The 72,089-nt window shown below is 39.4% G+C and overlaps 2 protein-coding genes across 2 annotated transcripts; one reads left to right on the top strand and one right to left on the bottom strand.

The window, feature by feature from the left end:
- Positions 1-10,705: 10,705 nt before the first annotated feature.
- On the bottom strand, positions 10,706-12,356 carry LOC121368673 (putative uncharacterized protein YHR217C). Its single transcript, XM_041493412.1, has 2 exons — positions 12,279-12,356; positions 10,706-11,278 (listed from the first exon to the last, which is right to left on the bottom strand). The coding sequence occupies exons 1-2, from the start codon at positions 12,354-12,356 to the stop codon at positions 10,706-10,708; spliced, it is 651 nt and encodes a 216-aa protein (XP_041349346.1).
- A 9,292-nt stretch (positions 12,357-21,648) lies between these two features.
- LOC121368134 lies at positions 21,649-67,266 on the top strand. Its single transcript, XM_041492713.1, has 2 exons — positions 21,649-21,792; positions 64,569-67,266. Exon 2 carries the CDS (start codon positions 64,604-64,606, stop codon positions 66,644-66,646), a length of 2,043 nt encoding a protein of 680 aa, XP_041348647.1. The 5' UTR covers positions 21,649-21,792; positions 64,569-64,603; the 3' UTR covers positions 66,647-67,266.
- Positions 67,267-72,089: the final 4,823 nt, after the last annotated feature.

Below are 72,089 nucleotides of genomic sequence, written 5' to 3'. Positions count from 1 at the left end.
ATCTGACTCGCTTTCGCTCGTCAGATACCAAAACTATTCACTTATTTCATAAAAATGGTATGACAGGCAAGCTCGCTTAATATTATACATACATACATACATACATACATACATACATACATATATATATATACATATATACATATATATACATACAACATACATACTGTACAGACAAACACTCTCTCTCTCTCTCTCTCTCTCTCTCTCTCTCTCTCTCTCTCTCTCTCTCTCTCTCTCTCTCTCTCTCTATCTCAAACACACACATACACACACACATTTATATACATTTATTTATTTTTATTGCCCCAAAATAAATTGGTAATGTTAGGATTGGAGACTCCTAATTCACCACCTTACAACATAAGTGATCAAAAACTATACTGATACATTTAACATTTAATTTTAACTAAGAAAGACATGTTGAAAACACAATATTCTGTACAACAATTTGAGAACAATATTTGTTACTGTAAAAACACACACTCATGTACAATTACGTCATTAATAGTTAAGCTTTGTAAATATATTGTGAGATGTATATTAGGAGCAAATAATACAGTTGCTAATACATATTAATAAAGAATACAAGAAATGTTCGCTAGGTTAATTCATTTCAGTTTGTTGCAAATGTGGATTCAAGAGGAGTGTGCTGGAGGGGCACCCACCCCCTCCAAAATTCGAAGTGTCCTGAAAAATCCAGTGTGTATATATTAGCAGATGAAAATAATGCAATTATTGTTTTTTTGGCAAGGAATATGTTTACAATGTTTAGCTTAATATTTCTGTGGATTATTACTATACAAATAATACAATACTAGCTTACTTTTGAATACTATAGATGTCCTTTTTAAGCGTTGCACACACCACCTTGAAAATTCCTGCATCCGCCCCTGCCAGTTATGACAATATTTAAAAACTTCAAAATTACCCCATCCCCACCTACCCCCTTTTCCATCGCCAGCTTTAGTTTACTGGATATGTGTAAGAATACCAACATATATGGTACTCCCACGTAGCTTTAATTGTTGTAATCTCGAGTTCATTTGTATCATTACTAGAGCTGGGCGGTATTGAAATTTGAGGTTCGGTATCGATATCGGTATTTTGGAGGTGATTTACCTCGGTATCGGTACGGTATTCGGTATTGACACGATACCGATATCGAGCCCTATTTTCGGTATACTCGGTTTTAAATGCATGCCTGTGCTATGACTCACCCGCTAATTTTATCTAAATACAATTAAATTTCATACATAAGGCTCTCGTCTGATTTATACCAACCCAGTTTGCGTTCGTCAGATATATTATTAGTGCTTCCGGAAAATATTTTTCAATACCGAAATTTCGGTATTTTGAACTTTGCTCGGTACGGTAAATCGGTATTGACATAATACCGATACCGAACGGTATATACGGTGTACCGCCCAGCTCTTAGCATTTCCATGGGCCTTAGTTCATATGCATATAGGTTGGAGTACCATATAATTATGCGTGAGAGGATGACAACATTTACAGTCAACAGGTGTTAAAGTTAAAGTTTGTTTTGTAAAGTTATGTCAAATTTAATTTCCCCAACCCCATTTTTGGTCACTTTTTCATCATGTTAATTTTGTATATAAGGTCAGGAATCAGAATGTCCACCCAGGTTTTTAAGATGGCCCAGGTTATCCCCTCACCAAATATGGAGGGTGATTTAGGGGACCTCTCAAGCATGCAAAAAATCGCTATCTTCGGGAGTAAAAGAACTGGCTGATTGTTCAGCGCACGAATATTGTTTAAGTACTTAATATTTTTTGCATCATCAATCCTGCCGGTGACGGTATATACGGTGTACCGCCCAGCTCTTAGCATTTCCATGGGCCTTAGTTCATATGCATATATGTTGGAGTACCATATAATTATGCGTGAGAGGATGACAACATTTACAGTCAACAGGTGTTAAAGTTAAAGTTTGTTTTTGTTTAACGACACCACTAGAGCACATTGGTTTATTAATCACCGTCTATTTGTTGTCAAACCTTTGGAAATTTCGACATACAGTCTCAGAGAGGAAACCCGCTACATTGTCTTCGATTAGTAGTGAGGTATCTTTCATATGTACATTCTCACAGACAGAATAACACATACCACGGCTTTTGGTATAACACTCGTAGTGCATTGGCTGGAACGAGACATAACCCAATGGGCCCACCGACGGGGCTCGATCCCAAACCGACCGCGCATCAAACGAGCGCTTTAACACTGGGCTACGTCCCGCCCCAACAACAATGCATCTTATCTCTGCGGATGGAAAGAAAGAAAGAAAGAAAGAAAGAAAGAAATTATAACCACGGCATGAGCTATTCATTTTGTCCATCAGTAGCAAGGGATCTTTTGTATGCACCACTGGCCTCGGTGGTGTCGTGGTTAAGCCATCGGACAGATCGGTACCGGCTCCCACCAAGAGCGAATTTTAACTCGATGGGTAAGTAGGTGTAAGACCACTACACCTTCTTCTCTCTCACTAATCACCAATAACTAACCCACTGTCCTGGACACACAGCCCATATAGCTGAGGTGTGTACCCAGGACAGCTTGTTTAAACCTTAAAGGGACAGACCCTCGTTTCAACCCGTGAAAATTAACACTAACTTTAGTTAATCTACAAACCTATAACAAAGTTGGATACAGTTACAAATGAGTGAAACATGAGTCTGTGACTTTGAAATGGTGAATTACCCTCTAAAAATAGACTAAAAGTAGACTCCATAACTGTTACTTCTCAGACGCACGTGCGTTTTAAAAAATATGAGAAATGCATTTTGTGACATTAAAACACCGGGATGACCAAAAACACTTCGAATGTACGAAAATGGATAATCTAAACAATAAAATTTAAGTAAAGTATGATTTCAGTTATCAAAAACGGCTCTAATAGTAAAACATATGCCTTAGTGATTAAAAACTAGGGTATGTCCCTTTAATCGGATATAAGCACGCAACTAAGTTGAAATGAAATGAAATTAGGCCTATATGCACCAACCCACACACATGGTAGTGCATATCACGGCCTTTCTTACATCAGTTGTATATGTACAGAACTGGGTGGAAAAAAAAATAGCCTTATCAGCTCACCAGTGCGGATCGATCCTAGTCCGATCGCGCGCCAGGCGAGCGCTTTACCGCTGGAATACGTCCCGCCCCCATATAGACGGATGGAGTTACCCTAATATTGTTAAAATGCATTCATTATTCACTACCGGCGTCGTGGTTAGGCCATCGGTCTACAGGCTGGTAGGTACTGAGTTCGGATCCCAGTCGAGGCATGGAATTTTTAATCCAGATACCGACTCCAAACCCTGAGTGAGTGCTCCGCAAGGCTCAATGGGTAGGTGCACCGACCAGTGATCCATAACTGGTTCAACAAATTCCATGGTTTGTGCTATCCTGCCTGTGGGAAGCGCAAACAAAGGATCCCTTGCTGCCTGTCGTAAAAAAAGTAGCCTATGTGGCGACAGCGGGTTTCCTCTAAAAAACCCAGTGTCAGAATGACCATGTGTTTGACGTGCAATAGCCGATGATAAGATAAAAAAAATCAATGTGCTCTAGTGGCGTCGTTAAATAAAACAAACTTTACTTTTAAAATAGGTGAAAATATAAGTTCAACTGGCTATCTTGTTGAGGAAAGAATCTGAGTTGTGGGAAGGACTATAGATGGACTAGTGGATAACTATTTGATTCGTTTTACAGTTCAAACCGGGTGAGAGTTCATCACAGTCCACTGTAGTTGTGGCTCATGAACACAGTATTATAAACAAAAAATAAAGTAATAAATATATAATCCGGGCCAATTGACCAAGTGAGTGCTCCGCAAGGCTCAATGGGTAGGTGTAAACCACTTGTACCGACCAGTGATCCATAACTGGTTCAACAAAGGCCATGGTCTGTGCTATCCTGCCTGTGGGAAGCGCAAATAAAAGATCCCTTGCTGCCTGTCGTAAAAGAGAAGCCTATGTGGCGACAGAGGGTTTCCTCTAAAAAACAGTGTCAGAATGACCATATGTTTGACGTCCAATGGCCGATGATAAGATAAAAAAAAAATCAATGTGTTCTAGTGGTGTCGTTAAATAAAACAAACTTTTTACTCATTATTCACTATGCGTATTGTATCTCTGTCGACATTTATTTTATTTTCTCTTTCTTCCTTTTCTGTTCTGTTCCTCTCCTATCGCAGCCAGTGCATCACGACTGGTACACCGAAGGCTCTGGTACGCAGTGTCCTGCTTATGTGCATGCTCGATAGGAGGGGTGGGACGTAACTCAATGGTATAGCGCTCGCTTGATGCGCGGTCGGTCTGGAATCGATCCCCGTTGCTGGGCCCATTGGGCTATTTCTCTGACTGGTATATCAAAGGCCGTGGTATGTGCTATCCTGTCTGTGGGATGGTGAATATAAAAGATCCCTTGCTGATAATCGAAAAGAGTAGCCCATGAAGTGGCGACAGCGGGTTTCCTCTCTCAATATCTGTGTGGTCCTTAACCATATGTCTGATACCATATAACCATAAATAAAATGTGTTGAGTACGTCGTTAAATAAAACATTTCTGGTAGGAGTAGCCTATGTTGCGGGAGTAAGTTTCCTATATCACTTTTTAGAATAAATATGAAAATAGATATGTACGTTAGACAGCAAACAGCCGTATTTTAAAGTGTATGGAGGTGTCAACCAAACATTAAAAAAAGATTCAATTTGACAAAAAGTACTTGCCAAACCAGACGCGTGTGCTTGGGGGATGGGGTGTGGGTGGAGGGTTTGGTAGGTATTGTTTTTTGGGGAACATCACTCTACCCACTCACCCCCCCCCCCCCCCCCCCCCCCCCCGAAACTTCACTCGCAACAGTCTAGACTTAAATAAACATTACAGCGACATTCATCCCATTTTGTCCTTTCCTCTGCCCTCTCTGTTCTTTCTTCGCTTCTTTTTCTTTTTGTCTTTTCCTTTTCGTTTCGTTTTGTTTTCTCTCCTTTCCATTCCTTCGTATTGTTTTCGCTCTTGTTGTTGAATATTATATATATATTTTTTGCACCTGAACTCGCTGTAATATATCTAATTTCTTAATTAATTCATTACCAAGCCTTGGCAAATGTTTAACTCTTATATACTAGACACATCATTGCACTAAAAAATTCAGTGCAAACGTTTAACTCGAATCCTTTTCTTAATTAACACGAAACATATTTCAAAACATGGATCAAAAGGTTAAATGGTTGTTGCAAATTTATACCCAAAGCTATTGATAAACATGCTAATTTACTGTTTTCTTAATACTGAACGAATTAATATTTGATGAATCTTTTTTCTCTTTAATTGAATACGTGCTTTCTAACTGCAATGAGTTGCGTAGCGCTGCATTCTCCCGAATGTTAATATAAATGTTAAATGAGGTTTTCTAATTATTACGGAATTACTCATGAATACGCGCGGCATGGCCAAGACGTCTCGATGAATTATGGCAGATTTCAGCACAACAGGTAAATTAAGTGTAACGTGCACGGCACACGTTCCCGATACAATGGAAAGAAATAAACATTAAATATTAACATACTGCATGGATACAGCCGCTAGTTATTTAACCCAATGCGTGCATCGATATGAAACGCTGAGCAGATTTCTCAAAGCCAATTTGAAAGAAACGCAATAGAGTGTACTGGATTTATAAGGCAGACACTCTTTTGATGGACACATTTTCTTTATCTTATAAAGGATGTTAATAAGTATTGATTTTAGTTCGGTAAGAGATATTAAGTGTCAAGAAATACTATGGAAATAATGTAACTTGTCAAAAGATGTAATCCCGAAGTCGCGAGTACTTAGAGTGGGTTTTTTTTTTTTTTTTTTGATGGAATACATGTAGGAGATTGATTTACAGACATCTACCAATGGTCATAACTTAGAAGTCACAGCAAAATCGCCCACTGAAATTAACACTACCAGAATCGATTTCTACTTAATACAGTGTTTCCCCCAGATTGGCAAAAATGTTTGACGTAATCTGAGGCCCCGTAGAGTGCGAAAATGGTTGGCATGCTTCCCCGTAAACATTTGGATCCGCCTTTGACTACTGTAAATTAGTACAAAGGACTCGCTGATGTGCACTTTCGTACATTTTTAAAAATACAATTGCTTTTAGATGCTTTCTGGAGTACACATCAGTGTTATTGTCTTTTATTTGCATGCTTTGTTAAGCCCCTGCGCGTGCTGTAACCTCACCGTGGTGCAGGGGTGTAACATTCTCTTTGAGAATGGCCAATACAGCACAAAATTTAAATTTTGAGTAAAAGTCAGTATCTATCTGTGATATTTGCATTTTTACACAGTTCGTTACACTGTTTTTATTTAAATCTTGAATTCTTATATTGATGTTGATCATCACTTTGTTTGCATTACCATAGTTTGACACCCAATAGCCGATGTATTTTTCGTGCTGGGGTGTCGTTAAACATTCATTCATTCATTGCTTTGTTAAGTACTTATAAATTGGTATTTAATATTTATTTACATGTGTAATGGGAAATCACTTCCCTACCCCATTATCACCATCACCACCACCCGAATGGCCCCTAGGGGAATCACTGATACTTATGACGGGTACGTTAAATTCCATTGATATTACTTGTTGTTTAAAATCGCATCCAGCTCGTTTTCGCTACTTAGACACGTTTTAAAACCATAGGCGTACGGGCTTCCATTTTTGAAAGGGGAGTGGGGGGGGGGGGGGCAGACTGGCTTTTGCCCAAATTAAACGAAAATGCCAGAATCTGAAACAAATCATTTAACAATATTAGCATTACCACCAAAACAGCTATATAGGGTTGCAAACGAATCACTACGCATTTTTACATGGATTACAACTAATTTTGAGGGTAGAATGATGGAAATACATGGTAAAAAGGTCTCAGGTTAGCATATTTTGCCCGAATATCTGTATAATTTTTGACCGAATTTGAGGTTTGGCTCAAGCACTGGGGATAGGGAGTGGAGCAGTTGCCCTCCTCCCCCCCCCCCCCCCCCCCCCCCCCATCTCGTACGCTTATGTTTAAAACAACTCATAAGATAAATGAAATCTAAAGCCCACTTACATAGTATTCTCTGTTTCAAACGTTTTCTTTCGACCAACGTCGAGTATATATTTAGCCAAACAAGATTTTGTTTTGTTTTTTTTCTGAGAAAACTGGCCGAACTACAAGAAGTGTTGATCGACGCTCAATCTATTTTACTGGGCACGTCATCTCAGGAATAAAATGGTTGAGTAATCGTCTTCAAATTGATTACTAGGAAGCAAATGCCTGCATGTCTTGCAGCGCTTTAACCTTCGTGTCTGGGGTTTTTTCCAACAAGTTAATCATTACAGTTAGAATAGAAAAACCCGACCTAAGAAAAAAGAGCCAGTGTTCACCTCTATTCCGTATCAGGAATTGAAATTATCCTTTTAATGTAAATGATGTTTTGTTTCTTCCTGAAACCGACAGTTCAACGAGTAGCGGTGTATGTTCGCGCGGCACGATACAAGATAATTAATTCGAAGACGTCCCGTGGCCTGACCTTACATTTGTTTATTTCCAGGAGATTGATTACATTTGATGTGTATTTATTGCTAATTTCAGATAGGAAAAACTATTAGTTGGGTAATGGCATGACTGTAATCGAACATTTGTGAGTCGCTTTTCAAAGGAAACTGATTAGGTTTTTTGAAACTTAATGATATAATTTAGTCTGTTGATGAAGCATTATTCTGAAGTTCATAAGACAAACAGACAGACAGACAGACACCCACCCATCCGGCCACCCATGCATCCATCCATCATTCATTCATCCATCCATTTATCCAACCAGCCAACCAACCAACCGACTAACCAACCATTCATTTATCCATCCATCTATCTAGCCATCGACCCGTCCGTCCGTATGTCCGTTCATTCACCCACCCACCCACTCATCCATCCATTCATCCAACCAACCAACCACGCGACAATAGACACATCAATTCGTACGTCCGTTCATCCACTACTCATCCACCCACCCACCAAACCATCCACCCAACTAACTATCCATCCATCCATCCATCCATCCATCCGGGGCGGGACGTAACCCAGTGGTAAAAGCGTTCGCTTGATGCCCGATCGGTCTGGGATGGATCTCCGTCGGTGGGCCCATTGGGCTATTTCTCTTTCCAACCAGTGCACCATGACTGGTATATCAAAGGCCGTGGTATGTGCTATCCTGTGTGGGACGGTGCATATAAAAGATCCCTTGCTACTAATGAGAAAATGTAGCGGGTTTCCTCTCTTAGATTATATGTCAAAATTACCAAAGCTTTGACATCCAATAGCCGATGATGAATAAATCAATGTGCTCTAGTGGTGTTGTTAAATAAAATAAACTTCTTTTTCTTCCTTCCATCCATCCATCCTTCCATCCATCGACATACCCATCCATACATTGATTCATCCATCCATCTATTCATATATCAATCCAACCCACATTCATCCATCCATCCATTCATCCATTCATCCATCCATTCATCCATCCATCTATTCAATCATGCCCAGTGGTAAAGCGCTCGCCTAATGCGTGGTCGGTCTAGGATCGATCCCCGTTGGTCGGCCAATTGGGCTATTTCTCGTTCCAGCCAGTGCACCACGACTGGTATATGACAAAGGCCGTGGCATGTCCTATCCTGTCTGTGGGATGGTGCATACAAAAGATCCCATGCTACTTTTGGAAAAATGTAGCAGGTTTCCTCTCTATGACTGTGTCAAAATTACCACATGTTTGACATCCATTAGCCGATGATGAATAAAACAGTGTGCTCTAGTGGTGTCGTTGAACAACACACTTTAACACTATATAGTTGTGGAGCGCACCAGGCTCAGATAACAGACAAACACCCGTGCCATCTAGTGCCCCCGGTATAAAAAGGGCCGAGGGATGTGCTGTCCTGTCGGTGGGAAGGTACATGTTAAAAGGTTCCTTGTTGGTATGTTTGGTAACAGTAGCTTTTGTGGCGGCATCGGGGGTAAGTTCAGTCAACCGCTTGTCGCTAACGTCTGCTACACTGGTTTATGCGCTTCACAGAAAACCATATGGCCACGTCGGGAACCAATCAAATAGTTCGCGAACATTAGCAAAACATTCGCTTGCTGAGCTTAAGGCAGGTTTCCTCTCACAGCCTAAAGTGTCGCCAGAACATTCCTTTGTTTTTTCCATGGGAAGAATGACGGGTAGTCCTAGTGGAAAATAACTACATTTTTTCTTAGCAGTAAGGGATCTTTTATATGCACCATCCCACAAACAGCACATAGCACGTCTTTGAGAAAGTACAATTACATGATTTAAAAATGAAATAAATCAAACAAAGTGAAATGCATGTATATATGAAATAATGAAAGATGGAAGTTAACACTTTATCATAATAAAGTTTATGATCAATCTTTATGTACTAACATTCAATACCGTAAAAGTGACAATAAATCAAGACATTATTTTCACTAAGACAAAACTCAGATACAGTAATATTTGATTGCTGATGTCGTTTTATAACATGCAAGACAATAATTAAGCATTATAGACTGCACACGATGCAATAATATTCAAATTGTAATTTACTGCATTCCTTAATATAGGGTTTCAAAGGATGAGTATTGGATAAGCATGTGAAAATCGCATGAATAATGGTTACTATTACTAATGATTTGCTGTAATGTTGTAATATGAAAATATATTTGAATTCTTTGACACTTCTTAAAAATAAACACGATAAGCACAGTATTAGATGTAACTCGTGGGGGGGGGGGGTAGAGAGAGAGAGAGAGAGAGAGAGAGAGAGAGAGAGAGAGAGAGAGAGAGAGAGAGAGAGAGAGAGAGAGAGAGAGAGAGACAGAGAGAGAGAGAGAGACACACAGAAAGACGAGACAGAGACGGAGAGTGACAAGGAGAGAGAGTGACAAGGAGAGAGAGAGAAAAGAGAGAGAGAGAGAGAGAGAGAGAGAGAGGGACAGAGAGGGAGAGGGACAGAGAGGGAGAAGGAGAGAGAGAGTGAGTGAGTGAGTGACAAAACCAAACAGACAGGAAAAAAAAGAGAGAGAACATTTTATATAGGCCATCGATACTGCGGCCCTTTTTGAATTTGGAAGTCGAGGTCCGTTCCTGTGACCCATCACTCTAATCGCCTGAAATAAATGTTCTCTTAAAAATCTATACGATGATGGAAATGATAAAGAAGTGTTATCTATTTTCCTCTCGAAGCCTGATGTCTACACGCGTGTGATATATTACCTCTGGGTTAGAGGTAACCGGTGTAATCAACAATACTGGTTTAAATCTAACTTATTTATGGCACCTTCGACTTGAATGTTAAATCTTGTACTTATTGATGAACTAAAAATATATACGCTTTAATATTATATTATAAAAAAGGTTGTGCTAGTATCAAATCACCTAATGAGCTTGCAAAATAGATATATATATTAAAAAATATGAAGTTTATGTTAAAATTTCAGAGTGTATGTTGTACTTTATAAATAGTGTAGTGCTCTGTGGTATGCTTTGGTTCGGTACTGTGCGGTTCGGTGTGGTGCAATACGGTACGGTATCGTGCTGTACGATGCGGTTCCATGTAGTGTGGTGTGGTATAGTGCGGTGCGGTATTGTGTAGTGCGGTTCAGTATGGTGCAGTGCGGTACGGTGTAGTGCTGTGTAGTGCTGTGTAGTATGGTATAGTGCGGTGCGGTACCATGTGGTGCTGTGTACTGCGGTTCGGTGTGGTGCAGTGCGGTACGGTGTCGTGCTGTGTAGTGTGGTGTGGTACAGTGCGGTGCGGTATCGTGCGGTGCTGTGTAGTGTGGTGTGGTATAGTGCGGTGCGGTATCGTGCAGTGCTGTGTAGTGTGGTGCGGTGTGGTACAGTGCGATACGGTATCGTGCTGTACGGCGCTGTGCAGTGTGGTGTGGTACAGTGCGGTGCGGTATCGTGCGGTGCTGTGTAGTGTGGTGTGGTATAGTGCGGTGCTGTGTATTGGTTTGCGGTGTGGTACAGTGCGGTACGGTATCATGATGCACGATGTGGTGTTGTGTAGTGTGGTGTGGTATGGTACAGTGCGGTGCAGTAACGTACAGTGCGGTGTTGTGTAGTGTGGTGCTGTGGGGTGTGATACGGTGCAGTCCGGAGTAGTACAGTGCGGTGCTGTGTGGTTTATTGCGGTGTGATGCAGTGCGGTTCGGTTCGGTGTGGTGCGCTGAAAAAAAAAAAGAAAAAAAAAAAAGTAATTTGATGTGGATATGTTGGAATTAAAAAAAAATATATTGTATTTGACCTACTTTTATGGCTTTCCGGTTGGTTGATTTCTATCAAATTGTGATGTTTATCACTGCAGCTCATCTCACTAAAATCCACCAGAAACACTTTGTTAAATTGTTAAAGGTCAAACCATATTTGTTTTTCGTTACCTTAGCTTAAATAGTTTGCGGTGCGGTGTGTTGTAGTATGTTGTGGTATGTTGTGGCGAAGAATAGTGTGATATAGCGTGGTGCGATGTGGCGTGGTGCGATGCGGTGTGATGTGTTACATGATCAAATACAAAGATCATTTATTCAAGTAGTGGGTTACACAAATGATCCGCCGTGCTCTTTTTTTTTTTTTTTTTTTTTTTTTTTTTCTTGAAATGTAGTCATTTTATACCTGAAAGAAACACATTGCATTTTAGTCCGAGTTTTCTGACTGTAAGAGAGCTAGTTGGACATTTGGACAGTTATGACGTCATAACCGTCCAAATATCCGTCTAGCTCTCTTACAGTCAGAGTACTCGGGTTAATTGCATTTATGAACCTGCTTGGGGGGGGGTGGGGGGGGGGGGCGGGACGTAGCCCAGTAGTAAAGTGCTCGCTAGGTGAGCGGTCGGCTATTTCTCGTTCCAGCTGGTGCACCACGACTGGTATATCAAAGTCCGTGGTATGTGCTGTCCTGTCTGTGGAATGGTACATAATTATTATATATGATCCTTTGTTACTAATGTAAAAATGTGTCCTCTCTAAGACTTATATGTCAGAATTACCAAATGTTTGACATCCAATAGCCGATGATTAATAAATGTGCTCTAGTTGTGTCGTTAAACAAAACGAACTTTACTTTTCAAAACTGCTGATCGATCGGAGATAGCGCTCACATTTGTAAAGCGTCCTGATCAAATACCCGCCTCCCCGTGTGTCGCCACATGTCAAATTATCGGCGATTATCACCATTTCTGGAAAGAGAACATAGTCGATCCACGTTGAATAACGACTAACGATGGAATTGATATCGGATAAAGATTGCATTATAATCACTCCAGATAACACTCAAGCAAAGACTCTTAGATCCGTTTTGCATGTAAATTTATTTTCGCTTTAAAAACTTTAATCCCTCGACGACTGAGCAGATCATTCAATGAAGATCTTTGTATCAAATGTCACATTCGCGACCACTTAAGAACTGGAGAAGACTGAAATTGGAGCTAAATGAATGTAGAAATATCTTAATGGTTTTTAAAAATGTATTTGAAGAAAAGCCAATGATATTTTTTTTCATTTCATTTAGTTTTTAACTCTTCACGAAACACGCAAAAGGATTGAAAGACCATTTGAATGGCCTTAGAACTCATTGTACAGAAAATTATTTTAATATCATATGTTATATATGATATATTTTATATGATATGATATGGCATATAGAGGATATTTCATGGTTTTTGTCAAATATGATTTATATCGCATCGAGTGAAGTTTGCAATCGTATCTCACGAGTCGCATAAAAAAGAAATTTTCTATTTATTATATAACTTTTGGCAACTTACCTTAACTTTTAAAATGCCAACAGCAAAATAGTTCCGGCTTTCTTACAGTGAAGATAACACTTTCTACAGTGAGATTTTCACTCTAAAATGTGTTATCGTCATTGAGTGACTGATAACACTTTTATTTCACTGATATTTTAAGATATTTCACTAAATGTTATATAATAAGATGTTTTATGATATTCTATGATAAGATGGGTGGGTCGATGGTATGTATGTGAGTGGGTGAGATGGTGTGTGTTTCTGCAAGCCAACAGATAGACTGACAGACAGACAGACATACAGACAAACAAACAGAAAGCCGAACAGATGCGATTGATCCCTTTACAGAGACCTTCAAGACGTGGTAGCAAAATGTCGATATCAGTCGTACAACGTCGTCGTTGAATTCTATCGTCTGGAAAGTGTTTTTATGATCATGTGGAGATATTTTTACTCCGGTTCTCCTAGACTAATCAATAGCAACTTTTAACTGAGTATTAAATTTCCCGTTTTATTGTGTGTACAAAATACGACAGGATTGATTTATTTCATATAATGTCAATATCAGCTGGTGGTTGTAATTTCATATCCGCGCCCAGGACGATTAGCGGCAACCTTTTTGACAACTCCTGGCAAAACCTAACATGTAAAAGTAATTTTGGAAACTCGCGTTCAATAAAAAAATATCCTTTCTGGCTTTTATATTGACAAAAATGTGGTGTTAAATGCAACTGTTACAATTATTATAGATAGGAGTTTGTTTTCATGAATTTCTGAAAAAAATACCAAGATCAGAAATCTAAATAAAAAATGTAGATTTGGGAATCGGTTGGAATTTCATCATCGATCATCGGCTATAATCGGTTTACACCAACCGATCAACTTTCGATTACACAATCGGTTAGAATTATATGAACATAAGAAGGATTTGATTAATAAACACCATGCATCTATTCTTGTGTTCATCGAGATAAGACCCCACAAATCGCTAATTTTACCTTTAATAACTATTTAATACATTTCTTCCCTTGATAACTCAATAGCCGATGTGTAGTTTTGTGCTGGGTGTCGTTAAACATTCATTCATTTTTCCCTTTATGTGCACATGAAAACATAAACCAATCCCAATATATTTACATCAAAGCCATCATCTAAACTGAAGGAAAAGTTAATCAAGATTTTTCGCGATAATCGATTATGGGTTTTACAATCGATCATCACATCGGTAGAGCATAATCGGACATGTTTCGATTACAATCGATCATTGGAACATCGCTAATAAAAAGTAAAAAGGTAATAATAGACAGATTGTGTCCAATCCTTAACCACGGGAATACAATCAATGTTTTTACTTACTATAAACGTAAGCATAATATATATAATATAAGTTTCAGAGAAAAGATGTGTGAATGTAGCATGATTGTATGCCATAATCGGAAGAATAAATATATGTAGTTGTTAGAGTCGCTTGACAGATGCGCGGTCGGTCTGTGATCGATCCCCGTCGGTGGGCCCTTTGGGTTATTTCTCGTTCCAGAAATTGCACCACGACTGGCATATCAAATGCCGTGGTATGTGCTACCTTGCCAGTGGGATGGTGCATATAAAATACCCTTGCTACTGATGGACAAATGCAGAGGGTTTCCTCTTTAAGACTGTATATCATATTTACAAAATGTTTGTCATTCAATAACCGATGATTAATAAATCAATGTGCTCTAATGGTGTCGTTAAACAAAACAAACTTTACTCAAGTGGTCTAAAGGCTTGGTAGGTGTTGGATTTACATCCCGTTGTCACCGTGGGATACTGGTTAAGCCATAGGGTTTAAGGCTGGTCGGTACTGAGTTCGCATCCTGGTACCGACTCTCACGCTGAGCGAATTTTAACGGCCACCACTTTAGGCGACACGTAGGCCTGGTACGATGATAACCGTTTACATAGCAACCGATGAAATCGTGATGTTTTCTTGTCGCAATCGGCTATTCTCGTACGACGCACTCGTACTGTGCTGGCGCCTTAACCACTGACGAATAACCATGAACCCCTGTCCTGCACAGACATCCCAGGTTGCTGAGGTGTGTGTGTGTGTGTGTGTGTGTGTGTGTGTGTGTGTGTGTGTGTGTGTGTGTGTGTGTGTGTGTGTGCCCAGGACAGCGTGCTTGAACCTCAATGGGATATAATCATGAAACTAATTTGAAATGAAATTGATCCAATTACTGGGAGCCGCCCACGGCTTAATGACAATTTGTAATGCTAGTGTCAGACTAACAACTGCCAGCAAAACGTTGGCCAACTTTCTTCTGCTGTAACGACTTCTACGACTGTCCAGTTGCTAGTCTGGGCGCTCTTACAACTCGATTCTCGTCGTATAACCTATTAGTTGTTAATCTGAGCGCACCCGTTGTAAATCGGGAGTTGAGGAAATTACAACGCAACCGTCGAGTTGGCCAACTTTCTGCTGACATTTGGTAGTCTGATCCTAACATAAGACCACAGAACTGACTTCTCCATAACAATTTAAAGCACTAATAACTAATTATTAACTGTTGTCCTGCACAGCTCCAATAGCCGAGATGTGCCCCCTGGATAGTGTTCTTGTATCTAACTGGATATGTTAAGTGTATATAGCACATGCACATATTCCTTGTCTGCGAATGAAACACGACTTGTGGAGAAGGCGTCATCTTACTACAGTGGTAAAGCGTTCTCCTAATGCATGGTCGGTCTGGGATCGATCCCCGTCGGTGGGCCCATTGGGTTATTTCTCGTTCCAGCCAATGCACCTCGACTGGTATATCAAAGGTCGTGATATGTATTATCATGCCTGTGTGATGGTGCATAATAAAAGATCCCTTGCAACTAATGAAACAAAATGTAGTGGGTTTCTTCTCTAAGACTATAATATGTCAAAATTACCAAATGTTTAACATCGAATAGGCGATAATTAATAAAGCAATGTGCTCTTTCTTTTCTTTAAGATTGTGAACCCCGGACTGTAATAAACTTTAACAGGGTTGCTCCTTGTCCCTAAACTAAGTGGACACTCTTTTATCTACAGAACAATAATATTTAAGGTCATACCAATTCACAATCTAATTAAAATTAGCTCCACTGGTTAATTACTATTACCTGTGGATCTAACAGCACCCCGTTGGAGCTCATGTCCAGTTGACCTTTCATTCGACCAATCAAAACCTTACCTGCAAAATCCATGCCAGTGATTTGAAAAGAATTTGGAAACATTCGGGATTATGCCGAGGGTATACGAAATGATTCGGGTGAATTACGAAGTAGGCCAGAAACTAATTTCAATATAAAATTTTATATAAAATTCGTTTCAAGACGGAAAACCCCCCCCAAAAAAACGTGATGGTATAGCTATAAATTCTGTTTATACTAGTATACAATCCAGAGTTTATTACTGCACTTTTCCCTCTGTTTTTTAATATTGAAATAGACCAACAAGTTCGTCTATTGCATAAATAGTCTCGCCCGATATTTTTAGAATTTGTATACTCCCGAATAACGCTATAAAAGACGAAGTGTAATTGGTCGATATTTAAATTGTTATTTTATAGATGAAATGTCACCTGGGCATGGGAGTCCACGCACTGCTGTCAGATCTACTGGTAGACCAGTAGAGTTAATTTGAATCAGATTGACGAATTCACATTATGTTATAATTAAAGGGACAGGCCCTAGTTTCAACCAGTGAAAATTAATACTAAGTTTAGTTAATCTACAAACCTGAAACACATTTGGATAAAGATATAATTGAGTGAAACATGAGTCTGTGACTTTGAAATGGTAACATACCCTCGAAATATAGTTTAAAACTCGACTCCATAACTGTTACTTCTCAGACGCACGTGCGTTTTTAAAAATATGAGAAATTCATTTTGTGATAATAAAAACACCAGGATGACCAAAGACACTTCGATTGTACGGAAACTGATAATCTAACCCATAAAAATCTAAGTAGAGTATGATTTCAGTTATCAAAAACGGCTATAATAGTCAAAGATATACCTTAGTGTTTAATAACTAGGGTATGTCCCTTTAAATTTAAAACACACCACTCCAACGAAATCTGGGATCCGCCTTGGTAGAAGAGTGTGGATAACGGCGACTAAATGTAGCTATCAATAATGGTTTCATTCGTCATATCACTTGATAGGATTTAATTATCTAAACCGATCAAATTAATGGCTCGGAAAAGGCCATAATATGGAAACTGACAAGGGTTTTCATTCACACTGATGTCAAATCAATTCCTGGCAAATATTTTAGGCTGTGAAAAAAGAATTGTTGTACGTCATCGATGGTTTTCTTGGCCATTCTTGTTTTAAGCACTGCTTTTATTAAGCAGCTTTTATTTTTAAAATATAATTAAAAAAGTGAAATTTAAAAAGACAAAAACCAACCAAAGTATGAATATTGTACGTCAATATGTTGGGAAGAGTGACGCTGTGGGTTTTCTTATGCAATAGCTACATCAGAACGGGATAAAACCAGAATTTTAAAAAAGGTTTGTTTTGTTTAACGCCACCACTAGAGGACATTGATTTGTTACTCATCGGCTACTGCGTGTCAAATATTAGGGCCAAGTTACCTTGTGATAACGCATATAAAAGATCCCTTGCTATTAAATGAAAAATGTAGCGGGTTTCCTCTCTAAGTCTATATGTCAGAATTACCAAAAGTTTGACATCCAATAGCCGATGATTAATAAATCAATGTGCTCTTGTGGTGTTTTTTTAAAGAATTTATCCCCTTCATTTATTTCGGATTGCAATTAATTATAAACACTGTCACCAATAAACTGATCGCATTAACTTGTACCACACAAAAATCATTAAAACGCCAAAAAAAAAAAAGGGACACATTTTACTCTCTTTTTTTTTATCATTGGTCGAACCTGGTCTCCGAGAGAATTCTATTGCATGCTGGTGTAGATTACGCTAAACGTGTAATTTCAGATTTTGATCAAGTGAAACCATTTGCGGCGAATATCGGAAGTCAAAGACATTTAGAAAAAGTGTCACGCTACCCAGATAACCATCTGTTTCGCCACGCGCGATGCCACGGGATTCACAATCACAAATCAAAGGCCAGAGAAATATGTTCACTGTCCAGAACTGGAAGAGAAATCGAAGCGGGAACCGATCAATAAGGCAGGGAGATTAAAACAAACAACACTCAATCATGCCAATTGCACTAATGAACATATTGTGTATCCGAAACCGACACTGAACTAGTAGTTACAGTGTTTGTGGACTTGGTCGGACTGACACCAGGAACAGAACTAACTTGTCATTACACCAAGACAAAAACAGTTTAGCAGTTCAGTAAATGTTTGGGTTTTTTTAATGTGACTTTCAAAGAGAAATCGGGGGGTGGGGGGACGTAGCCTACTGGTACAGCGCTCGCTCGATGTACGGTTGGTTTGGGATCGATCCCCGTCGGTGGGCCCATTGGGCTATTTCTCGTTCCAGCTAGTGCATCACGACTGGTATATCAAAGGCCATGTTATGCACTACCCTGTCTGTGGGATGGTGCATATAAAAGATGCCTTGCTGTTAATCGAAAAGAGTAGCCCATGAAGTAGCGACAGCGGGTTTCCTCTCTCAATATCTGTGTGGTTCCTAATTATATGTCCGACGTCATATAACCGTAAATAAAATGTGTTGAGTGCGTCGTTAAATAAAACATTTCCTTCCTTCCTTCCGAAACTGACACTGAACTAGTAGTTACAGTGTGAGGGGACTTGGTCGGACTGACGCCAGGAACAGAACCAATCTAATTAAAATTAGCTCCATTATTACATGTGGATCTAACAGCAGCCAGTTGTAGCTCATGTCCACCAATCAAAACCTTACTTGCAGAATCATGCCAGTGATTTAAAAATAATTTGAAAACATTCCGAATAAACCTGAGGGTATACGACATGTTTCGTGTGAAATACGAATGCCTTAAAACATGTTTTATTTTATAAAATAAATAATTTGTAATGTAAAAGTGAAGACTGATTTAGGTTTTTTTTAATAAATAAATAAATAATTTTTAATGTAAAATTGAAGACTGATAACCAGTCCGTACGTATTGGTATGGTTCGCTGTACTGCGGCCACTAAAATAGATTCGCCCGATATTTTTAGAATTTGTATGCTACCAAATAACGTTATAAAAGGCGAAGTGTGATTGGTCAATATTTAAATTATTATTTACAGACGAAATGTTACCTGGACATTGGAGACTACGCAGTGTTGTTAGCAATCTGATTAAAATTAGTTCTACTGGTCTAAATAAGGCATTCGTAATTCACATGAAACATATTATCGTATACCCTCAGGATAATTCGGAATATTTTCAAATTATTTTTAAATCACTGGCATGATTCTGTAAGTAAGGTTTTGATTGGTGGACATGAACTCTAACTGGCTGCTGTTAGATCCACATGTAATAGTGGAGCTAATTTTAATTAGATTGGAACAGAACTATCTTGTAATTATACCAAGGCCAAAACAGTTTAGCAGTTCGGCAAATGTTTGGGTTTTGTAATGTGACTTTCAAAGAAAAATCAGACACTGGATTTAATTGAAAGAAAGAAATGTTTTATTTAACGACGCACTCAACACATTTTATTTACGGTTATATGGCGTCAGACATATGGTTAAGGACCACACATATATTAAGAGAGGAAACCTGCTGTCGCCACTTCATGGGCTACTCTTTTTGATTAGCAGCAAGGGATCTTTTATATGCACCATCCCACAGACAGGATAACACATACCACGGCCTTTGATACACCAGTCATGGTGCACTGGCTGGAGCGAGAAATAGCCCTATGGGCCCACCGACGGGGATCGATCCCAGACCGACCGCGCAACAAGCGAAAGCTTTACCACTGGGCTTGGATTTAATTGATGCATTATTTGTCAGTATAAATAACAACATTTTTAATAGAAATGAAAGGCGTAACTGTCATGTCATTGAATGTAAGTTTACAGATGCATGCACAACGTAGTAGTACCAAATTGCCAAACTGTTTGTCTCATATATTATAAATGTATGTCAAACATATTTTAAGCAGTCACCAAACGAGGCACCATAACATGGTCTTTTAAAGTTTATTTTCGTTGACGACATCACAACCACATTGATTTATTTTAATAATCGGTTATTGGGTGTCAAAGATGTACATACGGTGTTAGAGGAAACCCGCTACATTTTTGATATACCAGTAGTGGGACAGTCTGAGAACGGGTCCACTGAGTGGATTCGATCCTACGGTCTAGAAACCTCAAGCTGATGCTCTACCGACTGAGCTAGATGCCGCCTTTTAAGACTGTTATACTATTTCAGATGATTTGCGAGAATTTCATTTCAACTTTCTTTTCGTGCTTATATCCAATTAAGGTTCAAGCACGCTGTCCTGTGCACACGCCTCAGCTATCTGGGCTGTCTTTCCAGGACAGTGGGTTAGTTGTTAGTGAGAGAGAAGACGGTGTAGTCGCCATACACCTATCCATTGAGTCGTTAAAACTCACCCTGGGTGGGAGCCGATACCGGGCTGTGAACCCTGTACCTACAAGCCTTATGCCCGATGTATGATAAGATACATTTGTGTATATGATATGATATGATATGATATGATATGATATGATATGATATGATATGATATGATATGATATGATATGATATGATATGATATGATATGATATATGATATGATATATATGATATGATATGATATGATATAATATGATATGATATGATACATGATATGATATGATGATATATGATAAGTATACATATGATACGATACGATACGATACGATACGATACGATACGATGAATATATGCATACATGCAACTGCCTGTGCTTATTTTGCTCTTCACAGATTAATTAAGGAAAGAATCAATAACAACATTCGTTGTAAATAACAGAGGAACAAAATTAATTAATTAAAACAAATTAAAATAAAAATGCAAGCAAACGATTAACAGGCTTGAAATCTAAACTATCAAATATAAACAAATGAACCACTTTGCCAAAAAAACAAATCTATTGGCAATCATATTTATTACAGATGTAATCAGACTACCATTTGCAAATTACAACCTTTTGGCACGTGCACGTTACCAACTTGATTACAGCATTGTAAATCATGGGAGAAAAGGCAGCTCGCCAAACTGAGCTTTATGAATCGTGCATGCCAATAAACAGTACTTAGAAATCTTTGAACGTAAAGACTAATGCAGTGTCGGAGCATACTGTAGGCCGGTGTTTTCCTAAAAACCCAAGCGCCAATTGCCGCCGGCGCTTGGCCTTTCTTGATCGGTGAGGAAATTACTGCATATTACATCGTCCAACTTGTTTTCCTCGAATAACGATATTACCAGAATGTATATATAGCTACCGTTATCCTCCCTAAGAGTGTTATTAACCCGTAAGTACCTGAAGGCAATTTTTGGCTAATGCGTGTGATTACAACAGAAGAAAAGAAAAAAAACCATCACACTTACACACAAAAATCACACAACACATAAGACCGCTAAATGACTTGTTATACTGTTATAAAAAAAAGTATATATCAGTTTAATTTTCGATTCTCAGACACATTGGACCTTTCTCTCTCTCTCTCTCTTTATGTGTTTCTCTGCAAGTCGAAGAAATAAGAAATCAATTTCTTTCCTACGTCACTGGAAGTTTTAGCCCTCAGCCCGACTCTGGCTTTGGCGGTCAGTCAATCGTAAGTTTCTGCCGGCGCGTGTTCGTTTGTTATCGAGAGGCGCATCGGGGTTTTCGTGAACTGGACTACATGGAACTGACAGTAAGACATTGACAGGATGTCATCTCGCGACTGCTGGACATTACACGTGAAATGTACTCCAATGGAACTGGAAATTGACCGGAAAGCATTTCCCAATCGAGGTAAGTGCATACTGCTGAATGTGTTGTCAATGTCATCGGAAGTGTTTTCGGGGGAGAATGTGATCGATATCAACGCGGTGGTTCCGTGGGAAATTTGGCAAGTGGGTTCTATTTTATTGGCAGAACATAGCGGTGCACACGTCGTATGACCCGTTTTGTAACACTGTCGGCGAACGTGTCTGTTGCATCTTCGCATGTGATGCGACAACGTTGACAGTTCTTAGGATATGCGTTATTTCATTAATCCGACGGACTGGAAACTGATCTCTACCACAAATCAATGCGTCTGAGGTTTTTGTGGGATGCCTTTTGTCAAAAAAGCGGATTTCTTGTTAATTGGAAGAAAAAAACCCTCCGACAGATAATAAGTTATGTCTGTGTGAAATGGGTTTTCGCTGTGTTGACATAAATCAATCGACATTTCAGTCTGAAATGTATTTATGAGAATTATATAAAACAACTACACATTTTGGTTCGGTAACAGTATACCTGCTGTACCCATTAATTTTAGAAATTTGAAAAATGTGTACTAAAAGTTTCGTAAGAAGATTTCAATTTGCTCTGATTTGCTCTGATTTATATATATATATATATATATATATATATATATATATATATATATATATATATTAAAAACAAATCCAGAGTAGTAGCTAGCCTTAAATTAGTTGTAAAACTTGAATATACAAATAGTGTGACGACAATATAAACATTATATAAGCAATTTGATGATGTTTCAAGATGGAATAAATTTAGCTTCTTTATTTTTTTTTGCTACGGTTTCCTTCCCTATATTTTCTTCATTTTCTATATAGCCAGTACATCTGTTTAAACTCAAACACTATTTGCAATAAGTAACCATTACTTGACTCACAATTTAATTTTAATTTGTACGTAACCATATAGAGCTCTGTAACATATAGAGGTCTGATGGTTATTAAAATAATGTACGGAGGTGTTTTCAGACAAATACTCCTTTACGTCATGCTATTTCCACATAGTTAAAGAAGCTTACATTTATAAATATAATGATATGGCTGAGATATTGTCCTCTAGAGACCTGACAGTTTAATGATGACGTCCGACCCTGGCACCTTCCTTATTTGTAAGTATCTGACATTCCTATATGTCCATTCCTATATCCAATTAAGGTTCAAGCACGCTGTCCTGAGGGACACGGTCTAGAAGTCTAGACTGCCTGCCTCTCAAAAACAGAAAAGGTATTTGGACAAAATGTTATTTGGTTAATTAGTGATCTATAATCGATAAATTAGTGGATGTGGTTTTTTTTCAATGAAAATAAATGTTTGAAAATAATTTGGACGACAATTTTGGCAGTCCCCTAAAATAAAAATGGAAGTAGACATGTAGACCAATTTTCATGCCACGACCTAAGACAATGACCCTGGTACCAACATCGCCTATTGTTTCACTAGTATGCATTATAATACGGTAATGCTATAGAGACGATGCATTCTAGAATTGTAATCATTAATACATGGGAAGATAGTTTTACATAGTTTTAACCATTTAGAATAGGTCACCCACACTGAATTTCTTTTCTCACCGATTCTTCGATATGTTATTAATGTCGTTGCCGACCTACTTGATATAAAACTGCAATTATTCGTAATGAAAGGCATACTGTCACAGATTTAAGGAACTTATTTCTCTAAAAATGGAAATAAATAAAAATTACAGTAACTGTTGGAAACCAAACTAGCTATCGCAACCTGAACCATGATGAAGTGAAATTCATGTCATCCCTCTCGGCAGTTTTAGTTTCTGAATTATGGACCATTGCCATAATTCAATTATTTTTGCAAAATGTCATTAATAAATGGAGTATGGTGGTTATGAAGATGGTTGAATAAAGTACATTTAGGGACAAATCAAATTATATTTGTTCAGGTAATACTTTGTTAGACCATTAAATAAGTCAGTGGTCTGTGACAATACGCCTTTAACGCCCAAAACTTGGGACGACCTTTCAACGTTTTGTTTGTGTACAAATATCTTTTAATAAAATGGCAAAGAAGCCTGTCCGTTGTGTTAAATGCAGTAATATAACGATATACATTGACAGAGAAAACATGAGTTTATTAAGCCTGCGGTTATAGCTGTATTTTGCGTTATGAAACGATAAGATGGTGAAGCCGCTATTGCAGCTTTAAGTTACAGCGCCCGGTGTTAAGTGCTACACTGCCGGTAATACCGAATATTGACTAACATCAATTGTTGGTATTAATTTGACAGGAGTAATCTCCCACTGCGATTTATTCAAGACAAGTATGAAGCTCACGGCTTCTTCCATACATGGCCAAGAATACTGGGTGTCAATTTCATCCGGAACTGAGATTCTGTGATGGCGATTTGTCTTTAAATACAACTTTGTTCTCTACAATTAAATCTATTTCTGTGTTACATATTTTTTATCATAGTTTTTAAAATGGAGTTGAAAGTTCGAAAACACAGTTAGCAAATAGAAAGAAAGAAATATTTTATTTAACAACGCACTCAACACATTTTATTTACGGTTATATGGCGTCAAACATATAATGAGAGAGGAAACCCACTGTCGCCACAGTTAGCAAATAGTGACAGATCCTTATACTCAGTGTAAAGTGATAGTTAAGGCAACATATGCCTTGTAACACACATAACATTGGTGCAAACCGGTCCTAAATATACAATACAAGACTATAATATTGTGTTAAATCGTAGATATTCTAAGACATTTAACAAAAACACTTTTTTTTCATCAGTTTAAAACTGTAGTAGAAGGAAGCGAGAGAGTGAATGGCCATTCCTGTCACACACGCTCCCCCCACTCCGCATCCCCGTCCCTGTCTGCCTTTGGGTCTGGAAGCCTTATGGAGTGTGGTGTCTGAGCAAAAGTAAATATTTTTAATATGGTCTGCTACCGCTCACACCACGGAGTTGTTAAGAATTAATTGTTAAATAAAGCCAACGCAAACACCGCACTAAAAGCCTTGCTTGTATCTCTATTACAGGTACACCGTTGTTGAGTTAGACCGAGCACCTGGTTTCTTTCCCAGGTATTCAACACACAGACCGTCTTAAAGGAAAACTGTAACACGATACCCTAATGTTTTATTTACCTTCCGAGCCGAGAATATACTTGTGTATGATACATCGACCAGAATACGTCAACAAATGTAAGAAATAGTTTTTAACGATAGCCTATCGTGGGCATCGATCTGTTGCTTGAGATTTTCCCTCGGTATCTACAGGAAAGGTCAGCTGGGCTGCAACTGATTCAGATAATGCTTTTCGGCGCCCTAACACATACAAAAAATTATGGCACTGATTAATAGAAAAGAATACTCAGTGCCGGGTCCAGCGTTGTCTTGAGGAGTGGGTGGGAAGAGTTTTAGAGGTGAAGAGAAACTAAACAATAGTCCAATACCACTGGGAATGCCTTTTTTCAATACTATGGAATTTATCACAAGTTATTTATTTCTGAGCTGAATGTTTTCTAAATCGCACACAAAAATAGCTTTTTAGGTTTGTTTTTTCATTATTTCCAAAACACTTTTACTTTTTTTCTTATGTCAAACCAAACTGAAATTATTTACAAAAAAAACATATTTGTAGGAGGATGGAATGGACTATAGAGAGAAGAGTTTTTTTTTTTATTTCATGTACTTGTTTCAAATTAATTTTCGTGCTTCTTTCAAATTAAGGTTCAAGTACGCATTTCGTGCTTTTTATAATTAAATTTCAAGTACACATTTTCGTGGTTATTTCAAATGAATGTTCAAGTACACATTTTCGTGCTTTTTTCAAATTAAGGTTCAAGTACGCATTTCGTGCTTCTTTAAATTTAAATTTTCAAGTACGCATTTTCATGCTTTTTTCAAATTAAGCTTCAAGTATGCATTTTCGTGCTTCTTTCAAAGTAAGCTACAGCTATGCTGACCTTGATATACGTACCAGCTTTGTGGGTTAATGGTCTGCTGTCAGCGGATAATGAGACAGACAGAAGTCTGTGTAATGACCTAACACCTCCCCACTGAGTCGTTAAAACTCACTCTGGGTTGGAACCGATATGTACAAATTGTAATAGCGAATTTCGTTCCACAAGAGCCAACTTCATGTGCAGACCCTTTAGAACGGATCTTCAAAACTGCATAGAAAAGAAGTCTAATCTTATATCTATCACCATGTATTCATTCCAGTTTCGTCAGATGGTTCATTTGAGGTGCCAGGGGTCATAGGGTCAGTCCCAGCTAGTGCCTTACATGGCACACATCAGGGGCCGCGGTAGCCTATTGATGGCAACAGGTTTCCACTTTCAATGTTTAGACCAAATCTCGAGGGAAAAAACCCCACCCTGCATGTTCGAAATCAACTCTCGTTTTGTTTCCCACAGACGTATGGGTCTGATCTAGCTCAGTTGGTAGAGCGCTCGCCTGAGGTGCTCGCGTCGAAGGATCGAATCCATTCTCTTAATGGAGTTCTTCTCCGTCACAACCAGTGCTCCACGAATGATACAGTAAAGGTCGTGGTACGTGCTGTCTTGTCTGTGGAGAAACTGCATATAAAATATCCCTTGCAGACTAATTGTTTGACATCCAATAGCCAGTGATTAATTGATCAATGTGCTCTAGTGTTGTCGTTAAACAAAAAACATATTTCAGCAACAGTGAGTCGTGCTAACGTTTGCAAACAGATCTGACTGATTCCCGAAGTGTTAGCGGCAGACATGTGGCTGAACTGGCTCGTGGTTTGTCCTCACACTGGCCATAGTTATAGAGTTCAGCCGAAGTATACAGTATCCGTCCCTGTCAGGGGCGGGACGTAGACCAGTGGTAAAGCGTTCGCTCGATGCGCGGTCGGTCTGGGATCGATCCCCGTCGGTGGACCCATTGGGCTATTTCTCGTTCAAGCCAGTGCACCACGACTGTAATCTCAAAGGCCGTGGTATGTACTACCCTATCTGTGGGATGGTGCATATAAAAAATCCCTTGCCGCTAATCGAAAAGAAGTGGCGACAGCGGGTTTCCTCTCCTAATATCTGTGTGGTCTTTAACCATATGTCTGATGCCATATAACCGTAACTAAAATGTGTTGAGTGCGTCGTTAAATAAAATATTTCTTTCTTTCTTTCTTTCTTTCACACTGGCCACAGTTATAGAGTTCAGCCGAATTATACAGTATCCGTCCCTGTTAAACTTGGCTCTTCTCAATTGGTGTATTAAAGCAATCACATGATAAAGATTAATTATCAATTGAATACTATAAATGCACGTCCTTTGGCAATGCCATTAACACACTGGTCGCATTCTTACCTCGACCTTCAGACAATGAAGTTGTCTAGCGAGAACGTGGTGATTTCTCTCCCCCCCACCCTGGGGGCTGTGTTGCGTGTACTTGGCCCACTAGTCAAGTACCGCATTGAACACAATGGAGACAGTGCTGTTGTAACCTTGAGTTACGGAGCTACCAACTCATCAGGATCGAAGAGGAGGAACCGGAGGCGGCGACCTAAGACTTCGCAGGGGGGACCAAACCTGGCGGCTCAACCGCCAGGAGCGGTCCCACCTGCCCCGAAGAGGAAGATCAGACCAACGGGAGCGAGACAGGGTGATCCAAACCCGGTGGCTAAACCACCGGGGGCGGTTCACTCTGCGCAGCCGCTCCCAGTTTCTGACCGGAAGCACTCGCCAGGAGCGGAACAGGGGGGACCAAAGCTGTCAGCTCCACTGACAGTGGCGATCCCTCCTGACGACCCACCTGCTGAGATGGAAACTGGACACGTCATCGTGACGGACCCCCCAGCGAGCCCACAAGCGCCTTCTACTGATGATGTTGTTGCCGACCCTGCAGCCGGAGGGGAGTCCAAGAGGAGGAAGATGTCAACGGTGTCCGAACCGGGGACACTCGACCAATCCGAATGGACTATCGCCTGTGAAAACATCCCATCCAAATGGCAGGGTTGTATCCACGGCGACTTCACCGACACCAACCAACTAAAGGGACTCTGGAATGAGAACAACTGGCGAAACCTACCCAACGGAATTGGAAAATACCAACTGCACTCAACAGGAACTGGCAACCAGATCCACGTGACTGCAAAACAGGACGGACTGTACAGGCAAGGACTCTTGATACCGGATATGACCAATACTACGATCCATCGTATCCTCAAGATAGTGCTGAGAGATATATATCCGGCAGCCATCTACAGGAATATCAAGGTCTTGATTGAAGGACTCCCCAACTTCAGGCCTGGACAGTCCATCACCTCACCATGAGTCCTGTTATACCAACCTCCTACCAACCTTTACCTCCGTGAGTACCAACCTTTTTTTGGGCTAGTTAGACTTTAAACGTTTTGGAAGCAGTTCTAAATTCTTATGTTTATTTTTTTATAAGTAGTCTAACGCATTTTATTTTGGCGCCCGTTCAATTGCTCAAAATCACCTTAAAACTTTTCGGCCGAGCAGTCTTAACCATTTTTGGCTAAAATTTTAGAGTCCAGACATGTATCGGTATGCAGTACTTTTTGTAGACTTAGGTAAAAAACAGGCTTCACCGAGGAATCGAAATTCAGCCAATCAGAACACGGCTCCCACTCGGTGTTACTTCTTGTTTATGAAGTGTCTGCTAGTCGGTCCGCGCTAACTAAATGGCTTTTTTCCAAATTCCGCCCACTTCAAACTTACCCCCCCCCCCCCCTGCTCCGGAGTCAGTCACTGGCGAAGTCAGAGGCTAATTCCGCAGTGGGCGTGCCTGAACCTTCGTGGATAGGGGCACGTAAATATAGTTACCCATACCCATACACACTGGTCGGATTACACCTAGGCCTACTATTAGTTGTATGATGACTATCAGTGATACTCAATATTCGTGGAACCGATAAATGTGTCCCGAAAGGTTTTTTTTTACTGGCTACAGTACTAGCTACAGTACTATATATATATATATATATATATATATATATATATATATATATATATATATATATATATATATATATATATACTCTTTAAAAAAAAGTAGTAGGGGAACTCTAATAAGAATTTACAATTGCCAAAATTGTAAGGTATATTAGCTGTGGGGAATGGTTATATGATAATAGTGAATTAATTGGGCAAACATTACAACCGGTAGTTCAGTATTACAGTAGGTTTTATGACCACCAAAGATCTTGAAGGACGATTGGGGTCAGAAGTGAAATTTGAAAGTTGACGTTTTTTTATCAGTAAATCGCAAATTCAAACAATAAAAATGACTAAGAACAAAACAGTAACAACCGTATGATCAACAGAATGAAAAAGATTGACAGAAATAATGTTCCACAGTGATTAATGAACCTTCCTGGAAATTGTCAAAATCGAGAATGACACCCCACGCACATGTACGGGGCAACTGCGTGATGCATGTGCAAACTCATCTTCATAAATCAAGGCTAATATTCGTTCCTCGTATTCAGCCTTGATACATGTCGTCAAGAAATCGTGCCACAAAATGCTTAAATTTCATTGGATGCGATGAGATCTGATTGCAACGAATCGCAACGCTCCTTATAGATTCCCTTGTTATTGTAAACAAAGATGGCAGCGTCAGCGTCCGGCGGTTAATTTTTGATATTGCTTTCAAGATTGTCACATGTTACCGATGCTGTGATTGGTCAGCGATGTCATCGTATAAGGGACATAATCGGTGTTACAAATTTTCTTCCAATAGAGGGCGATAGTAGTGGATATCAGTAACTTTGACTACATCTACTCGAGACAGCGCAGAATGCGGTTGTGTTTAGCAAACGTCGAGGTTTCTCTCCCCCCCCCCCCCCCCCCCTCACCACACCCACCCTTGGGGCTGTGCTGCACGAGCTTGGCCGCTTGGCCAAGTATCGTGTTGAACACAATGGGAGCACGGCTATTGTCACCTTGTATTATGGTGACAATAAACAGAAGAGATCGGGAAGTAGGAGGAGACGTCGTCCCACGGCAGCTCAGGGGGGACCAAACCGGGCGGCTCAACCGCCAGGGGCGGTCCCTCCTGCTTCACAGAAGAAGACGAGACCGGCAGGGGCGGTTCAGGGGGAGCCAAAACCGGCAGCTCAACTGCCGGCGGCGGCCTCTTCTGCGTCGCCGTCCCCCACTACTCGGAAGCAGCAGACGCCAGGAGCGTCAAAGGGGGAGCCAAAGCTGTCGGCTAAACCGGCAGTGGCGGCCCCTCCCCCTGCAGCACCAACGCCGATGGAAACAGGAAAAGTGTCGTCCGCACCAACCAATCCACCGGCGTCTCCACGAGTTGTTGCGACAGCAGTTGCAGAGCGTGAAGCCAAGAAGAGGAAGGTGTCGGTCCAGGACTTGTCCGACACACATCCCACGACTTGGCAGATCGCACGCAACAAGCTTCCTGGACGGTACCGCAACTGTGTGAAGGGGGAGTTCACTGCGACCTCTCAGCTGCCAGGCCCCTTCGTCACCAAGAGCTGGAGACCAACACCAACTGGTCAAGGGCGGTACCAGTTTCAGTACGTCGAGGGAAGTCGTAACTACTACCTGACGTCGGAGCGGAACGGGATGTACCGGCAAGGCTTACTGAAATCAGACATGGATAATCCAATCGTCCATCGGATTATCAAGCTGATACTTTCGGAAGACTACTCAGCAATACTTCGGGGAGAGTGCTACATCGACCTGCCTCACTTCTTCCCGAAGTTCCGAGCCGATCATCCCATCAACTCGCCATGAGTTCCGCTGCGTACCCTCTCCTAGGACATGTACTTCCTTTTTTAGGGCTCAGTTGGACTTTATAAACATTTTTGGCCGCAGTTTAAAATTTTATGTTTTTTATTTTTCTTTGTAAACAGTCCGACGCAGTTTAAATTGCTCAAATCACCTTAAAACCTTTTCGGTCGAGCACTCTAATTTTATTGTTTGGACTTTTTGTAGCACATTTTGGTCTTCGGTCTTTGACCTAACTACTAAATTCGTATTCCAAATTCCGCCCACCTCAAAATTACAACCCCCCCCCCCCCCCCCCCTGGCCCGGACCATATAGATCGGACTTTAAACTTTAAATCTTCGTTCAAAATTTTATGTCAAAAATATTATTAAATAGTCCGATCTTCTCTTCTTTCTCGTATTTATTTTTGGACTGTCCTTCTAAAATGCTCCAAATTATATAAATATTCGGCCGAGCAGTCAATTCCCACTATTTAATTTTTAGATGTAAATTTCAAAATTATCCCCTTAATTTTGTTCTGTCCCGGAGCAAGTCACTGGCTATCCAGAGACAGGCCCCGGGACGGACATGCTCGAAACTCTAGTGGTATATGAGCATGTTAAAATTATTCGCACTCGCACTCAAGGCTGAATACGAGGAACGAATATTAGCCTTGATTTATGAAGATGGTGCAAACTATGCAATGTGTTTCGGTGTGTTACTAGGATGTCTGTGGTCAAAACGTATGTTCGGTCTAATAGTTTTGGAAGAGTATACATCGACGCCATTGTGTACCTGATATCGATATTTTGATATATATTTAGTTTATGTCTTCATAGTCGTATACCATTTGTTATCGATATTGTCGTAGCTAAGAATAGGGTTCCTTGTTTAGAAAGAGCGCCTACACTATTCAAAAGGAAGGAAGGAAATGTTTTATTTAACGACGCATTCAACACATTTTATTTACGGTTGTATGGCGACAGTATTTCTCGTCCCAGCCAGTGAACCACGACTGGTATATCAAAGGCCGTGGTATGTACTACCCTGTCTGTGGGATGGTGCATATAAAAGATCTCTTTCTGCTAATCGAAAAGAGTAGCCCATGAAGTGGCGACAGCGGGTTTCATCTCTCAATATCTGTGTGGTCCTTAACCATATGTCTGACGTCATATAACCGTAAATAAAATGTGTTGAATGCGTCGTTAAATAAACCATTGCTTTCTTTTTATATGACGTCAGACTTATGGCTAAGGAAAAAAAGTTTTTTTTGTTTAACGACACATTTGGTAATTTTGACATATAGTGTCATTAGTAGCAAGGGATCTTTTATATGCACCATCCCACAGACAGGATAGCACATACCACGGCCTTTTTGATGTACCAGTCTTGGTGCACTGGCTGGAACGAGATACGGTTAAGGACCACACAGATGTAGAAAGCGGAAACCCGCTGTCGCCACCTCATGGGCTACTCTTTTCATTTAGCAGCAAGGGATATTTCATATGCACAGACAGAATAGTACATACCACGGCCTTCGTTACACCATTTGTAGAGCACTGGTTGGAACGAGAAATAGCCCAATGGGGCCACCGACGGATATCGATCCTAAACCGACCGCGCATCAAGCGAGCGCTTTACCACTGGGCTAGGTCCCGCCCCCTATTCAAAAGTGTACCAAACATACTATAGTAGTCTTTCCCCAAACCGGCCTCGGTGGCGTCGTGGTAGGCCATCGGTCTACAGGCTGGTAGATACTGGGTTCGTATCCCAGTCGAGGAATGGGATATTTAATCCAGATACCGACTCCAAACCCTGAGTGAGTGCTCCGCAAGGCTCAATGGGTAGGTGTAAACCACTTGCACCGACCAGTGATCCATAACTGGTTCAACAAAGGCCATGGTTTGTGCTATCCTGCCTGTGGGAAGCGCAAATAAAAGATCCCTTGCTGCTAATCGGAAGAGTAGCCCATATAGTGGCGACAGCGGGTTTCCTCTCAAAATCTGTGTGGTCCTTAACCATATGTCTGACGCCATATAAACGTAAATAAAATGTGTTGAGTGCGTCGTCAAATAAAACATTTCTTTCTTACTTTCTTTTCCCCAAAACCACCAAACTGATTACGACATTGCACGTTCTCACTAAAACATATAATTTCGTTGTATTCTTTTGCATTTTTTTTAACACTTCTAAATTCGCTGAGATCCGCGTCTGTAATTGAATTACAGCAACGTAGCAATAAATCAGAGAGGAAAAAAACTTCTTTTTAAATAACGTTATCCGTTCAAAATGTTTGCAGAATGGATTGTGGTAGCTAGCAGTGACTGAAGAACATCTCATGTACGTCGACGTCTTTTTCTGTCCACCTTCACGCCCCAGTCCTTGTCTCTGTAACACAGGTGCTTTGTTTATCTCTCTATGCCACAATACACTTCATCATTCACCATTAGCTTTTTCGCTAGGGGGCTTATACCTTGATCCCTTCAGAATGTTCCGTCGACGATTCTGACAGTGTTAAGAGGGCACTTACGACAACTGCTATGAAAATCCTTAACCATCTTAAACATATATGCCACAATACGTTGTGATTAACGGTACTGTTCGCACGCATGTACACGTACGTGTACATATACAAGCAATTAAACTAAAGTACTCAACAGATGTTATTTTCCATTCGTTCTAACCGATAACGAGCTCATTTCAACACAAGGTAAATAGGAAAATCTCTTCCCAACGCGAACAACCAGTTTGTAACAAAGCCATACAAACGCTTGCAAGTCCTGCCGCAGTAACTAAGCAGGCACACTATTTCTTTCATGTTTTCAGTGTTCACTGACATCGTTGAGAGCATGTCCGGAAATGAACCCACTGCATCCAGTTGTTTTTGTGAAAACGTTTGGGTTCGTTTTTACTATTATAACAGAGAATGTATACTTGCTCTCTTTCTAATAGTCCAACCAGTGCACTACAACTGGACAAAGGCCGTGGTATGTGCTTTCCTGTCTATGGGAAAGTGCATATAAAAGATCCCTTGCTGCATTAAAAATAAATATGTAGCGGGTTCCCTTTTATGACTGTGTCAGATTTTTATTTATTTATTTTATTTTTATTGGGCCAGAAATGTCGGATAGTGTCAGGGATGGGCCCCTGAATCACTATCTTACAGATAATGTTGAACATAAATAACATTAAATATAATACATAACATATAATACATAAAGAGTATTGTTAGAGTAAATATGTGTCAGATTTATTAAATGTTTGATATCCAGTAGCCGATGATTAATTAATCAATGTGCTCTAGTGATGTCGTTAAACAAAACAAACTTTTTTTTTTCTGATAAAAAATAAAAAGGAATACAGAGTAACTTTTAACCTGGTAGTAAAAATTAATATTGTTGCAGATTTTTTAAGACCAAATTTTTAAATTATTAAATTTCATATACAGAATATATAATATATTTTTATAATTTAAACGATGCAGCCATTAACAATTTTATTTTGAATCCAATGGCTATTTTAATAAGGTAAACAAGAATACAAATTTTGCAAATATCTCCAAGCTTGTTTAACACACATAAATATCCGATGTATTTTTCATGCTGGAGTGTCGTTCATTCGTTCGTTTACTCACTCGTTCGTTCGTTCACTCACTCGTTCGTTCATTCATTCATTCGTTCATTCATTTATTCATTCATTCGTTCATTCATTCATTCATTCATTCATTCATTCGTTCATTCATTCATTCATTCATTCATTCATTCATTCATTCATTCATTCATTCATTCGTTCATTCATTCATTCATTCATTTATTCATTTATTCATTCTCGCACAGATACCATTGCTTTAAACATGTTTATTTTTAGTAACACTATAGTTACCTTGATTGTTCTCACAATGTGAAGTTTGTTCCAACACGTCTCATATGATTTATTCCAGGCTTAGTATTGTTATGATCAGGAATAACGGGTTGGGGTGTTACAACTGACTGTGTGCAAGCTATATATTACTACGAAAAGTGACAGACTTGGCAATCGGTTAAAGAAGAAGATGTTTTTCTTCCTGTTATTTATACTGTAGAAGTTTCGCATCTGACAATTCTGATTGCAGTATACACGCACCGGGTGAACGCTCCCGGTAATGAGATAAATAAAGCAACAGCTAGTGTTTGAAAGAACCACGTACACCGTTCCCCTCGTTATTTTAATTGGGCAGATAATCGTAGAGATACTTAACTGGAAAACCACTCGAGGTTAAACCAATCGGCCTTGGTAACGCAGTGGACTACATGCTGGTACTGGTAGGTACATGGTTCGCAGCCCGGTACCGGCTTCAACTCAGAGCGAGTTCTTAAGGGCTCAGTGGGTAGGTGTAAGGCCACTACACCCTCTTCTCTCTCACTAAACAACTAACCCACTGTCCTGGCCAGACAGCCCAGATAGCTGAGGTGTGTGTCCACGACAGCGTCCTTGAACCTTAATTGGATATAAGCACGAAAATAAGTTGAAATTGAAATGAAATGAGGTTAAACCAAACAACAGTAACTCAACGCGAGCAGTGTTTTTCCTGCATTGTCCCTATTGTCTCATATTTAAATCTGGTTTCCACAAAACCAGTAACGCCGCAGATAGTCGCAGACAACATGTTCTCTCGTCTTTTAAGTATATCGGACAGACAGCAATGAGCTATCTTTCTTTCTTTTAAATTATTTTCGTGCTTATATCCAATTAAGGTTCAAGCACGCTGTCCTGGACACACATCTCAGCTATCTGGGATGCCTGTTCAGGCAGAGCCGGTTTACGGTTTAAGTGGGTTAGTTTTTAGTGGTTAGTGAGAGAGAAGAGAGTGATGTGGTCTTACACCTACCCATTGAGTCGTTAAAACTCGCTCTGGGTGGGAGCCGGTACTGGACTGCGAACCCTGTACCTACCAGCCTTATGTCCGATGGCCTAATCCCGACACCACCAAGGTCGGTCTATGAGCTATCACGTGATTATTGCTTAACAAGGGGAGCTAACTTTATTGTTATGTCTGTGTTGATCAGACAAGAGTTTCACATTGATGTTTTGTAATTAAAACCTGCCTTATAAATCTTATCTTGTTAATTTGTAGTGTTAAATATTATTTTTATGATAGTGTAGTTTATTTAGGCTAAAATGGTCAAAGAAGAAAGTATCTTCTTCAGACATCTTTGTTTGTAATACTTTATTTATCCAATGGATGAGAGAAAAAAAATCATGTTATGCAGTCATGTGGGAGAGAATAAGTTCATCCTCGGAAGTGAACATTTCCACCCTTGGACTGCAGACCTCGTCCAAGGTAAAACATTTCCACTACTTCGGGTGTATTTTTTTTTTCAACATGGCCAGGTCAGATTAGGTCATAGGGTTTAACGTGCACATTCAGAGCAAGCTGTTGTAGCACACACCTGTCATGGGCGCCGCGTGTGTTAGGTTTTTTTTTTATTCCCACACACGTAAACTTTCCATCTGACTAAGTGTGTTTTAATAATAGTGGCCGTTGGTCTGCAACTATCTGCAGAGATCTGCGGCATGCTACACATTTTATGGAAACCAAGCTCTAGTCGCAATGTTCCAGTCACCACATCACCTTTCTGGCCTCAGATTACAGTTATCTTCCCATTCGGTTGTCCGGAAATGTATCCGCGCAAGTAGTCTGCTGTTTGACTGTGATTATTTCATGGCAGACAACTATGAAGTGGCAACTATTTGACTGAAGTTGACAGGGGAGAGGATGTAGTTTGTAAACACGCGTAACTTGTTGACATTGAAGACTTGTTTTTAGTAATTCTGGCCCGTGCAAAAGTAGTGCTTTTTGTGTAAAATGAGTGTACTCCAGCCAGGTTTAGTGGGTATGTTTGTTTAAACCAATATTCTGGAAGAAAGAGCTGGACAACAGGGGTTGTTCTTTTCAGGCAGGCAAAGGTATATACAAAAATCCATGGGCCTGCTGATATTAATAAAAATGTTATAGCCACTAAGGCTATATATAGAAACATATAGCGTAATTAATTGGGGTCTGTGGCCTGATGCAGCCGCAATTGGCCGTCACAAAATCATATATATCCGGCTATGTAATTGGCACTTATAATGAATTTTTAATCTTATTATTAAGTTGTAAATAACATGTCAATTTATATCGACTGAATTATGACTAATAGATTTCCGGAATGAGATGGTATACAGAGTCTTGGGATTTCGGTAGAAATCGCTCTAATTAATCAATCCCTCTGGGAAAACGTCGTCTGTTTTAATAACAATATTAATAACATAGTATTTCCCCCTGTTTTGCAGCCTAAGTGCGCCCTCGACGCGACCAGGGGTGCTAAAGCGTGTAGTGGTTTGGGGATATTGTAATTGTCAGGCTAATGAAGCCATCTTGTCATATTTCATCGCCCAAATAACTCGTCTGCAGCTTCAGTGATTAACTCAAAGATTTTCTAATTCTGGAATTTGAGTAACGACCGAACGCAAATAAACCCTGTGATTTGCTCGTATTTATTACAGACCGTATGGAAATTATCGACTGCTTTGTCCTAAGGAATAACGGCATGCACATTATCGACTAATTATATTGAATGAATAGTGTCAAGAAAGCCTTCGCTTTCGTGATTTTTAGTGGATTTATTTTTTCCTCAGGCAAAGGCGTAGCACTCTGTTCCTAAAAGAACTAACCAGCTAACATGATTCATAGAACTCCTCGAAGACAAATGAAATTCGGGTTTATAAATATTAATCAATCTTCTGTGGGTTTTCTAAACATTTTTTTTTTTAATTATGACTGAAAAAAGATATGTTAGTTTAAATAATGTTATTAATTATGTATAAGAATTGAGTTATTAAGTATGCATAAGCCAATTCTTCTGGATAATACAATCTATAGTAGAATATATTTCTGTATTGGACAGATACTAGCATGATTAGAATGAACGGGGAAAATATGTTGTATTAATTTGTTTCGTTTCAAGTAAAACAAGTTTTATTCTCAGTTTTCGTCGTTTAAAAAAAAGAGAAGTTTTTACAATTTCTTAAAGCAGCATTACAGTAGTAAATTTGTAAAATTCTACGTAGACCTACCCATAAGACTATTCTTTAACTTTTTCCCCTTGCAGTTTGTTACGTAAGCAATAATAACCCGTTTACAATAGAGGTATTTCACATTCCTATTGCGCATGTGCTCGAAGAGTAACGTCCCTTGACAAAATAGACTGAAACTAGTCTATTTACAAATTGGGGGGCGTGACAGACAGGTTGTTATGGGCGACTTGAGTAGCTTCGTAGGAGACTTTTAAACTTTGGCAACTAACATGTACATATTTCGAATTAGATGGTATAATGGCCGTAGAAAACAGTCCGCTGAAATTTACAGCGGAATGGTTCAAATTAAAAAGCAGTGCAACAACTTGGACAAAGTCTCTGCGACTTGTATCCGAGGATTTTGATAACGCCAGATTAAAAGACTATCTCGTAAAAAGTATAAACAAAACATTTGACAGATTCCATAGGTTATGGCATCGACAGGTTATGGCATCGATCGATATATATATTTGAGAGAGAGAGAGAGAGAGAGAGAGAGAGAGAGAGAGAGAGAGAGAGAGAGAGAGAGAGAGAGAGAGAGAGAGAGAGAGAGAGAGAGAGAGAGAGAGAGAGAGTATATACACACACACACACACACACACACATATATATATATATATATATATATATATATATATATATATATATATATATACAGTCAAACCTGTCTTATGCGGCCACACAAGGGAGTAGATAAACGTGGCCGCTGAGTACAGGTTGCCACATATAAAGTCTTTAAAACATTTGTTGTTGTTTCTTGTTTTACCGTCTGTACTGCTAATTAACGGATGTGTGCTTCATAGTTGACTATAAATCAACTTTTGACATGTTGTCTCCTTCAAAAATAATGCAAATAGAATATATTAAATTAACCGTTCTCCACAAGTTTGTTTTCTTTTTCCATTTAATTATTTAATTCCAACTTCATGCGATGTATTGTTATAGTAAGTGAATCTACAAATGTCAAGTGTAGCCTGCCCAGAGGCAATTAGATGCATGTCAGATTCATACTTCCTTAATTGATACACAGTGGAGATGTCGGGACTGAATGGGTACTATTATTCCTGAAGGTGTGAAGATCGGTTATTTGCTGCACCTTATCGCTGTTGTTAAAATATCCCTTTTATATAAGAGTAAAACTTTACTGTGGCCGCTTAATGCAGGTATTTTAGCGATTTGGGGTCCGATTTAGGTTGCCGCTGGCCGCGTTAGACAGGTGACCGCTTATTACAGGTGCATTTACATTATAAATCGTTTGGGAGGAAAAAAGTGGCCGCTGAGTACAGGTGGCCGCTAGGACAGGTTTGACTGATATATATATATATATATCAGAAGGTGTTTTGTTGCATTTTTCTTAGTGTCTATCTAATTGGGAAAAGTTAAAAAAAGAAGAGAATTTAGCCTGTTACATGTATATCCATAAAGTGGGAATTTAAAAAAGGGGGATTTGGGGGGGGGGGGGGGGGGGGGTGAAGGTAGGTGCCGTTCTGTTTACCCATACACACGTTTTTATACAGTGTCAACATGAACGCATCGAGTATTATACAAAATATATTTATTTTCTTTACAGTTAATGTGTTTTCCACCATATCTAAGTATATAAATACTAGACGGACCTGTGTAGGAACGTCCTGTACAGAGCCGTCATCACTCTATATATATTTATATATCATTATTATTATTATTATTATTATTATTATTATTTAAGGAGTGTCTGTTATTTCTTTTACGTTCAGCGGGGTATGAACAAAATAAATCATCCGTAAATTGTGTGAATCGGCGAAGCCGTTCTCACATAAGTTTGCGGATGATTTTTTTGTTCATACCTAGATGAACGTAAAAGTAATAACAGACAATACTTATAATTAAATTTGAAACATACTGAGTAATAATAACATTAAAAGTTCATATATATATATATATATTCTGTTGAGTATTGTCCGAAATATACATATATTTTCTGTATATACAAAATAGATATTTATTTTATTTTATTTACTGTTTACTACCATATCTAAGTAGAGAATACTAAACCGCCCTGTATAGGAACGTTCTGTACAGAGCTGTTCTGACTACATATATTTTTTATATATTTACACACGCACACGTTATAACATTTATTGAGCATAATCCGAATTACACATTTTTTTTTTTTATATACAAAATATATTTTTTCTTTCTTTACTGTTAATGTGTTTTCCACCATATCTAAGTATACTAGACCACCCTGTGTAGGAACGTCCTGTACAGAACCGGTAAAGTTTTGGTCCCTTATGCGTTCACTGGCTTCCCTCCTACAAAATGTGCCGAACAAACCCTCGTACTTAGAGTAACATTAAAATCGTTTTCTACGTGAAACGATTACCCACAATCGTTTCCGATATCCATTGGCTGGATATCGATGGAAGGATAACGAATTTCCCGGACATATGCGGTTGGAACAGTTAATAATTGAACAATGGTCGTGGCCTCCCATTGCTTTTGCCCCCCAATTTGCAGATAGGTCTATTTTGGCGAGATCTCGCGAAATCTCGCGGTTTGCGTCCTCGAGTAACTCCGCAACGGGCACATGCGCAGTGGAATGTGAAAGAAGTCTATTACGTGTTGTTCCAAGATCATTATACCGCATAAACAAAAAATAACAGTGTTCAACAAATGAAAGAAGAAACTATATACTTGAAGCAATCTAAACTTATGTTAGTTATTTTTGTGACTTTCGCCAATTAGTTAGGCAGATAGGTGACACATTAGTCAAGATGTGGTATACGTGTATGAGAGTTTGAAGGTATGCCGAATCCAAATATAAATGGAAGCAAGTGATACGAGTTAAGCGTGCCTAATTAGCAAGATTTCAAGATTTTTCAAGATTTATTAAACAACACTCAGACACACTACAATGTGTAATAAGAAAACAATTCAAATACATAATTAACATACATGACAAGAACAGGCGTCAACATAGAAGTATCTATAGTGAACATAGAACACAATATATGCAATCAATATAGCTTTAATGTGCCGAGAAACGTCAGTTTACAATACTGGATAGGCTGTTTGTTTGTTTGGGTTTAAAAAAAAAAAAAAAAATAGCTAGGTTTTTTAATAATGGTTCATTACATAAAGACAGCATACCTTTCATTTTAAAAACGCTAGGATTAATTCTATAATATTGTTTTACATATGTGTTTTATATTATATATTATAATTTGATTGTGTACTATAACTATAACGTCACGGCTATGTACAAATATCTTCTCGAGTCTAGCGTATATAGATATACGACTTTGTATGTGCTAATTAGGATATTGCAAGTTCGAATAAGTTAAAAGAATATATTTGAAAAGAAATGTTACACTACAGAGCAGGGCCCCGTTCCACAAAGCGATCTTAGCCCTAAAATCACCTTAAGTGCATAGCTACCGTATGCACTAAGGTGATCTTAGTGCTAAGATCGCTTCGTGGAACGGGGCCCTGGTGATTTGTAAAAACGTAATTGCGATTCTAAATTCCAGTTTTGTGATCAACGCATACGGAATATTTGGCTTTCAACACTGAATTAAAGCATGAAAGGTTTTGTTCTTTAACAAACTAGATATAACCCATCACTGCATTAGCGTCCGTATAAATTCCACTCAGTGCTCAACTTTGGCCTACGGGGGAAATTACAGTAGCTCCGGCTTTGAAGCTATGTGCAGTCCAAGATGGATGACTTCGCTTAAATCAAGCTAGTCTATTAGAAATCGTTTCTGGCTGGACACGAAATGAAAAGAACAGAGGTTTAAAAGCATCTCAGCATATTTTAACCTACGGCTATTTTGGTGTCCAACATATATTTATTTCGATACTTGACCTTGCAAATGAGAGGGGAAACCCGCTGCTGCCAACTAGGCTATTCCTACCGAATATCAACAAGGAAGGAAGAAAATGGTTTATTTAACGACGCACTCAACACATTTTATTTACAGTTATATAGCGTCAAAAAAGGAATCTTTTATATGTGTTTGCCTATAAACAAGACAGCACATACCACGGTTGTTTTGTGAATCAGCTGTGGGGGTTCTGGTTGGGATGTGGTAATAACGAAGAAAGCAAGGAAGGAATGTTTTATTTAACGACGTTTTATGTAAGCGACCCTACGACCCACACCATTCAGGTGATCATGAGCTTATTACCATCGACGTTCAGCGCACTTCTGTCGGATAGTATTCAAATTTGGTATGTGTCTGTTTTTCTAGTCCCTAGATTGGTGTCACCAGGAGATCTCAGCAGGTCACGGACACAAAAAGGGCGTTTTCCACGAGCGCTGTATTTAAATTTGGTATGTGTCTGTTTTGCTAGTCCTAGACTGGTGTCACCAGGAGATCTCAGCAGGTCACGGGCACAAAAAGGACCGTTTTCCATGAGCGCTGTATTTAAATTTGGTATGTGTCTGTTTTTCTAGTCCTAGACTGGTATCACCAGGAGATCTCAACAGGTCACGGGTACAAAAAGGACCGTTTTCCATGAGCGCTGTATTCAAATTTGGTATGTGTCTGCTTTTCTAGTCGTAGACTGGTGTCACCAGGAGATCTCAGCAGGTCACTGGCACAAAAAGGACCGTTTTCCATGAGCGCTGTAGAACCAATCTCGGATGCGTAGTGGTTAAGTCTTCGGTTTTGAGACACATGTCTTGAACACATATCATCCGCCTGGAATTTCGGAGATTTTTTGTAAGACAGACATGCTTGAACCTGCAGTGGATATAAGCATTTGTCAAATGGTTGATTAATTGATCGATTGATAGATGCTGTGTACCAACACGATATGATCCATAGTGCCAAAAAAAAAGCCTCTACAAATACAAAACGAAAGCGAAAATATCAATATCCAATTCCAAACCATGAAACAAAAATATTTTAAAAACAAATTTGATAAATTTTTTACAAACGTTAACGTCAATATCAGAAAACCCCCAATACATCATTCGGCTCCATTTTAAAAGGTCTATCTGGAAAGTTAAAACATCAATATCTGATTTTCATACCGCGAGAGATAAAAACAAGATATATCACTGTGATGCGAAGGCAAATGGAAAACGGCATTGTCCAATCTCTTTTCCTCGGCGGTCACAATCCATTATAATCTCGAAGGAACAAATGCAATTTTCGGGCCTCTAAATATAATTTCATCTGCACCATTTGATTCCGAAATTGACAATATGTGCTAAGAAGGTCGCTTGAAGATGTTTAGAGGTCACATATTGTGATGGAGAGGTGACGGTGAGATCTGAAAACTGAGATTTTCTGATTTGCCTTCCTCATCTAATATTCAGAACGGATCGTATTAAAGGTTGTGCACAATTATCGTAGGGCGAGCGACTCATGTTTGTGGCTGATTACTTAATTTTTCATATGACATTTGATTCACTACTTCATAGAATTTGATTTACGTCCATTCTTGACCGCTGGAAGTCGTGTATTTTCCCCTCCGAGCCGGAACATGTTCTGAATTAATGAAAGCACGAAATGTGAATTTGGTGAGAATGTTAACTGTTGCAGAAACCAGTTTTGGTAAGACAGAGACAGAGACAGAGAGAGAGAGAGAGAGAGAGAGAGAGAGAGAGAGAGAGAGAGAGAGAGAGAGAGAGAGAGAGAGAGAGAGAGAGAGAGAGAGCGATATTGTTGTAACATACAGTTGCCATATTTGTCTCTTATTAAAAGTATTGGTCGTAGATCAGTTAATTTTAATTTGTTAAATGACTGCTAGTAATTTCCATTCAATAAAATGTGTTTAAGACATGTATTTCTGCTATTAATTCCATGATTCCAATTGTCATTTAATATTAAATTGCTCAAGCTATTGCCACAAACGTATTCATTAACGAAATGGACTTCTTCAGATCTAATCAATCTACAACCTAGTTATATTTATAGTTATATTTAACCGGTTTCTCCATGAAACTATAAAATATAAGGGGACAAATAAAAAGTAGCAGTGCTTGTATCTTTTTAAAATAAATACTTAGTGTTTGAAAACACACGCACATAAAACTATACAAAAGCCCCATAACACAAATTTTCCAAAATTAATACGTCACTATTTCCACATTAATTTCCAGTCGAAACTCAGTTATCACCTAATATTTCGATAATAAAAATACCAATCGAAACTCAATTATCACGCAATTAACTAAATATCTATGATTCATAACTTGTATTGGTGCTTTTAATTCTTCACTTCCAATTACCATGTGAAATAACTTTCTCATATTTAAGACGGTCGTATTTTGACATTTAAAAATCCCACCCGAAGTTCAATTAAAGGCCATTTGTTGAACAAGTGCCACGAAATACGATTTTAAAAAAGGTACTTGATACATGTATTTTCTTTATCGATTTCCTCACTTCTTTTAACCATATAGTCGATATTTCCGTTTGCCTTGAGATGGCGTTAAACGTTCATTCACTCGTTCTGTAATTCCCTTTAATATTATAACATTGATTTTCTAATACAGTATTTTTTCTTCAATGAACGGTTTCATGGCTTATGCACTAATTAGTTGCATTATTAATAAGTTATTGGAGTGAGAAATCTATATTCTGATTAAAATGTTGTTACGTGTTGTCAACTGTTTTCATTCGGCTCTAACAAAAGACGAACGAGATTGATTAACCTAGCATATTAGCACCTGAAAAACATTTGATAGAACTTAGGTCTGTCTAACAGGTTTATGCAATCAGGCTTGAATGTGTTGAGGTGTTTTTGTGTGTGTGTGTAAGAGTCCCAAAGCGTTGTGAAGTCTAAAAGATGATTTTTATCTGTTGTTTTATTGTATTATTTTGTCGATAGGGATAAACGTTAATTAAAATGTATTAAAGAAGATCTGGGAGTTAACCCTAACCCTCTTATAAGAATCGTGTGGTTGCTTTCAGTGTTTGGTCTTCGGAAAATCTCGGCCTACCAGCTGAAATAAGTAAACATACCTACGATGTTCCTGGTAATAGTTTAAGTACACACGATAGTCATCCTATTACACATGTCAGGAAGAAACCAGATATGTTACTAGATTCAAGACTACTTGCAATGTAATAGGTAACGTGTTTGACATTCATCTTCTAGTATACAGGTATATATTATTGTATTGTATTGTATTGTATTGAATTGTATCTATCTATCTATCTATCTATCTATCTATCTATCTATCTATCTATCTATATATATATATATATATATATATCTGTGTGTGTGTGTGTGTGTGTGTGTGTGTGTGTATATATACACACATGTATACATACATACACACACACACACACACACACACATATATATATATATATATATATATACACACACACACGCACACACACACGCACACACACACACAAGTATGTGCGTCTTAACTATCCTCAGGTATGTGAAGACGTACAATTATGATATCTGACTCTATTACTAATTCTAAGCAATTAATTCAACACACACACAGGTATGTACGAATGCGCAGAAAGACAGACTTGATTGTTTTCAGTTACAAACATCAAACATACCGCAAGTTTTACCATTATTGCTTTGACGGCGCTGTTATATGTTCATTTCGTTGTCCGTGTTACGTGTTTGCCTTCGCTCTTTCGCTCTCAAGAGGCACTCCACACTGGCTCGCGGTGTGACGTTCATCTACTTAACCTCCCACTTCAGGTGGGCTGCAATCCGGCTGACCACCTGGTGACCTGCACGTCAATATGTCTTGAGCTTTTATGACAGGTAAAGTGTGTGGAACGCACAACAATAGAGTGAGAAACAAAACAAAAAAAAGAGAAAAAGAACAAAATCGACTTCTGTAATTGCGGATGTTTTGTGTGTTTGCTGCTTTAAGAGAAGAAAGGGAATGTTTTATTTAATGACGCACTCAACACATTTTATATGGCGACGGACGTATGGTTAAGGACCACACACAGATTTTGAGAGAGGAAACCCACTGTCGCCACTTCATGGGCTACTCTTTTCGATTAGCAGCAAGGGAAAACATTATACAAACTTAAAGAAAATTATCTTTGTAACTGTTTAAGGAGTTTTTGACTATTAACTACTCAGTTGCCCCCCCCCCCCCCCCCCCTACACACACAAACAAAAAATCCTAGCTACGGCCTTGTAGTTACCTTTACTATTTTGTTACCCAGATACTAGGAAATAGCATATGATGTCATTTAAAGAACACAGTTTCGTCCGCAGCATGACCCGCAATAAATAAATAATAACATTACCTACAGCGCAGGTTACAGAGTTAAAAGCTTTCTTATTTTAAAAATTAAAAAATCGACTGTTCAGCTTGGTAAGACATCCGAAACTTCATAGAAAGATAGAGTACCAAAATAACATATTTATTAGTCATCAACAATATGTAGCCTCTGTCACCTATTTGTAATATCCCCCACCGGTATATTAAAGGGACATTCCTGAGTCTGCTGCATTGTAAGATGTTTCTGACTAATCAAATATTTCTACAATTAAACTTACATATTAAATATATTTTCTGGTTTAGAATATCAGTGTCTGTGTATTCAATGTGTTTCTGGTCGTCTTAATATTTGTAAGAAGCCCAAACTGGATTTTGTCATCAAATAATTTCGTACGTACGAAAAAAAAATATTTTAGGAAATAAAATAAAATTTAACCTAGTACAAATATTATAACGATCAGAAACACATTTAATATACAGCCACTAATATTTTATGCAGAAAAATATATTTGATATGTAATTACAGTCGTTAAAAATCTCTGTTAGTCGATAACATCTTAAAAACTGCAGCAAACTCAGGAATGTCCCTTTAAAGGTCGTAGTATGTGTTGTTCTGTCTGTGGTAAAGTGCACATAAAAGATCTCTTCGGCTAATGAAAAACATGAACAGCAGGTTTCATCAGAAGACTACGTGTCAGAATATGACTAAATGTTTGACATCCAACCGCCGATCATTAATGAATTAATATGCTCTAATTGTGTCGTTAAACAAAACAAACTGTCACTATTTCTAATAAAACAGTTAATTACAGATAGGACCACCCCCAAGGCATTATCTACTAATTTATAATCATCCACTTCAGGATCTTTCCAATAACACGTCTGTACCTAAGCCTCCACACAAAACCTGCCACGACCTGGCAGGACATTTTCCTTTTCATCCCACACACCATCGCAATTATCCCATCACTCACTGCGAACAAGACGCTAAAATAAAAGGCAACAGATGTCCCGTTCTCGTTTAATGCGTTAAGTGCGTGACTTCGCGAGATTTTCGAATTACAATTCAAAAGCGCCGCCTATCGCCACTGGACAACAATTGGCAATATTCAATCGCCTCGATTCCTCAATGGAACAGTACGACTGGCTCCTAATCAAGTAAACCGAATCAAAGGATATTGCCGGCCCGCGGAGCTTACGAGCGAAGAATGCTTAAGTTATAAAAGCCTGACTATTTCCCACACGATTATAACAACTCGATAATAAAAAGCTGGAACGCAACTTGAGTCTTTTATTGTGTCGGTATGGGATTTTTTATATTTTTTTCTTCGGAGTTTGGGGTAATAATTATTGTTACTACTGCCACTGATTCGGACGGTAAAAGCATGTTGTAATAAAAAGACGTACACGCAATCTGATAAACAATTCATACGGTTTGGAGTGATCGCTTTTTGAGAAGTGTTGTGGTATGTCTACGTGTCATGAGACGAAGAGAAAAAAGAAGAAGTGTAAAAGCAATTTTCGAACCGGCACACCGGTACGGAACCGTCACGTCATATTGAAGAGTGGTAGCTCGCAGGCCAACAGTTAAAAATGTTCAGTGTTAATTTTCAGACATTTGGTCTTACGAGTTGTGATGTTTCAGTTTGGACACCTCTGCCGTGAAATTCGGAGGATGTGCCTAAGATTGACGTGCTTGGACCTTCAGTGAATGTAAGCACGCGTCAAATGGTTGATTGATTGATTCAGTACGAAACTCAAAGGCGTCCATGGTCGTAACGAAAGTCAGTTGGAATCACTGATTAACCTGTCGAAGCTGTTACGATGTAATCAGTAACTTTGATCGTGAGTAAATACAAGTGGTTGTGCAAATGATACAATGGAAGAGAGTTGCAAAATGGATTACGATTCTGGTATTCTTTTCAGAGGTACTCTATAGTATTTTTCGGAGCGGGGTGTAACTCAAGCGGTAGCGTGTCCACGTGTGAAGCGGTCGGTCATCGGATCGATTCTTCTCAGTGGACTCTGTTGGAAAGTGCATATAAAAGACCCATTGCTGCTTATCGGAAAGAGTAGCCTATGTGGCGGCAGCGGGTTTCCTCTAAAGAAGTATGTCAGAATGACCATATGTTTGACTTCCAATAGCCGATGATAAGATAAAAATCAATGTGCTCTAGAGGCGTCGTTAAATAAAATAAACTTTACTTTTTTATATTATTTTGCAGATCTGTAGGAATGATACCTTGCGTGGATGGGGGGTGTGTGTGTGTGGGGGGGGGGGGGGTGATTGTGGGGGTGGTATGTGCTGGGTGGAGCACAATCTCTAGTGGGTGGAGCACAATCTCTAGTGGGTGGAGCACAATCTCTAGTGGGTGGAGCACAATCTCAACTGGGGAACACAAGTCATATTTGTATCTTTATAGAGTAGGAAAAAAACCGTACATTTTTGTCTCCGCCACCGGTTCCTACGAGCCTCTATTAGTTTGTAGGTTCTTTATGAAGAAGAAGAAGAAGGAAATGTTTTATTTAACGACGCACTCATCACATTTTATTTACGGTTATATGGCGCCAGAAATATGGTTAAGGACCACACAGATATTTAGAGAAGAAACCCGCTGTCGCCACTTCATGGGCTACTCTTTTCGATTAAGGTCAAGGTCAAGGTCAAAGGGTTTTACGTGCACGTTCAGAGCAAGCTGTTGTAGCGCACGCCTGTCGTGGGCACAGGTGCCGGCCTTGGCCGGCATCTCTGTCCAAGACAGGATTAGCAGCAATGGATCTTTTATATGCACCATCCCACAGACAGGGTAGTACATACCACGGTCTTTGATATACCAGTCGTGTTCTTTATGAAGTATGTTATTTTTAAATTTAAAGATTGATAGTAGGAAGTACTGGGGAATATAGTGCACGACCTTTGATGTACTATTCATGGTTGGGACGCAATCGCGATGTCTTTTGCAAGCGATCGATCCCATGACCCATCGCACATCACACCGTTCGGCATGCCTCCTGTCCCCTTTTCCCACGCGTTAAGCCTAATTTATTTATTATGATGGGTGATGTTAGACAAACATTTAATCCTCGCAGGACTGCTGGGCGTGACAACTGCAGCCTCTGCCCACGCGGTAGTCACGTCAGAACTGCATCTAAACGTCTTTATTATCAGTCATCACGCTGTCTGACTTTCTTAGTGAATATACACCGGCCTCTGTGGTGCAGTGGTTAAGCCATCGGACTGCATGCTGGTAGGTACAGGGTTCGCAGCCCGGTACCGGCTCCAACCCAGAGCGAGTTCTTAAGGGCTCAGTGGGTAGGTGTTAAGGCCACTACACCCTCTTCTCTCTCAGTAACCCACTGTCCTGGACAGATAGCTTAGGTGTGTGCCCAGGACAGCATGCTTGAATCTTAATTGGATATAAGCACGGAAATAAGTTGAAAGAAAGAAAATGAATATACAACGTCCGTCTTAATTGCATTATGGCCATTCACATTTGCAATTGAAATGATCGCAATGTACACCACCGTAATTATTGAAATTGATGCCCATACCATTTGCACATTAGTTGCTTAAAACGCGTCCCGTACGGTATTTTGTTAATTGCCATCTATATTATACCAGTAATATGACGATGCCCGATGGTGCTAGTTAGTAACCGCCCGTTAGCAAAGTGAACACGTATAAACACTCTGAGATGAATACTGCGATCAATTAAGATTCGTTATCAATAAATTGCGATTACTTGCGCATAATAAACAATCATGGATTTACTATTATTTCTTACCCTCTCCACGACTGGTATCTGACTGAGTTATTAGCTCCAGCAACATTAATTTACAACGCGTGGAAATTGCTCGGCTGAATTTTTTTTTATTATTAAAGATCAACTGCCGATATGATTTGTTATAGTGTTAGATTATTTTCTGGTAAATAAAAGGATAGGTTTGTACATCCAGTTTCTTTAAAATAAGACCTATACGATATCACTAGAGCACACTGATTTATTAATCATCGGCTATTAGATGTCATTTGGTAATTTTGACATATAGTCTTAGAGAGGAAACCCGCTACATTTTTCCGTTAGTAGCAAGGGATCTTTTATATTATGCGCCATCCCACAGACAGGATAGCACATACCACGACCTTTAATATACCAGTCGTGGTGCACTGGTTGGAACGAGAAATAGACGGCCATTGTGACGTTAAATGGTTATATTTCAAGGGGACGGGAGGGGGCGAGATCTAGCTAAGTTGATAGATGGCTAGCCTAAGGTGCTTGGGTCGTAGGATCGAAACTCCTCAAAACCACTAGGGTTTTCCCGTGCCAACCAATGCCCAACGACATGCTGATGAAAACAATGTACCGAGTTACCTCTGAAGACCACGTGTCAGAATTACTAATAAATGTAGACATCAAGTAAACTATGATGATTAATCAATATTCTCTAGTGGTGTTGTTAAACAAAACATATTTTAACGATTTCTATTCCACGGGTAAATTTTGTTATATTTTTAAATTTCGAATATATTTTGTTTTCTTTAAAGAGACATTCCTGAGTTTGCTGCATTGTAAGATGTTTCCGACTAATAAAATACTTCTACGATTAAACTTACACATAAAATATATTTTCTTGTTTAGAATATCAGTGTTGGTATATTCATTGTGAGGGTTCGAACTTAACGGTCGCCCGATCGCCCCTTTCGACTGAAAACGACGACGGGCGACTGAAAACCCACAGTAAGGTTGCCCGCCTGGCGACCGATTTAAAAAAATTAAAATTAAAATTAAAATCAATAATTAATAAATAAATAAAGTACAGCTATGTAGCCTACTTTGCAAAAAGTGTAGGTTTGCTTTTACATATAAACATATGCCCAATATAAGAATAGGTGTAAGGTAAGTGGCATGTAAAATTGGGCACAAATTCATGTCGACAACATTCAGTCCTGGTTATGTGTACACGTCATAGATCGTATCCACTGAACATTATATTTTAGGGGTTTTTTAAAATTATTATTATTTCATTGAGATGGGGTAGGGGGAGGAAGGGGTTGTGTCGGTTGTACCAGTGCTCAACGTTTGGTGAACGCAAGCATCTTTGTTTGTTGGAAATACCACAAGTGTATTGACAGTGACAGTGGGAAGTCACAGTGACATGTCTGTTATTTATTTAAAGAGTGGGTTGGTTGAGTGCAGGAAAATACTCAAAATAAATGTTTTCTCTTATAATCTGTTGCAATATTGTTTTTTTAGAAAATATTATTCGAGCAAGTGAAAATAGATCCGGGCAAGTGAAAGTGCTATCACCACTTGCCCGGATGGCAACTCAAATAAAAACGTTAAGCGCAGACACTGCAATGTGTTTCTGTCCATCTTAATATTTGTAAGAAGCCCAAATTGGATTCTGTCTTCAAATAATTTCGTACGTACGAAAAACATATATTTTAAGAAATAAAATGAATTTAACCAACTACAAATATTAGAACGACCAGAAACACGTCTAATATACAGCCACTATTATTTTATGCAGAAAAATATATTTGATATGTAATTACAATCGTTAAAAAGTCTCTGTTAGTCGATAACATCTTAAAAACTGCAGCAAACTCAGGAATGTCCCTTTAATTCAACTGTGGTTTGTCTGGCTCAATTAGTACAAAAGTTATATGTTTCCAATGGATACAATGCATAGCTCTTAATATAGGAAGCACTTCACGTCTGCAATTTCCAGTGACCCCATCACGCGCACAGTCTACAGACCTTCTCGTACCACTACCACCACCACTACATCAGTTTAAGAACCACTACCATAGACTAGACGATCACAAAAGTTATATGTTGACCGGTCGTTATTAATATGGACGATACTGGGTCTGTCGAGTACACACAAACACCTCCACTCCGTCCAAAATGATAGTTGTTTGATAACGATGATGATAATGCGTCAGAAACTGTCTGAAAACGACGCGAAGAGCACGTGAAGACTTCCTAATTCATGAGGGAACTCTTTCAAGACGCCACGAAGAATGCGGGCCCCAAACAATGAAATATTTGTAGTAGCTCCTCGGAGATAGAAGTCTCCATACAACTAATTATCACACGTGTCCCGGGGCCAAATAGGAGAAAGTCTTGACGCCGCTGCCGCTAAATCGCAATAATCCTTTGACGATTTTAGTAATGAAGTTATTTCCAAGCCACTTATTGAATTATGCTGTGGTCTGCGTCGACTGCGGTTACCAGAGGGAGTCTTTCGTTTCAAAATGGCTCAGACCAATAACATATGGTCAGATAAAAAGCGAAATTCCGAGAATGGTTTATTCATGACTATAACCATTTCTATATATTCATAAATATAAGTACAATACAATATGGTCCGAATTTTTTTCTCGGAGTTTTATTCGTGATTATAAAGTCTTTTTGTGTTGTCCACCACTGCAGTTTGAATTATTAAAGTATAATAAATACTATATAGTCGGACAGAATAAAGGTTATACCTTGAAGTAGGGTACATACAATATTTTATGGTGGTTTTATGTCATGCGTGGTATCCTGATTCAGAGACTGCATGATGACTCTTTGTCATCATTGAGCAATTGTTTTAATGGCCGCACAGTGGTGCAGGGGTGTAACATTCTCTTTGAGAATGGCCAATACAGCACAAATTGAAATTTTGAGTAAAAGTCAGTATCTGTCTGTGATATTTGTATTTTTGCACAGTTCTTTACACTGTTTTTATTTAAATCTTGAGTTTATATTGATGTTGATCGTCACCTTATTTGTTTGCATTACCATAGTTTGATACCCAATAGCCGATGTATTTTTCATGCTGGGGTGTCGTTAAACATTCATTCATTCATTCATTGTTTTAATGGTCATTTTAATACGGTGACCAAAGTGAAACATTGTGGAATGTTTTATTCATGAATATTCAATAACATAATTATGGCCTTCAACTTCTTAACGAATGTAGTTTGGAAACAAAAGAAGATAATAACGTGTAGGCCTGCGGGCTGTGGGGTAAATGATATTATCGAGTCAAGGTCTTGCGGTCCACTCGATCTTACATCCACGCATATTGCAAATCTGCAGTATTGGAGCTCTCTGCTCATAATGACATGTCCAAAATGGTTTACAGCAACAGGACATTATTATATTGTCTCGTCTTTACTATAGTCCGTCTCATCCTCCTACAAACATGTTTTTTTATTTTTTTTATTTTTTTTTTATTATTTTTTGTTTGTTTGTTTGTTGTGGGGGGGGGGGGGTGTTTTTTGTAAATAATTTCAGTTTGGTTTGATGCAAGAAGAAAAGTGAAAGTGTTCTGGAAATAAAAAAAAAAAAAAATTATTTTTGTATTCAATTTAGAAAACAGCACAGAAATAAATAGCTTGAAGTAAATTCCATAGCGTGAAAAAAACTAGCGTTCCCTGTGGGAAGGACTATAAGTAAAATGGCGACATTTAGGTATTACTTTTCAGATGGCAGCGGTGACGACGGCGTCAACAGTTGCTTTAAAGTTTCGGCTGTAGATCCGTTTCTCACAAACTATAAATTCTATGTAGTTAAAACTTGGTTTATAGTTGCACCTATGGATTTTCATCACAGTGTACCGAAACCTTTTATGTTAGGCGAGTCATTTAATTTGCCTAAAAAAAAATTTGAATCCAGATTATATATTTGTCCTACGTGTAATTAATCCATTGTTTTCGTTGCTACCATACGTAGTCAGTTCCAATGTTTTGTGTGGCATTAGGTTATAAGCATCATGTAGGTTAATTGTATATACTATTGGTTTCGTGCATTAACTCACAAGGGAGCTGGCTCTTGAGGTGGGTGACCTGTTTACTTCTCTGACAGTATATAAAAGAAGAAAACCAACTGTCATGGAAGTTATCTGTACGCGCCCCCCCCCCCCCCCCCACCCCCTGCACCGGAACTGGTCACTGGCGAGGTCAGAGATCAGGTCCGGAGTTGGCGTGCCTGAACCTTTAAGGATATGGGCACGCAAATAGAGTTCCAAGTTCCCAGTTATCTGTACGTAACTGATCTGACAGCGCTGTGTTTGAAAGAGTGACATATTTATCAACTTACTAGTATTGCAATTTTAGGCCGTCCATCATGTTTCGTTAATAACATAGGTATCTGTAGAGACAGGATGGTGTTTTTTTATTGGAACAAGGAAATACAGGATTCTCTGGCATATTGCACACACATTCATAAAAAATAACTTTGCCGCTATTAGCAAACGTATCCATATGGCGTCTGCGGGTTTCTCCATTCGTTCTGTAATCCAATAATCATATGATTACAATATGTTCCACGCGTATCACCTTGTGATTAATCAATGTGAGACGGGCTGTTGTTAAATAAACATTCCTTTCGTTTTACCCCCTCCCCACCCCCACCCACCCACCCCCCCCCCCAAAAAAAAAACACACAAAAAAAACAGAAGAAGAGAAGAAAATTGAACGAAAGAAAGAAAAAAGAAAAGAAAAAAAGAGAAAAAGTTGAATACACCATATATTAATCTCTAAGAAATACAATTAACCATCCTTCTTTACATCAATGTCACTAGCTCCAGCAATCATGCACATCTTTGACGACATTAGAGGTAATCAGTGCGGCCCTCACAATGCCAAATCACGGTGGTTCATGCGACCGCCTCGTGTCTCTCTGATCCAGCGACTTTACGCCGGGATCCCTGGGTAGTGCGTTATTGCGGTCTGGCTAAGTGGCTCAATGGCATTTGATTGCGAATAGTAACACGGTATCGAGAAAAACAGTACGGTACTTGCAAGCCCTATATTGGGTCTAACGTCCACTCAATGTGACCGTGCCCTCTCATCTAATTGCATTGTCAACGGGGTTCCCAGCTATCTGATAGAAAAATCAGCATCAAACTTTAATCTAATTAATTTGCGTATTTCTTTGAGTGAAGGCCGGGGACTTGCGGAATCAATGTTTATGTGCACGACCTAGCGGGAGATTCGATGTTTAATGAATATAGATGTAGTGCAGGAATGATGGTCAAAGCAAATCGATCATCAGCTGATAATGTACATCATTAGTGAATAATGCCGTGGTACGTGTTTGCTGAGTGACCTATTTTTAAAGGGACATTTCTGAGTTTGCTGCAATTTTTAAAGGGACATACCCTAGTTTTTAAACACAAAGGCACATTTTTTTTCACTATTAAGAGCCGTTTTTGATAACTGAAATCATATTTTACTTAGATTTTATTGTTTATATTATCCATTTCCGTACATTCGAATTACTTTTTGGTCATCCTGGTGTTTTTTTAATATCACAAAATGCATTTCTCATATTTTTAAAAACGCACGTGCGTCTGAGAAGTGACGGTTATGGAGTCGAGTTTCAGTCTATTTTTAGAGGGTATTTCACCATTTCAAAGTCACAGACTCATGTTTCACTCAATTGTAACTTAATCCAAATGTGTTACAGGTTTGTAGATTAACTAAACGTAGTGTTAATTTTCACTGGTTGAAACTAGGGTCTGTCCCTTTAAGATGTTATCGACTAACAGAGACTTTTTAACGATAGTAATTATATATAAAATATTTTGTTCTGCATAACATATTAGTGGCTGTATATAAAACGTCTAATATTTGTACTAGATTAAATTTCATTTTATTTCGTAAAATATATTTTTTCGTACGTCCGAAGTTATTTTAAGACAAAATCCAGTTTGGGCTTCTTACAAATATTAAGACGACCAGAAACACTTTGAATATACAGACGTTGATATTCTAAATAAGAAAACATATTTAATATATAAGTTTAATCGTAGAAATATTTTGTTAGTCGGAAATGTATATAGGCTGGTTTTCAAAAACACGCAACAGCTAAAAAGCATTAAAATATATAGTTTTACAGATATTTCCTTTAAAAACAAGGGGTGCGGAGGTACTGGGGATCATAGTAGTAAGGGTAAACTTTATAAATTTACTCGTGCGAGAAACGTATTTTTTTTAGAAGACAATGCTATTTACGATAGTATAATTATTATAATGAGCAAAATATACTGTCGATTAGTAATATTGCAGCTGTCTAATTGGTTGTACAAATTATTATAATCGAATTTACCATAAATGACCGGCCTCGGTGGCGTCGTGGTTAGGCCATCGGTCTACAGGCTGGTAGGTACTGAGTTCGGATCCCAGTCGAGGCATGGAATTTTTAATCCAGATACCGACTCCAAACCCCGAGTGAGTGCTCCGCAAGGCTCAGTGGGTAGGTGTAAACCACTTGCACCGACCAGTGATCCATAACTGGTTCAACAAAGGCCATGGTTTGTGCTATTCTGCCTGTGGGAAGCGCAAACGAAAGACCCCTTGCTGCCTGTCGTAAAAGAGTAGCCTATGTGGCGACAGCGGGATTCCTCTAAAAAAAAAAACAGTGTCAGAATGATCATATGTCTGACGTCCAATAGCCGATGATAAGATAAAAAAAATCAATGTGCTCTAGTGGCGTCGTTAAATAAAACAAACTTTTTACCAGAAATGCTGCTTGGACTTAAAACTCCATAGTGGGCTGCATGTAGTTTTGTAGTAGGGCACGCGTCTGAACTACGAGTAAGGGTTAAAGGGTAAGGAAGGGTGTGTCTATCAAGAATTACTAACTGTCTCCTTTTTATTTCTAAAGTAAAATGTAGCCAATGGTTGCTATTGTAGTCTTTAACGAAATGATTTTCTATTTAGTATTTATTACCAAACTACGTAACCATAAACAAACAAATCCAACAGTATTGATTAAATTTATTATGTCAAAATAACATGGAAATCGATGTATTGGCGACCGTTGCGTAATTTTAAAGGGGAAGTAGGCTTAGTGTTATATGAAGGGATGAGATATGAAAAATACCAAATACTTCCACCATGCTGCATGTGTTCTATGGTGTCAATACCCCCCCCCCCCCAACACCGCACCCCCTTGAATTACAGTGTTGTGTAATGCTAAATAGTGTCGTGCCTCTCCCACAACCACTCTCCTCTACTTTCCTCTCCCTTCTCATTTCTTCCATGTCATTCGTTCCGTCCTCTGTTGACCTTTTTATCACTCCAATCCAAATACTAACAGCAGCGTTTCACTCTCTATTTCTGGTACAATTTCCAAGAGATTCAACTCGAGTCTAAGAGCGGGTTTCTTAATTACATTTTATATAACGTATCGACAAATTCTTCCGTCAGGTAACACTTTCATTTCCGACTTCTTAGACATCTGAATAAGACGTAGATTGGATTGTTTTCTCTCGGTGTCATGGTTATTGTGTGGTTACAACATGACATGCATTGCTGTGTTGTTTTCTCTCGGTGTCATGGTTATTGTGTGGTTACAACACGACATGCATTGCTGTGTTACAACACACCACACATTGTTGTGTTGTTTTCTCTCGGTGCCATGGTTATTGTGTGATTACAACATATCGTTCATTGCTGTGCTGTTTTCTCTCGATGTCATGGTTATTGTATGATTATAACACGACATGCATTGCTGTGTTACAACACACCACACATTGCTGTGTTGTTTTCTCTCGGTGTCATGGTTATTGTGTAATTACAACACGACATGCATTGCTGTGTTGTTTTCTCTCGATGTCATGGTTATTGTGTAATTACAACACATCATGCAAGAATAATAATAATAATAATAATAATAATAATAATAATAATACAGTGAAACCCCACCTAACGACCACCCCAGTTCTAAGACCACTCCGCTATAAAGACCTATAGTCTAAAGACCGGTGTCCCAGTTTCAAATTCCTCCCGTATTCAAGTTACTCCCCGGTAATTTGAACCTATTACACCGGAATATTTCCTTATTATCTTGATTCTTACAGTAAAACTACCCCGGTATTAAGACCACCACGCTATTACGGATTATTTTAAAACAACACCAGGGCACTGTAACTAAGAATCCTCTCTAGCTTGTCAAAAAAAGAGCACTACTTGTATATCCTAAAAATGACTAATTTTGTATTTCTCAAATCCCACCACCACCACCACCACCACCACACCACCACCACCACACCACCACCACCACACCCTTCATGCCATCTCCACGCTAAATGCGGCCATTGAAAGACATTTTTGACTGTAGATAGGTTTTTACTATGATTCTTTTTGTTGCTTCAGAACCTCTTCGTTGGAAAACACATTAACAACCTGTATGTTGTATACCCATCTCTAACACACACACATCAATTATCGCTCATGATGCACGTATCTCCGACATCAGCAAGCAAAACAAACCGAACAGTCACGCTTTGTTACTAGTAGGGCGTTCTTTGAGTTATGGGCCGGGATCGTCCCTGTTTAGAAAGCCAAACATTCTGATGCCAAATGCGTATGTTATCGCTAAACGCGTAACGGGTTATCTACGCCAGTCGAGTTGTTTGCTGACACAACGACCCCGGTAAGGTGATGCGCATTAAAGTGAGGCACCAGTGTATTTGTTGTTCAGTACGTAGCCACAGACGACAATAATTATTATTATGTTTCTGTATAATTATTTACGCTATATATGTTTCTGTCTAGCGTTAGTGGCTATAGCATTTTTATTAATATCAGAAGGCCCATGAATGTTTTTATGTACCTTTTCCTGTCTGGGGCCCACATATCCTGAAAAGGACACCCCATGTTGTCCAGTTATCTCTCCCAGGATATTGGTTAAAACAAACACACCCATTAAACCTGGGCTGCGTTCAGCCAAACCGAGCAGAAAACCGCCCGCTAGACTGGTTTATGCGCTTCACGTTAAACCAAATGGCCATGTCGGAAACCAGTCAAATAGTTCGCGAACGTTAGCGAAACGTTCGTAGGCTGAACTTAGGGCGGGTCGGCGTGCATCCATTTTACACTAAAGGTACTACATTTACAAGGGCTGGAATTACCACAAGGAAGTATTCAATGTTACATTACACATGTTACAAATGTTTGCAAACTACATGCTTTCCCATGTCAACTTCAGTATAATAATTGCAACTACAAAGCTTTATGCCATAAAATAATTACAGTCCAAACAGCAGACTACTTGTGCGGATTTTGGTGAACTAAATGGGATTCCAGAAAAAAATAATACCTCTGATATGTGGCCACATGCAAAAATGAGGCATGTGAGTGCCAGTTTTAACGTTTTAACGTTTTTAATTTTTATCTATTCTTAACCAGTTCACTGTATGTATGAAAGTGTTAAAATATCATTGCTGCCTGCTTACCAGAATAGCCTATATGGGGAAACGAATTTACTGTTTATTAAACTCATTCGCTAGAACAGTTACAATCACCACACATAATCACTGATTAAAGAAACAGAGTTAAAGCTGCAATGTCTGGTTTCAATCGTATACAGTCAAGTTCTAAGTTCAAATAAAAGCATAACTGCACTTTTAATTCACTCGCAAGTTGTCGTCATTAACGCATATCGTCAAATGCTTACTAGCCAGTTACAACAATTCTCGCCATTTTGTAATACCGAGCGCATTCTAGCAGCCACTTCCAAGCAGCCAATTACGCTAGCAGCCAATTTCAGCAGACACGCATGGCGACGTTCTAAACACCGGACCATTACGCCTTTTATAATGTGTGTCGTGGTGTGGGCTATACGATACTAGTTGGACATCCTATATTACCGTAGTACAGACGGATTTTTAAAGTGATACTTCAGATATAAAAGTGCTTAATAAAACGGTTAAGTTGTATTTATACGGATATTAGTAACAATAAGACTGTGAAAATTAGTCTTGGTTGTTATTTTGTTTTTGTGTTGTTATTATATAAAGATACTCTTTAAAACTCTAAAATTCTTAAGTTGTAGTGAATAATTAAAAATTAGCATAACAGTGTGTATAAAAGTGTGTGAAATACAGGTAACAATCGAAAGGCGTATGAGTCCGGTGTTTAGATCGTCGCCATGAGGGCCTGCTGAAATTGGCTGCTAGCGTAATTGGCTGCTAGGAATTGGCTGCTAGAATCCGCTCGGTTTTTGTAATGCAACAATAGCCGAACCGTACTATTTTTAGCCCAGAGGGAGCCCGGCAAAAATGTCCCATTTTCAAAATAGTGGGTTTATTTTTAACTTGGAAAAGCCAGTCTAGTGAAACCAATTCGGAGTGCGGCGTCTTATATGCACCAAACGTAATGGGATTTTCTGTTCTAAATGCTTAAATAATAAAAATATTCCAGACAATGCACGTTTAAAGGTTTGTTTTGTTTTGTTTTAATAACACCTCTAGAGCACATTATTCTTACTGGCTATTGGATGTCAAACTTTTGGTAAGTTTTAATCGTAGTCTTAGAGGAAACCCGTTACCTTTTCCCGTTAGAACCAAGGGATTTTTTTATATGCACTTTCCCATAAACAAGGATCACATACCACGGCGTTTGATATATCAGTCATGGGGTACTGTTTGGGAAAGAAAAAAAAAACAGTCAGAGAAAGGGTCCAATGAGGAGATTTGAACCTACGACGCAATCACTTCAAGTAAGCGCTCTATCGACCGAGCTAGATCCCGCCCCTGCTTAACTATTGAGTTGGGGTGTTCAACAAAAAGAAAGAAAGAAAGAAAGAAATGTTTTATTTAACGACGCACTGAACACATTTTAGTTACGGTTATATGGCATCAGACATATGGTAAAGGACCACACAGATATTGAGAGAGGAAACCCGCTGTCGCCACTTCATGGGCTGCTCTTTTTGATTAGCAGCAAGGGATCTTTTATATGCACCATCCCACAGACAGGATTGCACATACCACGGCCTTTGTTACACCAGTTGTGGAGCTCTGGCTGGAACGAGAAATAGCCCAATGGGTCCACTGGCGGGGATCGATCCTGGACCGACCGCGCATCAAGCGAACGCTTTACCACTGGGCTACGTCTCGCCCCGGGTGTTCAACAAAGTTCAGTTGGTTTCAGTAACATAAATCCAGTGAGCTTCCTCATACACATTAGTTTTGTAAGGTGGCACTTGGGAATGATGAGATGGACGAAGAGTAATGCACTCGGTGTTTTTTTTTTTTTTTTTACATATATTTTAAACACCTAGTATTAGAAGAAAAAAGATGATTGATTTCGAGAACTTGCGCTTCTAGATGCTAAGTAAAATGCACGTATTTTCCCTCTCCCCCCCCCCCCCCCCCCCCCCCCCCCCCCCCCCCCCCCCCCACCCCTGCAAAGTGTTATATAATGGAATGGATTTATTTTCCACTGCAGACTCATAACATCTTCTGCCGGCTCTGCTGGAGCCATGTTTATCCATCTGTAAATTGAAACAGTGCTTATGATACGCCAGATGTCTGCAGCACTCAAAACAGACCTTTACATTACCGCCAACAACACGTGTGTGCACACCGCTAGTCGATAACGAGTCTTTAATTGACAGCACTCGTTTTGTTTCATTAATCGATGTATCAGTCTCAGAAACAAACCACACATCTAAATCATCTTTTCTTTCTTTCTATTTTTTTTTTTTTTTTTTTTTTTTTTTTTTTTTTTTGGTGTAAAATTATCTCTTCGCGTATTTCCAGCGTACATAAACAAGTTAAGGAATTCCTCCTTAAACAATGGATTGGTAACCGAGACAACATCCCATTGTCTCTATATGAAGTGGTGCAATTATTCACAGGATAATGATTTTTTTTTATTTTTATATATACTTGACGGTCTTTCTGCCCTATTGCTATCTAAAACGTCTGATACCCGTACTAACAACATGGCATTTATCATCCTTACTTTCTGAACAGCCACAGACTTCTATTTTCATGTTTGTGTAATAATGGGAGGAATCTGTAATGGTAAGCTGGGTCACGATTTCGCGCGCTCTTGAAGTCGGAGACAGTTTCGGATAGGGCCGCGTGGTCCAGTGACGTATTTAGTGTCTTGGGTCTTATCGCGGTCTACGTAATTAATGGTTCATGTCGGCTTCGCAATTAACCTGTAAACAGATTTCCTGAAATGAAATTAAACCCTGCCTCGGGACTGTGGGAGTCGAACTCGGCGAGACGGTTTGTAAAGATTATTTGTGCCTTGTTTTATATTTAAATTATAACGTGTAAATGAGATGAAGTTGAAAGCTATTGCAAAATTATTATTATTTTTTTTTTTTTTTTTTTTTTAGGATAGACATACACATCTTTTAACGAGAATATTCATGTATTAATATAGTCTTAGTTAAGCTTAACGAATAATTCATTAAAATATGTTGACGTCAGACTCAGTGTGACCGAACCAAATTTACATTGTCTCCGTTAGTTAGTTATTGTTCAAGAATCCGCCTTTTATAGTAAAGGTTGTTCCAGAAATGCACCGGAATTAGTTAATCTTGATGGCTGGTTGTTGGGGCTTTCTGTATTGTTAATATTTTATATTAAGGACCAAAAGGGCGGAACGTAGCCCAGTTGTAAAGCGCTCGCTCGATGCGTGGTCGATCTGGGATCGATCCCCGTCGGTGGGCCCATTGGGCTATTTCTCGTTCCAGCCAGTGCACCACGACTGGTATATCAAAGGCCGTGGTATATACTACCCTGTCTGTGGGATGGTGCATATAAAAGATCCCTTGCTGCTACTCGAAAAGAGTAGCCCATGAAGTGGCGACAGCGGGTTTCCTCTTTCAATCTGTGTGGTCCGTAACCATATGTCTGACGCCATATAACCGTAAATAAAATGTGGTGAGTGCGTCGTTAAATAAAACATTTCTCTCTTTTTCACTTTGCTCAAACCATGTAACCTTCCTTGCCTACCCCCGTTTCGTAACGTATCTGGACCTGTTTTAGCAAACCATTCCACTTTCTTGCAGCGGGAATCCTGCCGCAGATTTAGAAACAAAAATTACAGCCCATAACATGGTCGTTGAGGTCACTCACTCAGTGACATTTTGTTGTCACTAACAGGCACTTATTTCATGAAATTTGACAAGCACACATTCCTGTGTAGCTACGTTCGATTTCTATTCCTTGTCGATTTTGATAAGCGACATCGCACGAGACGAGTTTGTATAACACGACAGCTACAACAGAGAGCGCAATCTATATCTTAGTTCATCATAGCGCTAGGCTTGCGGATCTATAACCTTTCTCCAGTATTCTTCATTCGATCCATATTTCGCCAATTGGATCTTTATGTGTTTTGTTTCCGCCATATAATGTTTATACTCGTGTAGCTTTCTCGATAAAAGCTTTAATGTAGGATTCGAAATACTGGTGATATCCATATTCATATTTGATTAATGACTTTAATACTGATGACTGAAATATGGAGATAGCTAATTCGGGTTAGGGTTTTGTTTTTCCTTCTGCTTAATGACTTTAATCATTTTAATTTTTTTAATATAGTTGTTCAGCATGTAATGGTTTACATGTTTCTTAATGGTTGTAATGCTTTTACCCAGGTATATTTCTCTTTGATGACATTAACAAATATTGTTGACTTGAAATATGTGTGTTATGCATTGACCTTAAAAGGTTTCTTCTTTAATGGGCACATGGACCGTTTTGAATATTGAGTTTACGGCATATATTGAAATACGGACATAACGCAGGTACATACTTGGTTAATGTAGATTTTGAAATATGGTTGTTAACCGTGTTTTATTTTCAGTCACCAGTGTTTAATAATACAGATTTTAAGAATATGAGTTTTAAACATATTATGCATTTCTGCTTTATGGGTTTAATAACATACATTTTGAGATTGGTTGTTAAATTTGTTCATTTCTGCTTTATGGGTTTAATAACATACATTTTGAGATTGGTTGTTAAATTTGTTCATTTCTGCTTTATGGGTTTAATAACATACATTTTGAGATTGGTTGTTAAATTTGTTCATTTCTACTTTATGGGTTTAATAACATACATTTTGAGATTGGTTGTTAAATTTGTTCATTTCTACTTTATGGGTTTAATAACATACATTTTGAGATTGGTTGTTAAATTTGATCATTTCTGCTTTATGGGTTTAATAACATACATTTTGAGATTGGTTGTTAAATTTGTTCATTTCTGCTTACTAAATTTAATCATGTACGTGGTTGATAGCTTGTACTTTCTTGTTTATTGATTTTGATCATGTAGCTTTCGAGATCATTAAAATAAATGTGTTATACGTCCACGTTTATGCTTCGCCAGCTTGCGAATAAGAGTGTTGGAAGACTATCGCAAGGATATTGAAACTATAAGTTAAAGCAAAGAAAAATTGTTATAACAACCACCTATAAATAACTGACACTGTGAAAGACGGGACGTAGCACAGTGGTGAAGCGCACGCCTGATGTTCGGTCGGTCTAGGATCGATCCCCGTCGGTGGGTCCATTGGGCTATTTCTCGTTCCAGCCAGTGCACCGCGACTTGTATATCAAAGGCCGTGGTATGTGCTATCATGTCTGTGGGATGGTGCATATAAAAGATCCATTGCTACTAATGGAAAAATATAGCAGGTTTCCTCTCTATGACTGTGCCATATGTTTGACATCCAATAGCCGATGATTAATAAATCAATGTGTTCTAGCGGTGTCGTTAAATAAAACAATCTTGTTTAAAATATTTTTTGTTTATCGATAAAAGTAATCGATTGGCGACAGTGGATTTCTTCATACCTTTTGTGCTGGGGTGTCGTTAAACATTCATTCATTCACTCGTTCATTCATTCATTCATTCATTCATTCGTTCATTACAATAAATTTACTGGTATGATATAAATGGTATTGACCGAATATCTAATCGACTCTTTGTTTTGTTCTTTCAGTTTAGCATAAATCCCGCAAGTCGAACACATGCACGATGACGTCATCTAGCAGTGCCGGGGTGCTGCTGTTGCTGTGGTACCTAACGCAAGCATGCAACTTCCCTGACTATATGCAGACCCTGGGACACTCGCAGCCCTGGCAGACGCAAATAAGACACAACCGGACCAAGACTGCAAAAATCTACTTCAGACATGGCATAATGGAGGTCTTACCGATCTCTTCGCCTGGCACTCCTTCAGAAAGGTGGAACTGTACGATGGAATACAAAGGCAACTTCCTGCTGCACCTGGAGACCAACTTACAGCCCGTCAGGTTCGCCTGCATAAGAATCTACAAGAGGAGCAGGTCCATAACACAACTGGCCTGGTCGGAGTACAGTCACAACCTTGATCCTAGGCTTTGCGATATCGAACCCATGTCGCTTAACCCGTGGCCGCTGGTGGCGTACCACCTACTGGAAGCCGATTTCGCGCCTTGTCCTTTCTCTGGCGGATTCAACATTAAAATCACCGATTCCAACGGCAAGGAAAATGCTTGCAATTACATGGATTTACCGATGAGGGTGGAGAGTGACTGTATTGGCGGAGAGGGCGTCATATTCAACTTCAGGGCAGACAACTGCCTGCCTGATGTGTCCATGCTCGTCCATCAGCGAACCACGTGCGTGGCAAGCTGGCGGGACGAAGACGACCACTTCGCCGTCATCCGACGATTGAGCAACACCCAGCTGTGGTGCATTAGGTTCCCCAGGAAGAAGAAGGACAACCAGCCGGCTTACCTGTTTCACGATCTGGCTTGTGTGTCTTCGGATCCCGAGAACGAAACGATCCACTATATTCGGATGGATCTCCAGAGAAGCATCCACAGAGACTTGTGTCAGGACGAATACGAAGAGTGCGCCCACATGCCCTGCAACGTGTATACGGAACAGAAGTGTCAGAAGACGTGCGGAGCGTGCAGCGTGTCTAATCCCCCGGCGATATGCTCGTACCCTCGCCGATTCAGAGGGATGTGGTACCAGCGGGATACCGACGGTGTTAAGTATATTGAAATCAGCGAGTCGCATTTAAGCATAGAAAGTGTTGGAAATTTTCAGTGCGTGGTCTTCGACGACAGTCCACCGAGACGCGAAAGGACGTACACGGTGGTGTCCATCTTTGAAAATGGCTGCCGTCCCAGATACACGTGCATCCGCCTGAAGCGTCTCGGGCCGTCAGTTCTGAGGTATAGTCTCAGTAAAAGCTTCACATGGCCGATGGATGTCCACAACCAGGGCGCCACGGTGTGTGACGCCAGCAGATTCGAGGCAGACCCTGATCCAATCGGAGACCGCTACAGATCATACCACGGTACGGGTAAGCCAATCATAATGCACTATCCCTCCCCGAAATGGATAGCCTGTAACTTGACTTCATCTTTCACTGTTCGTGCCTCGTTCGCCAGTGGCAATTCGTGTCTGGGCAGCATATATCAGGTGTGCGGGGACGACTCTCGACTGAGGCTGGACTTCCCTTCGTGCGACGACGCGCCTCACCACAGCGAATACGGGTGCGTGGCGGAGTACGAAGGACACTACTGGGAGAAGATCCTCCTCATGCAGAACATCGCAGACGACATGGACGCCCGCTGCATCATGTTCAACCAGATGCACCCTCTGGAGGCGCTGGTCCTCGTGGGCGGATACTGCGACAAGAAGAGCTGGGGATTCGTCAGCAGTGGCCTGAGGACGCCGCTCATGAAGCTGCAGATCAGACCAGACGTCTTTCCGTGTAAGAATCTGCCCCTGGTGGAAAAGACTAGCAGGCGCACCACAACTCCTGTGGTCAAGACCTACGGAGACGCCCAGGCGCCGGTGACGTTGATAGTCACGGCAGAATCGTCCAGGGACGGCGGTTCCAATCACATTGATCCGTGGCACCCAGCCAACATTCCCAACAGAGACTTTGATCCCCGCAAGAATATTAGACAGGTAAATTCCAACCCGAGGAATGGTGCGGCGGTGACGTTATATTCCAGTTCAAAATATTTATATATCATAGTAATTACACTGACAAATTTGTGTCCTTTCGATAGATGAGGTGTGTTCACGGAGATAGGTTTGTTTAGAACTACTGTATCTAAAGGAGGTTTATGTCTCTAGAAGTGTTCAAAGCCCTCTGGTATTTTTAATTTGATGCAAGTCGTAGAAGATTTCACTTCGTGCAGTAACTAAAGGTGCGTTCTCTCAATGCAACTTGTATTGACGATTTGAAATATAAAATGTCAGTTGTCCACTATAAGGACACTGATTCCTCTATAATATATTCTATTTACGCTATCGATTGTGACCAAACGTTGCACTGAGTGAAAGAATCTTTTATAAGGATATTATTGTATACAGCTCATTTAATTTAAATATAACATACTGCTGAATCATATCAAAGAAGAACGCCGCCAGTTATGCACTAAGAAATAATTTACAATAGGTTAATGATGCAGGTAGCGACTGATTTGCAAGTTAAGTAAGTCAAGTTCCAATGCTTTCTTCGCTAGATATGTGGTTGCAGGGTGTCAGTTCTAGCTGAAATAAAGTAAAGGTGGTTTTTTTAAAAGGCATACTGTCACAGATTTTAGGACCTTATTTCTCTAAAAATGAATAATAAATACAAATTACATTAATTGTTGAAAACCAAATCTAGCTATCGCATCACCTTAACTGAACGATGATGAAGTGAAATCCATGTCATCCCTCTCGCCAGTTTTAGTTTTTGAATTATGGACCATTGCCAAAATTCTATTATTTTTACAAAATGTCATTAATAAATGGAATATGGTGGTTATGAAGATGGTTGAATAAAGTACATTTAGGGACAAATCAAATTATTTTTGTCCAGGTAATACTTTGTTAGACCATTAAGTAGGTCAGTGGTCTGTGGCAATATGCCTTTAACGACACTGCGAGTGCTTATTGATTTGTTAATCATCGGCTATTGAATGTCAGACATTTGGCTTGTATATATATTGTTGTATATATAGACTGTTTATTTACACGACGTGTTGTGTATGCATGAAAACACATGATACAGAAGCGTGACATAATATTGTTAATACTACCAATGTCGATATACTGCTGGCTTCTATTAATAAAGGCGCGTATCTATATTGCAATTTGAAGTAACGATGCTTCGTGTAGTTTTTAGAATATTAGTAATATATTGTAACGAATTGTGAAGGAATCTAAAATGAATATAATGGTCACGATTAGAGGCAGAATATAGCTCAGTTTCTTTTGTTTAACGACACCACTAGAGCACACTGATTAATTAATCATCGGGTATTGGATGTCGAAGAATGTAGCTCAGTGGAAGGGCAGTCACTTGAGGCATGATTGGTCGCAGGATCTGTGACCTTCGCTGGACCTGGGTTTTTCCAGTCCCATCCAATGCCCTACGATTTTGGTTTTGGTGTGTACTGTCCTGTCTATAGAAAAAAAAATGCATATTAAAAACCCCACTTGCTGCCTGTGTGGTTCCCTTCTCACTCGACCAAGTGTCAAAATAACCATAGCTTTGGTGTCATTAAACAAATATTATTAACATTTGGTGAATAACTCGTGCTACAAATCGTTACTACAATTTGCATTGTAACAACGCACCTTTATATTTAGTAATTATAAAAATACCACTTTCTTGATTGCAATTACCCGCTTTGACCCACATACCACTTGCGTATTCAATAAGTTGTTATAGCCGTCCTACTTTTTAATTTTTAATATATGTTTCGTTTTATTTATGTATTATTTTCTCCTTTTTTTTAATAATAAAATGTTCTGTATTTTGTTATGTATGCAATTAGTACGTGACTGGTAAGTGTCCACATAAACTGTCATCGTATATTTTATAAATACATTGTGAAAAGGAATACATCTTTATTACCCACATATTTTATTGTACATTTTAATGTGTTACGCTTGTTTGTTTGTATAATCAAAAGTGGACCAGTTGTTGCTTGTGTATAAAGTTGAAACCATGCTGACAATGAATGAATAAATTTTGATATTAAAATAATATTAATGATTACTCTTTTCTCAAATGTTACATCCCTGCCCCCACGTTAATTATGGATTCTACCGACGGAGGTAACCAACCAAAGAATTTGACAATTCTGCCAATTCTCACAACTGATGATAATGATGATGATGATAACTAGTTTAACGTGCCCATATACCACTAGGGTTTCGAACACGCCCATCCCGAGTCCGACCTTCGATAAGATCCGTGACCTGACTCGGGATGGAGGGGGGGGGGGGGGGGGGGGCAGAGTTGAAAATGGGCAGAATTTTGAAAATAGCAATTAGTAAAATAGTTACAAGCCAAAAAAAAAAAAAATTGACTGCTTGGCCGAATATTTATATAATTTGGAGCATTTTAGAAGGAAAGTTCAAAATTAAATAAGAGAAAGAAGAGAGGATCGGACTATTTAATAATTAAAAAAAAGAGAGTAATTTCAACATAAACTTTTGTACGCAGGTCTAAAAGTTTAAAGTCCGATCGATATGTCCACGTGAGTGGCCTCGTTAAGGCCGTTTGGGTGCACAGCTTATAGGGACGAGATGGGTTGCATCCCGTCAAGAAAACCCCTAGATAGTCGATAGACGTTGAAGGTGTAGTGCTGTGCTGAAATACAGATCTTGAGAAGCCGGATCCGTCTGAACGAGAGAGAGTATCAGACTAGGGTATAGTCCAGTCGTTATGGGTTGGTATAGTGGTGCGGACGGGCCCGACTTCGGAGGATACGAGATGGTATCACTATAAAGCAAAGTAAAGTCTAGAAAAGAGTAGTAGGGGCGGTCAATCTTCCAGTGCTGCTAGGACAGGCTCGGAAATGTAGAGACTAAACGCGAACAACCGTGGCGTTCTGCAGAATGGCCGTCATACGAGTCACGAAAAAACAAGTCAATATAGTCAGACGGAGAAATGACGTGGAGGCGAGGAATCTCGCTAAAAAAGAATCCAACCTGGTGGTGCAGACTGTCGAAACGAGAAGCGTTCCAGCGTTCAATCAGTTCCAATGGCCGCATACATCCCAGTAGAAAACTTCATTTCGCTGACAAAAACAACGAAATGAAGGATCCCCAAGTCGAGCACACGAAAGCACGTGCAGTGTGCACCAGCGAAACAAACACGTCTTACCGCGTGGAGCTCCAGACGGAATGAACTGAAAAAAGAAAGAAAGAAGTGTTTTATTTAACGACGCACTCAACACATTTTATTTACGGTTATATGGCGTCAGACCTATGGTTAAGGACCACACAGATTTTGTTTTAGGAAACCCGCTGTCGCCACATAGGCTACTCTTTTACGACAGGCAGCAAGGGATCTTTTATTTGCGCTTCCCACAGGCAGGATAGCACAAACCATGGTCTTTGTTACACCTACCCAGTGAGCCTTGGAGTCGGTATCTGGATTATAAATCCCATGTCTCGACTGGGATCCGAACCCAGTACCCACCAGCCTGTAGACCGATGGCCTAACCACGACGCCACCGAGGGCGGTCAACTCGAAATTAGTCAATGTAATGGTATTTAGCATCAAACATAGGGTTACTGTTGTATTAGAGCGGGAATAGGCAGCAATTTCGAGTTTTTGTTCTAGAGTTATCTCTCCATTCATTATTCATCTTAACATATTTTCGTGCTTACATCCCAATTAAGGTTCAAGCACGCTCTCCTGGGCACACACCTCAACTATCTGGGGTGTTTGACCAGGACAGTGGGTTAGTAGTTAGAGAGAGAGAGAGAGAGAGAGAGAGAGAGAGAGAGAGAGAGAGAGAGAGAGAGAGAGAGAGAGAGAGAGAGAGAGAATATGGTGTAGTGTTCTTACACCTACCCATTGAGTCGTTCAAACTCGCTCAGTGTGGGAGTCGGTACCGGACTGCGAACCCTGAACCTACCAGCTTTATGTCCGATGGCTTAACCACAACACCACTGAGGCCGCGGTTATCTCTGCCTGAGAGAGCGATTTATAACCTTCCAACTATCCGTCTAGCTCTCGAAACAGCAGCGTACTCGGGATAGAAAGTACGTACCACACGATTTGCTAAGTAAAGTGTTGTGGAATTAACCTGTACTGAGATTACGATCGCGACCCGAGATCAGTGTCGTGATCGCCACACCTCGGCTACCCCTCGAGGCCAGGCAGTGCCGGATTTATAAGGGGGTAAGGGGGCAATTCCCCCCCCCCCCCCCCCCCCGCCAAAGGGTCTCCCAGACTAAGGACTTCCTAATGTAATAATTATAAAATTAGTTCATTTTTTTATTTGCCATGTAATTTAATTTCTATGTTGAGAGGCCCTCGAATCTGAAGTGCCCCCTGGGCCCCTGCCCCCCCCCCCCCCGCAAAATCTAAATCCGGCCCTGAGGCCAGGTCTAGTATCGATTTTATACCAGGATAACTTGTTGTACGAGACCTAAATTGGCAAAACCGGTCCTTTATGCACTGAGCTTCTTCTGCACATGTCTCTCTCCACAATCTGATTATAACTGATGTTCATCAGTTCAGACTCATTTTCTCTGCCAACATGTGGATGTACATGGTGTGGGTTGCGGGTAATTTTTGGTATGCTTCCATCAGAATGGTGCATATAAAAGATCCCTTGCTACTGATGAATTTTTTTTTAGCGGGTTTCCTCTCTAAGACTATATGTCAAAATTACAAAATGTTTGACATCCAATAGCGGATGATTAATATATTAATGTGCTCTAGTGATGTCGTTAAACAAAACAGACAAATAAATAAATAAGCTTCCATCAGAGAACTGTTCAAGCACGGCTGTAGTGGTCACAACCTCAGACTTCGCCATAGAGTTATGTCCAACACAGAACTTGATTCGCGGCGGGTGGTTGCTCAGTGGTATTTAGCCTTCGGCTGATGCATGGTCGGTCTAGGATCTATCCTAGTCGGTGGGCCCATTGGGCTATTTCTCGTTCGAACCAGTGCACCATGACAAGGAGGTCTGCCAACCTATCTACTTACAAGTTATATAAGATAACTGAGGGTGGGGGTGGGCTAAATACAAATAATCAGAGAACAGTAATATAGGGTCTTTTCAAGCTAGACAAAAGGGGGGACATATAAAGTAAATAGGGCTCTTTCTTGTAGTCGGGCTCTTTTTCGTATATCACCTCCTCCCCCTCCCTCTGGTTACTTCCCTGCTACAGCCAAGGTTATAACAGAAACTAATATAATTGCAGGAACGTACGTAGCTTAAACTGCATGCAGTAAACGGACATTAAAACAAGGATGCGGGAACAAGGGCCGACTTTATGAAAAGCCCGTTTTTCTTAAACACAGGTGTTTAATCATAGTAAACGTACGTAGATACACCCGTGTAAAACATAAACATGCTTTGTAAATTCGGCCCTAAGTGATATAGGGTTTTCTTCAGGTAAGGTATGTGCTATCCTGTCTGTTGGATGGTGCATATAAAAGATTCCTTGCTACTAATGAAAACATGTAGCGGGTTTCCTCTCTATGACTGTA

This window comes from Gigantopelta aegis, chromosome 3 (genome assembly GCF_016097555.1).
Source record: "Gigantopelta aegis isolate Gae_Host chromosome 3, Gae_host_genome, whole genome shotgun sequence".
In the NCBI taxonomy this organism is placed as follows: domain Eukaryota; kingdom Metazoa; phylum Mollusca; class Gastropoda; order Neomphalida; family Peltospiridae; genus Gigantopelta; species Gigantopelta aegis.
The sequence above is the reverse complement of the archived record's forward strand: the minus strand, read 5'-3'. Positions and strand labels throughout refer to the sequence as shown.

Bases quoted from the DNA above. Each gene is read 5' to 3' on its own strand.
- LOC121368673 (XM_041493412.1), bottom strand. From the start codon at position 12,356: ATGCAATCTTTATCCGATATCAATTCCATCGTTAGTCGTTATTCAACG. The intron at 11,279-12,278 runs GTGATAATCGCC...TTTTTTTTTCAG, and splicing joins ATGTTCTCTTTCCAGAAATG to CGCACCACACCGAACCGAAC.
- LOC121368134 (XM_041492713.1), top strand. From the start codon at position 64,604: ATGACGTCATCTAGCAGTGCCGGGGTGCTGCTGTTGCTGTGGTACCTA.